General features: G+C 43.0%; 1 long non-coding RNA gene and 1 other non-coding gene across 2 annotated transcripts; both read right to left on the reverse strand.

Annotated features, from left to right (window-relative positions):
* Positions 1 to 22,004: 22,004 nt before the first annotated feature.
* Positions 22,005 to 48,287, reverse strand: LOC114807916. Its single transcript, XR_003755921.2, has 3 exons — positions 48,231 to 48,287; positions 45,694 to 45,780; positions 22,005 to 22,507 (listed from the first exon to the last, which is right to left on the reverse strand). It is a non-coding gene; the product is annotated as an uncharacterized LOC114807916 (long non-coding RNA).
* LOC114808590 lies at positions 41,012 to 41,149 on the reverse strand. Its single transcript, XR_003756436.1, has one exon. It is a non-coding gene; the product is annotated as a small nucleolar RNA SNORA7 (small nucleolar RNA).
* Positions 48,288 to 72,089: the final 23,802 nt, after the last annotated feature.

The following is a 72,089-nucleotide window of genomic DNA, read 5'->3' on the forward strand; positions in this document are numbered from 1 at the left end:
ATTGTGTCCAACACGATTTCCTTGTATCCACCTTGGTACTTAGAACAGTGCCTGGCACATAGTAAGTGCTTAACAGATACCGCAATTATCATTATTATTACAATATAAAAGATTCAAAGACATGTCCCTTGCCTAAAAGGAGCTTACAGTCTAGAGGGGGAGACAGACTCTGTGGGGAGGGAATGTGGCTATTAAACAGTATCGTATTGTACTCTCCCGAGCACTTAGTAGAGTGCTCTTCACACAGCAAGCACTCAATAAATGATCGACTGATTGACAGTAATAGAAATGAATAAATTATGGATCAGTCTCATGGCTTAATGGAAAGAGCCCAGGCTTGGGAGTCAGAGGTCGTGGGTTCTAATCCCAGCCCCATCACTTATCAGCTATGTAGACTTTGGGCAAATCACTTAACTTCTCTGGGCCTCAGTTACCTCATCTGTAAAATGGGGATTAAGACTGTGAGCCCCACATGGGACAACCTGATTACCAGGCATATACCCCAATGCTTAGAACAGTGCCTGGCACATAGTAAGCGCTTAACAAATACCATCATCATCACGATGGGCACAGTGTTATGCTCTCAAGCAGTGGGTTAGGCACCAAAGGCTGAATTTGCCCCGAGGAGATCTTAATCACAAGACCAATTACCCCTTTGAAAAATGATCTCAAAAAACACCACTCAATTGCAGACCTGGTCTCTGAGTTTCGTTCACTGGGTCACGACAGAAGACTATCCAGTGTTTAAAGTCCTCTAGTCGGGAAGCTCCTACTGGACAGGGAATGCTTCGACTGTGTTGGACTCTCCCAAGCACTCAGTACAGTGAGCTGCACAGCATAAGCACTCGATAAATCCCACTGATTTATTGATGGATTAAAACGGGAAGCTGAAGAGATCCCCTTTAATTGTGTCAGAAAGCTCCCCATCCCCTTCTGCTTTGCTTTGCTTTCAACAGAATGCGTGGCACTTGGTAGAGGGAAGAGGAACCATCCTTGTCCCAAGAGCTAGACACTACTATTGCATATCCCAGGCTGCTCTTAAAATCACTTCACAAATCGCTTAACCTGAATAAATGCAACTTCAAACCGTATGCCTCTTAGAAGGTGTAACTGATCCTTGGCATTCAACACTTAGGGCTGCAAATCAAGAATCTGCTCTTCTGAAGCCACTTTGGAATGGAATTTTGTGAGGCCCTTCCAGCTGCAAATCATTGCAGGAGCATACTTCTATCTCTTCCTTTATTTCCCAATATTATGCGTTGGAAGGGAAAAAAACATTACCGTTTCTGATTTCCTCAGTGACCTTCCACTCCTGCAGTCAGTCAATTTATTGAGACCCGCCGAAGGGTGAAGCACTGTGCTGGGTGTCTGGGAAAGAAACAAAATGCCTGTTCCCTGTAAGAAAGGAGCGTCGATCTAATAGAAAATAAAGTGTCCTTTTTTTCTTTTTTCTTTTTTTTTTTTTTTTTACAGATACTCTAACATCACAGGAAAGGAAATGTCTTTTGCTTTCCAAGAGTTCTCTGGATTTCTATTTAACTTACCTGGCAGGGCCATCGCCAGCCACTTAGAAAATAAATAAAGTGTTTCAAATTTTCAAATGACACCACCATAAGTGAAACTCTATCTGTATGGTGAATCAAAGTATATGATAGATACCACTCATTTTTGACAAATCAAATATTTTTATCAGGCACAGAGGACAAAAAATGGCAGTGAGTCAGGCCATGCAAGTAAATATCACTGCCCAAACTAAAGGGCCTAGGAAATAAAGAGGACAGAGAGAACGTGGCAATATAAAGAGGAGCTATCCATTCTCTGCGCTTAATAAGAATTGACAGGATGTATAAGACTTTGTTTGCTAAAAGGGAATCCTGCACTAATAAGAATAATAAAAAATCACTTTGCTCAAGTGAGGTGCCCTAGAAATGCTAAATAATAATGGACTGTCCTATGGAAAATGAATCAATCAAGAGGAAAGGAAATGAAAGGTCAGAGCCGAAAGATCAGGCCAAAATTGTTTTCAATCATGTAACTGTTGAGATGAGAAAACTGCTTCCCAGCTTGGTAATCACCTTCCCAAATGTAATGTGGATATTAACTAGAATATCCTACTACCTTGCAAAGCTCCATTTGATGACTCGGTTTATAGTGAGTAAACTTGCTTCATTTCTAAGAATCTTCAACAACCTAAGTCTAAAAAGACCTTGGAAATAACAAATAAATAAATATGGTATTGGTTAAGCATTTACTATATGCCAAGCACTCTTCTAAGTGCTGGGGTAGATACAAGGTAATCAGGTTGTCCCACGTGGGACTCACAGTCTTAACCCCCATTTTACAGATGAGGTAACTGAGGCACAGAGAAGCCAAGTGGCTTGGCCAAGGACACACAACAGACAAGTGGCAGAGGCGCGATTAGAACCCACGTCCTCTGCCTCCCAAGCCCAGGCTCCTGCCACTATATGCAGTTTCCCTTTTCACCTTCTGGACCACTGTAGAATTATTTCTTATATGGCAGTTTTGAGATCAGAACCCATCACAGATGACACCCACCCCCTCTAGAAGTTCCATCAACGATACCTATAAGTCATACTTAACCTACAGATAGTGAGATAAACTCCTAAACAGTGAGGCCCTAGAATGCAATCAATTAACCAGAACTGAAGCAGGGCTCATTGCAACCGAGAATTAGTGGACACTTTCCCTGCCCATAACGAGCTTACAGTTTACACAGGGAGACAGACATTAAATAAATACCTTGTAAGGCATCATTTAAAGATATATAAGTAAGTGTTGTGGGGGTGGGGCAAACATGAAATGTTCAAAGGTCACAGATCGAAGCACGTACAAGATGCAGGAGGGAGAGCAAGCCAGGGAAAAATGGGCTTAATCAGAGAAAGCCTCACGGAGGAAAGATGTGACCTTAATAATGCTTTGAAGTTGCAAAGTGATGGTCTGGCAGAGTTCCAGGCAAGGGGGAGGATGTGGGAAAGCAGTCAGCGGTGAGACGGAGGAGATCGGGGTACAATGTTGTAGTAGGAGATTAGTGAGGTGATGTAGGATGAAATGCTTAAAAGGGCTAAAATGTTATGCATGGGGAACTAATTTGGGGCAGAACTAAGGCTTCTGAACCAATATTATGCAGGGGAACAGGTGTTCTGCAATACCAAGGCTGAACAGAGAGAAGCAGCGTGGCTTAGTGGAAAGAGCACGGCCCTGGGCTCAGAGGATATGGGTTCTAATCCTGGCTCTACCGCTTGTTTGTTGTGTGATCTTGGGCAAGTCCCTTAACTTCGCTATGCCTCGTTATCTCATCTCTAGAATGGGAAGTAAGATTGTGAACCCTCGGTGGGACAGGGGTCCCTATGTGTCCAGCCTGATTTTCCTGTATCTACTGCAGTGCCTAGTACAGTGCCTGACACATAGTAAGCACTTAACAATTACCATTAAAAAAAATACAAGGCAGCTAATGCTGGGGAAAAACAAGTGTTGGATGGTTTTAAAGGGCAAAAAAAATGAAACGTGATTTCTCTGACTACAAAAAGATGTGTAGAGAAGCTGTGTTAAAAAGAAACTGGGATCAAGAAACCCACTATCAGCAAAGTTTTATTGTGTGTATTTTTAATAAAATTTCTAGGGTAAAAAGTCAAAAATATTTCACCATCCACTCATCACTAGCTTAAAAAAGCTCTACCTATTTGATAAAATTCACTCACTGCGACCCACTTCTCCAAAGAGACTCAAATATTCAATAAGGAAAAAACTCCACATTCATCTTGTAGATTTATTGATCAGTAGAGGACTTTAATGTCATACTTTAGAAGACGTTTCATCGGAAGGCTATTTATTTTTAATGGAAAGACATGATCCTCTACAATTCTCAAAATTTTTACAGCAAGCGACAGCCTCCCAAAATGTGAGACTAGGAAAGCGAATCCCAAATGAGGATTTATTCCACAGTTTGAAGTGATTTTAAAAGAGAAAAAAAGATGTTGCTTTATTTAATTGAGTTTATTTGCAAATTCAATAGGCGAGAAAAGAGACGGGCAACTTAATGTTATATGCCATGGGTATGGGGGCAAAAATGACACTCCTTTTAGCCTCTCCACAATCTAATGTAAAGGAAAGAATTGAGGTAAATCTGAAAGACAGGACTCGAGTTACTGGTACTTGGCTTTCACTGTACAGTATTCAAGCATGCATAGTCTATTCCAGGAAATACCTTCTAGCTTTGAGAATGTTGTAGTCTATTTTTGTAGAACCGGTTCCTAAAATCGCACACTGCCCTACCACCTGGCCCCCTGCCTTGTTTTCTGGCCACCTCCACCTTCCTTTCCCAAAATTCCCCCTCTCTTCCTGGCTATTATTCCTTTTGTAGGAGAGACATAAGTATGAGTAAGAAGGTAGGGAACCAGAGAGGCTAGATGAGCAGTCTAGACCCTGCTAAGGAAGTCCAGAACCAGTAGCTGATGTTCCAGAAACTAAACTACCAGTCTTGGCTAACCTGAAAGGCCTGGTTCTTATGGTTTGTCTCTCAGCAGTTTACATAGGCCACATCTTTGAATAGCCAATAACCCTTCCTGAAAAGCCAAGCCACTAACCTTGATATGGGTTTTGCATCCCTAACCAAAATATGTTAGAGGGGTGCTGTAAGAGTATATTCATGTAGTTCATGTACTTTACCTTTTATTTATTCATTCATCTTTCTGTAATCTGTCTACTAGCAGCTCTCTCTATTGCTGTTTATTATTATTGTTGTTAATAATAATAATGATGATGATGAAAATACTTGTGATATTTGTTAAGTCCTTACTTATGTGCCAAGCACTGCGCTAAGTGCTGGGGTAGTTCAGTTTTCAGAGATTTCCTAACTTTTTCCACAAGGTCCAAGCTGGTTCCCTGGACACTCCCTCCACACCACACACACACACTCACACACACACATACACACACTCCGAACGCCAACACACTTGCCAAACTAAGCCAGGCATTCACCCACCTGAGCACATGATTTCTGGCACCTATAAGAGTATATTGATTCCATGGTGGTGATATCTTTTGCTCTGAAATAAGCAGAGTTTTTCAATATCATGTTTCTTGTTTTCAGAAGGGGAAATGGAGGCACAGAGAGGTCAAGTGGTTTACCCAATCCCACAGTATAAATTATAGAATGGCAGGAATAGAATAGAAGAGACTAGAATTGGCTTTCAGACCATTTTCCATCCATTAGACCTTGCTATTTTTTTAGCATTTCTGCTAGTGATGCTTTATCCCGAGACAAACATCCTCCCCCTCAAACCTCCTACGCCCCGCAATGTACCATCATCTCATGCTGAGCACACACACATAATGATGGCCTATGCAACAATTTCACATTGCTGCTACCCCCGCCCCCTGCCAGCCATCCTTCAACCAAGCATCATGGGCAGTTTGGCTCCGTGATTCCAACTTACACCCCGCAGTGGATTACTTTTCTCCCACTATCATATCTGAAAAGGACAGTGGTGTGGCCATCTTTGAGAGAAGCCACGCAGCTGCCATCTTTAAACCAACTCATGTAGCCACCTCCCTCCTTCCTATCAGTGGCTTCCTGAGGTGACGGCCTACCTCGCTAACAGTCTGAAGCCAGATCTGAATCTGAACCAAAAAGACCACCTTTTTCTGAAAAACTTTAAAAACAGAAAGGCCTATCATCTCTCTGGGATATTGCATATTCTTGCCTGTAGGCTGGGGATTGGATTATATGATTATGAAGTGTTCATTCAATAGTATTTCTCATCAACTATGTGATTTTTATGAATGTACTGTGCAAAACAGTATCCCAAAGAGCTCATGCATGGAGAACCAAATAAAGCCTTTAAGCTTCTGGATGTTCCCATAATACAGACAGAATATATAGATTATTGTGGCAGTACTGGTACAAAAAATATCTTCAATCTTCATAAAATCTTTTTTTGAAAAATTTCAATTGTTTTAAACTAAGTCAAGATGGATAAATGAACTATGTGGTCTACTGTGTGTATGCAGTGAATACTTCTGAAAGTAAGGAGTGTACTGAGTTCTACTATTACCCTGTCTTTGCAAGATATTTGGAAAACACAATTCCTGCAAAGATAGAAGTATTTTTGCTGTGCCCTATCCCATCCTAATTACAGTTTCTGGGGAATCAAGAGAGAAGGAAGAAGTGCTTAAGTGATGGGCCTAAAGGAGACAGTATTGTCCACACTTGGAAAATTGGATCCATAAAGAATAAAAGTCCTATTTTATTGCAAACATCCTTAGTAATAAAGAATTTACAAGAGAGAAATGCAAAAAAACACCAACAGCATTCAAGCAGAACTGAGTCTCAAGAGAGTGTTTCTTTTCCTTAGTAGACAGGGACACTGAGAAAGAGAAAGTTGCATGTTTACATATAGGTGTATATTAGGTTCTAATACGAGCTCTGCCACACATCTGCTGTGTCTGCTGTGTGACCTTGGGCAAGTCATTTAACTTCTCTGTGACTCAGTTATCTCATCTGTAAAATGGGGATAAAGACTGTGAGCCCCATGTGGGACAGGGACTCTATCCAATCCGATTTGCTTATATCCATCCCAGCATTCAGAACAGTGCCCTGGCACACAGTAAGTGCTTAATAAATTCCACAATTATTATTATTATTACTATAGGCATATTTTAGGTGACATTTATAGAACGCTAGAGATATGACACAGTCATATGCCAATGACTGTCTAACCACTGATTATTTAACCAACTACTTTATTAGGAAAATAGAAACCAACAGGCATAAATTTCCCCAAATTCCTTTCTCACCCCTTCAGTGTTTTCCTCCTTCCCAACTGTCTGTCAAGAGATATCCCTCAACCTATGTCTAAAACTCCACCGTCTTCTCACTTCAAAAATATAATGGACTCCCCACATTCAAAGCCCAGAGACGCAGCTTGGCTTAGTGGGGAGAGCACGAGCCTGGGAGTCAGAAGGATCTGGGTTCCAATCCCGGCTCCCTCACTTGTCTGCTGTGTGACCTTGGACAAGTCACTTAACTTCTCTGGGCCTTAGTTCCCTCATCTGTAAAATGGAGATTAAGACTGTGAGCGTTATGTGGGGCAGGGAATGCATCCAACCTAATTAGCTTAGTAGCCTAAGTAGCCACCCCAGCTCTTCAAACAGTGCTTGACACATAGTAAGTGCTAAACAAATACCATCACTACTAAAATCCCACCTCCTCTAGCAAGGCTTTCACAATTTTATTGTCAACACTCCAGATTGCTTCAACTCAATAATGACTTCTAGCACTTATGTATTTATTTATAACAATCCTTTGTGCATATATATTCAAGTGAACATTCAATTATTCTGATTCCACTACGTAAATATTGTTATTTCTGTTTCCCCCATTAGGGTGTAAGCTTTTTGTGGACAGAGAACATGGTCTGTGCTTATGTAGTACTTTCCCAAGTGCTTGGTATAGTCCGCTGCATATAGTAGGTACTCAATAAATATTACTACTATTTCTACTAAAAAACACGTGCTTCCATCCTCCTCCACTCCCTTAAGGCCATCTTCAACCTCACACTCTTTGGCGGCTCCTGAAAAGACAGATTAGCCTGAGGCCATCAGACATTTGGCTGATTTTTAGTTGAATTAGTCTAAGGCAATATTTTCTGAAGGACCAACTGGACCAAGGGGTGGGGTCAGTGATCCAATATTAGGGAGAAGAAAAAGATGAGACAGGTTGACGAAGAATTAGACAGACAGGAGCTGCTAACAAGTACACCCGTCTGACACGTTACCCATCTGAGGTCATTCCCTCAGCATCGAGGTGCCCAGTCATCTGGTTTTAAACCAGCCAGTACAGTTTTCAGGTGGTCTGTGCCCTTTCCAGTGAGAATACGGCACCTGATGCTTTTATTCCAGTATTTTTGTTCGAAAAGCCGAGTCTCCCTCTACCGCGGCTCCTTCTACTCATTTCTCGGACAAGGATCAGGTGCTCAGGTTCAGAGAGACCTGGAAGGGGAATACAATGGGGATGGAGGGATCCACCCTCAGAGAGTGTGGTGTAGTGGAAAGAGCGCAGGCCTGGAAGTCAAAAGGCCTGGATTCTAATCCTGGCTCCTCCACTTGCCTATTTGTAAATATTGCTATTTCTGTTTTCCCCATTAGGGTGCGAGCTTCTTGTGGACAGAGAACACAGTTTGTGCTTATGTAGCACTTTCCCAAGTGCTTGGTATAGTGCACTGAACATAGTTGACATTCCCTTTATTCTTCAATTTAAGGACCACTACTAAAATGTGGGTGTCTGCTTCCCAAAATGGCTTCCTAAGGTGTAAATCACAGCTGCAGCTGATATGCACTGTTATGGCAGTGTTTAAAGTGAGACATAATCTCTACGGTAACAAGGGCCTAAACTATTTAAAGTTCACGGATTAAATTGAACAACTTGAATTGCACCTGGAGGTGAACATTCACCTCTTTATAAATTTTACACTCATTGCTCCTTAATACATTTAATTTATAGTCCTTTTATCAGCTGCATTTGTCTTACAATAATAAAATCTGTACACAACAGACAAACAGCTCCGAGGCAGTGATTTCAACAAAACAAGCTTCCATAAGAGCAAGACCAGGAGTAGATAAAGGCATTATAAGGAACTGATTGAGACTCGGGGCTTTGGGACCTGAGCACTCAATCACTTTTCCCCCTCCTACCTCACCTCGCTACTCTCCTACTACATCCCAGCCTGCACACTTCGCTCCTCTAATGCTGCCCTTCTCACTCTACCATGATTTCAACTATCTCACCACCAACCCCTCACCCATGTCCTGCCTCTGGTCTAGAATGCCTTCCTTCCTCATACCTGACAAATAATCTCCTCCTCTTCAAAGCCTTATTGAAGGCACATCTCTTCCTTGACTAAGCCCTCCTTTCCTCTTCTCCCACTCCCTTCTGTGTTACTCTGACTTGCTCCCTTTATTCATCCTCCTCCCAATCCCACAGTATTTATGTACATATCTGTAATTTTATTTATATTGTCTGTCTCCCCCCAGATTGTAAGCTCACTGTGGGCAGGAAACATGTCTGTGCATTGTTGCATTGCACTCTCCCAAGCACTTAGTGCAGTGCTCCACACACAGTAAGTGCTCAATTAATACAATTAATTGTGGATTTAAGTAATCATCTATCCCCATTTTCCCTCAGCCCACTGCCCTACCAGAACCTGCTTAGTCTGGCAAAAGGGTTATATCTAAGCAGCAAAATCAGGTAGCATAGATGCCAACTTTCATTTAGAGCATGGGTTTTTTTTGGGGGGGGGGGTCAACTTGGGGCATTGGATTGAGGGGGCATGGCTACCAAGGGTGAACACCCTGATCTCAGCCTCTCAACAAGAAGATTCAAAAAGCCCCTAGCGGCCCCACAGCCCAACAAAGTCAATGAAGCCCTTGACCGATCCAGAGCCAGTTAAGGGAGAGAAAACTTTCCAAATCCTGAACCAGACAGGGATGCAAAAAAGTCCCTACAGGACCCTGGAGCTCAGTGGGTTGCCAACATTAAAGAGGGGAGGAGAGGTTGAGTACAATACAATAGAGGTTTTTGGGTTTTGTTGCTTTTTTTAATGGTATTTGTTAAACATTTATTATGTGACAGGCTTTGTACTAAACTCTGGGGTAGATGCAAGCTAATCAGGTTGGACATATTCCCTGTCCCATATGGGGATCACTGTCTTAATCCCCATGCAGATGAAGGAATTGAGGTCCAGAGAAGTGTAGTGACTTACCCAAGATCACAAAGCAGATAAGTGGCAGAGCAGACAAGTGGCGGAGCCAGGATTGGAACCCAGATCTTTCTGACTCCTAGGCCCGTATTCTATCCACTAGGTCACGCTGCTTGATAGGTATAATCTCTGCCCACACAATGAGTTTACGGTATAGAGGAGGACACAGGCATCACAATAAATTACAGAGAGAGGAAACAGTGGAGTATGCTCCCACTGAGCGCTCAATAAATACAATCGATTGTAAGGTTATGTACATAAATTCTGTGGGGCTGAGGGGGGAGTGAATATCAAGTGCTCAAGGGATACGGATTTGACACAGAGGGAAGGGTGGGTAGGAGAAATGAGGGCTTAGTTAGGGAATGCCCCTTGGAAGAGATGTTAGTAAGATTTAAAGGTGGTCTGTCATATAGGAAGGGAGATGGAGTTTAAGGTCAGAGGGAGGATGAGCAAGGGGTCAGCGGCGAGACAGACGAGATCAAGGTACAGGGCAGTACTTGTTCAGGTTGATATTAGAGGAGCACAGTATGTGGGTCATCGTAGGCGATCAGGGAGGTAAGAGTGGAGAGCTGATTAAGCGCCTTAAAGCTGATGGTAAGGAGTTGCTGTTTGATGTGGAGGTGGTTAGGCAACAACTGGAGGTTCTTGAGGAGTGGGGATTTGTGGACTGAATTTATTTTAGAATTATAATCTGGGCAGCGGAGTGCCATATGGACTAGAGAAGGGAGAGACAGGAGGCAGGGAGGTTAAGGAGGAGGCTGTCGCAGGTTGGTTGGAGTTTGGAGGGAGAGGAAGGAGTGGATTCTAGAGATGTCGATTCCTATTGCTATTACTACTATTATTACTATAACCATCGACAGCATCCCAGAGTTTCCACTTCAGCCAATCCTAGGAAAAGACTGTCTACAAGTACTGTGTTCCTGGCAGTAGTGCTAGGAGCTGTGGACAGCCAATGGAGGCAGTGGATGTACTTAAACACTATCGTTCACTTGCTCCAACTCCTTTCCACTAGGTGAGGGTGTGTGTGTGTGTGTAGGATAATATATGTCTGTGTGTGTTCGCGGCTAGATTGAATTATGTGTGCATGCATCAGTATCCCTTGTCTGTGTCTCTCTCTGGCTACCTCTAACTCCTTTTCCTGTCTTTACTTTCCTGGTCCTGTAATATATGACTCTGCCAACATTCAGAGGAAGAAAAATACATGAAATAAAAAAGGGTGGAGCTGTGCCTAAGAGCTTGAAAATTATGCTCTGGAACCCACGAGGGGCATTGACCATTGATCAGAAGAGACACATTAAAAAGGAAACCTAGAAATCTATGAAAACAGTGACTCTAAGTAGCTTGTGTCAAATGTCAGGTACCTGGAATGATAGTGCTCTTCGGAAGATTTTTAAATAAGCTATACTTATCAGTAATAGCTTAAAATGCAGAGAGGGCGGGGGCAAAGGAAAAACAAAACAAAACTTCCTTAATTGTTCCTGGAGGTCATGGTTACACAGAAATTTAGAGAGCAAAGAAGCTACTGAATTTCCAGGAACATCTGGAAGAAAATTGCTTACTTATAAGAAAGAAATAAACACAGGCTACCTGTCATGCCGACACTCTCGAGCAGTAACACGCAGACGGGAGGATACCAAGTGCCCGTGCATTATTTGGAAAAGTAGTCGCTTAATAATTACTGTGGGGTGGTAATGATAATGATGGCCATGGACACTGAAAGATTAGAGATGAATGTGTGTTGGGGCACCTGAAATATCTTTGGGTAGGGAGTTGTTGGGGAGAGAAAAAGAAGAATTTGCATTGTTTCCAGGATGTTGGGACTCCTGAGAAGTGGTATTCAGTTCATCAATAAATTTGGTGGCGTACCCTGGAATCTCTGAGCTAAGGGAAGGTGGAGTTCGAATCAGGAGTTGAATAATTGCCTCTGGGAGTGAGTTCTATATCTCTCTAGAGACTAAATATGGTTGTAATTAAAGAGGTGCTAGGCTCTAATAATTCTAGAGGGTAATGAATTTCACACAAGTGATCCAGCTGGGACCAGTTGACAGGTCATCCAGTGGGTAAAGGTGAGATAATGAAGAACCAGATGTGTACAATCAGAGAAAGGCAACCAATACTCAAGCAGGGGGCTCTTGGGAAGATGGGAGCAAGGTTTTCCAAAAAGCCAAGGTCTGGAAATGGTTCTTCAATCCATTCCAGAGAGAAAAAAACAGCACTGGGGAAATGGTCACATAAATGGAGAAAGTGGAAGACAGGAATAGACCTGGCCCTGAGCTTGGAGGTAAGTTAGTCCTTATAAGGCAGCACTTGATACTTTGGCTGACAGTTGATCCAGGCAACGGAGCCCATGCGGCAAATAACTGGTTAAATGAAATGGTTGAAATGATTTACTAATTAAGCTTAGGCTGCTCTTCTCTGTCCCCACCTTCTGAACTTCCAGTCTGCTGCTGGAATTTTCTGAATAATAATATCAATCAACCCATGGTATTTATTGAATGCTTACTGTCTGCAGAGGACTGTACTAAGCACTTGAAAGAGTACAATACAACACAGTTGATAGACATTTTCCCTGTCGACCAGGAGCTTACAGTCTAGAGGGGGAAGAGACATTAAAATAAATTTCACATATGCACATAAGTGCTGTGGGGTTGAGGGTGGGGTGACAGCTGACAAGTGGCAGAGCCGGGATTAGAACCCATGACCTCTGACTCCCAAGCCTGGGCTCCTTCCACTGAGCCATGCTGCTTCTCTAATAATGTTGGCATTTAAGCGCTTACTATGTGCAGAGCACTGTTCTAAGTGCTGGGGTAGATACAGGGTAATCAGGTTGTCCCAAGTGAGGTTCACAGTTAATCCCCATTTTACAGATGAGGGAACTGAGGCACAGAGAAGTGAAGTGACTTGCCCAAAGTCACACAGCTGACAAGTGGCGGAGCTGAGATTAGAACCCATGACCTCTGACTCCCAAGCCCACGCTCTTTCCACTAAGCCATGCTGTTTCCATGTGCATATATATATATACACACACACGCAAATGTATATATAGATACATACACATATATATGCATATATATACATGCATATATATATATATGAAAAACACTGTTGCCCTTCTCTCATATCTTTGTAACAAAGTGACCCTTAAACATTTACACTAATATTTACACTAATTTGTCTAATCACAGCGGGCACCACTTTTGAAAAGTAGCCTGTCTCTTACACTTAATTCATAAATTAATCTCCAACAACATAATTCTCTTGGTGACAGTCATTATGTTTTTCAATGTGTTATCTTGACATATAGCCTTGCAAAAATCTTCCATATTGTAGCTGTCTTTGTAGCTTTTTTTAATACATCTACATGTATAATATCCACATCATAATTCAAGTTTGCAGGTTTCCTCATAGGCTTTTGATAGTGGATCTACTCTAATTAATGATCTACCTGGAGTACAAACGAACCTCAGAGCATACCAATCAATCATATTTGTTGAGCACTTACTATGTGCAAAACTCAGAGAGTACTAAGGACAATACATCAGAATTGGTAGACATGTTCCCTGCCCGCAATGGACTTACAGTCTAAAATGAGGTGGAAAGATAGTCTTTATAACCATGGAGGTGTATCACAGAAATTTGTCTCAAAACTTGTTACCAATCACTGCAAGGAATGGCCTTCCATTTTAAAAAATGATATTTTTTTACATTCAAAGATAATTTCTAAAGCCTTCCCTTTTGAACATAACGTCTCTCTGTCAGGATGACAGATCAAGTGGCATATGTGATCGGTCTCTATGCTGACCCATATTTCTGCATGAGTACTAAGGAAGCTCTTGTTTTGAAGCATAGTCTGAGAGTATGTTTTCTATTAGCATCAAAATATCATAGTGTTGGTGTTCTTTTAATCAGAAATTTCAACCTATCAAACTCTTTTTAATGCTATTTCTCAGAATCCCACAGCAATTTTTTTAAAGACCTTAAATGTTGTTTCTTTTTATAGATTTGGAATGTACTTTCCAAAAACGTTAAATATGACAAATGCATTCTGTATCCCTTCCTTGTCTGAGAGAACAGATGTTTGTAATCACCTATATTCTATTTTGATCTCTTTCTTGTCCACTTGCTGAATTTGTTTCCCTAAATATGAAATTTCCTTTGGGTATTTTAATCAATGGTTCATTTCCCATCACATTTCAATATTGATGCGCCCCATACATCCTACACCTACGGCTACACTACCAGAATGATTGCAGATGGAGGTGGGACGTTCCGGGCGAGATGCTTCCATGTCGTCGCTATAGGTCGGAGATGACTCGACCACATAAGACAAGACAAGTGCTTAAGTACTGCGGAATTGTTGAAGTGGCAGTAATGGGGAAAATAAGGTAGAGAGAAGAGATATGAATAAAGAAGGCTTCCTGGAGGAGATGTGAATTCTGAAGGAACTTGAAGATGGGGAGACTTGAAGTGGTCTGCTGGATGTGAAAGGGGAGGGAGTTCCAGTCAGAAGAGAAGATGTGAGTTAGAGGTAAGAATGAGACACTGATTCTCAGCCTTCTCCCCCGTTAGCTGACAAGCTTTCTGAGGGTGGGACTGTGTACTTCGCTTCTGTCATACTCTCCCAAGACCCCACACCCCTGATAATAATAATAATAACTAATAATTATGGTACTTATTAACCACTTACTATGTGCCAAGCACTGTTCTACGCACTGGGGTAGATAAAAGCTAAGCAGGCTGGACACAGCCCACGTCCTCCATGAGGCTCACAGTCTTAATCCCCATTTTACAGATGAGGTAACTGAGGCCCAGAGAAATTAAGTGACCTGCCCAAGGTCACACAGTAGACAGGTGGCAGAGCCAGGATTAGAACCCAGGTCCTTCTGCCTCCCAGGCCTGTGCTCTGTCCACTAGGCCATGCTGTTTCATCCCTGTAAGGAAGGGCTATTCCCCTCGGAATTTGGGATGAAGCTGAAATACGAAACTCAATGACAGAGGGCAAACATTCAGTCTCTGAGGGAGTCTGAAACTGAGTGTGCCTTTTGGAAGATCACAAGTGAGTCTGGGTTTGGGGAAATTGGGGTGGGGGCTGGCTGAAGAGTAACAATACATTCCACAACCTGCCCCCACCCCCCACCCCCATCCCCAACTCCTGTAAATAGGGGCTTTTACCCTTGGGGCTCAGACTAGAGTTAAAACCCAAACCTCAATCATGGAGGTTAAGCATTCTGTGCTCAATGTCCCACTGCTGCTCTTTACCATTTCCCTTTCCAATAAGTGAACCAGCCCTCCCTCCACCTTCCAGATCTGCCTGTGAATTCACAGACCTTCTACCCAGCCCCATGGCCACAGATATCAAGCAATTAGCTAACTGTAGATAACATTCAATCTAGAATAAATACCGATAGTTTGTATGGGGCACAAGAGCCCCATACCCAACAACTGCATGAAAAGAAGGCGAGGGCACAGGGAAACCACGATACTCTGTTCCAAAGCCACAGACGGAACCCCGACCCGGCTCAGCCACCTCACAATACCTGCTGCTGATCACGGGGGGACAGGAAGAGCGTGAAGGGTTCTAACCAAACCATCACCGCTCCTGCAAAAACAACTCAAACACATGCCTTACAAACCCTATCCCCCATCCCTAAACAAAAGTCCTAGACAAATAGGCAAGTCGGCATTTTTGTTCTTCTATCTCTGATGAGGCAGCAGTGGCACGGTGAGTCTCTCAGCAGCCCTATTTAGGGAAGCTCTGCTCACCCTGAATACGGGAGGTACTAGAGAAGGTGCCCCAAAAAGTGTCTTCCTCACCAAACTTAAACCTGGCTCCCCAGTCGACTGTACCTGGTGAATTTTGATCTTCCCACCTGAACAGCACCTAATCATCTTTAGCATCTCTTCAAAAACAAAAGGCAGCTCTATAAACTCTGCACACAATAAGCACAACTCAAACCACTGACATTCAGTCTTCTTTGAATTTTTCCCTTAAAGTCAATGGTACGCTCCTAGGAGCATGAATCACCAGCACGTAATCTTTCTTAAACTCAATTTTATAGCCGACATGTAACTTTATATGAACATCTGTTTCCCCTTCTAAGCTGTAAGCTCTTTGTGGGCAGGGACCGTGTCTACCGACTCTTGTATTGTACCCTCCCAAGTGCTTAGTACAGTGATCTGCACATAGTTAGTGCTACCATTGATTAATTTCTTGATTAATTCCCTGGATCTTCCAATTCCTCTTGGTATCAGTCATCAACATTTGTACTACTTTGATGTGACAAGGAATAAACTCTTAACTCAAGTGCTAAAGATGTTTTTAATCTCAGAATTGCTATATGTCCCTTATCAATAATCTCCCTACCTTTAAATTACACTGGCATATTACACAATACCAGAGTTGGAATATTATTTTCAATATTTGATTAGATTGATATCTCTGAACACTTACATAATTCTTTTTGGGTTTTTCACCTGATCTAAATTGTTTGTGATATAGTATTTACATATAGTATAGTATTTATGGAAAGTCATATCTACTTCAACCCTTCCATCAATTCAATCCATCAGTGGTATTTATTGAGCACTTGTGTGTAGCCCACTGTACTAAGGACTTAGTCCACTAGACTGTGAGCTCACTGTGGGCAGGGAAATTGTCTATTATTAGATTGTACTCACTGAAGCGCTTAGTACCGTGCTCTGCACACAGTAAGCGCTCAATAAATACAATTGAATGAATGAATAAATGAATGAAAAGTACTATACAAGAGTTGGTCAACACAATCCCTGTCTGTGAGGGATTTCGGTCTAGAGAAACAGGCAGACATTAAAATAAATTACAAATAAGGAAAATGGCAGAGTTTAGTATTTGGTTTGTACTCCAAACAATCGTTTCCATCTGTTTTCATATTCATTATAATCACATCTGTCTTTATAAATTAACAATTGTCTTTTTTGTCCACTGTAAATTGTTCGTGTGTTGCTGTCATTTTTAAGCAACTATACACGTGACTACATTTTTTTATGGTATTTGTAAAGCGCTTACTATGTGCCAGGCACTGTATTAAGTGCTGCTTCCTGTATTCCTTTTACTATAACTCGCTAATGCAAAATTATTATATTTATAGCAGCAATAACATCCATGAGCCCCATGTGGGACACCAACTGTGTCCAACCTGATTAGCTCGTACCTACCCCATGTCACAAGCCCCCAACTCATACCAACCGGGACCTTCCTAGACCGGGGGAACCTCAGTGACATGTAGTAGAGTCAAACACCACCACAGACCACCACAGTTACTGTGGAAAGTTTTTTACTTAGTTTTACCAACGTGCAAGGGAGTGACACATACACACTCTCAATCACTCACTCCACTCCACCAAGGGTCCAATACCAGTCTGCTGGTCAAGGGAGACCATTCTGTCGATCCCATGGCATAAGGTTGGGAGAAGCTCCTGGCGACACTGGCCGCTGACTCTGCAAGCCTCCTTCGCTCGCCAATTCCCCCATATGTTGCTTTCTCTCTGCTTCTTTATGCTGCTGTCTTCTACTGCTTCTCCTTCTTTGCTTCTGCTTCAATGCTGCTCTCCTCCTTACTTCTCTCCACATGCCTCTGCTTTCTGCTTCTCCTCTGCATGCTTCCTTGCCGTTCAAAGTGACCGCCTTTTATCTGCCTTAGGCATTGCAGCTGTGGCTCTATGTGACAGTCTACCGGGTAGAGCAGGGAACATTGGCCATGCCTCCCTCCATGCTCCCTCCCACCCCTACAGGCAAGCAACCACCTGTCCTCAAGTAGAGCTCATCAGTGCCTTCACTTAGTTCAGTGGCTAGCACACAGTTAGTGCTTAACAAATACCATAAAAAAACAGATTTTTCTAAATGCTGGACATCGGGGTGGCTGATGATTTCTACCCCCAGTTTTGCTATTTAATTTTGATTTGAATTCTATATCTATTAAATTGGAAATGCTTAATCTTGTGTCTAATATCGACCATAAAACCCTACTGTCTCTGCTGTCTCATTATCGTTTGGTAAACAGTACTCCTGAAACCACAGGATTACCAGTATACAATTACTCTTTTCAGGCTCTGATAGATTAAAGCTATTTCACAATGAGACAGCTTCTTCTGCTGCTAGAGCAGACCGAGATCCAGTCAGGAAGAGAGACAGCCAGAAGGAAAGCGATGAGTACTATGTTTTGCTCCTGACTTGGCTCAGGAAGGGGGTGCTTTGGGGAATGTGTGACGCTTCTGGGTCTCCTCTCTCCAACTTAAAGGAATGGCCAGTGAGGAATTTTGATCATGTGGAGAGCGGGAATTTGGAACACTCACTGCCACGTGTAGAGAACACTTTTCTTTCGGTATCTTTTTTTTTCTTTTTCACCCCATCTTCCCACTCTTACACTACCCTGCAACTTTCTTTCCTTGGTTGCCCATCTACCAATTTCCAGTGACTGGGTTTTTAGCCCAAATTCCAAAGATTTTGTCCATCTGAAGTAATTCATGCTACATCTGTATATAAACTGGCTGAGAACACAGCAGTGCTGGCTACTGAGAGTGCATTGAGAGTTCCATGGCCACTGAATGCACTCTAGACCCACCCAACCATCTTGGGTTATGTGCTGCTGGTTACAGGGGGCACCAGATGAGAGAGGGTGATGGCACTCTAACCTTATCATTATTATTATTATTACTATCATCATCATCATCATTACATTTGTTAAGCACTTACTTTGTGTCAAGCCCTATTCTAAGCGCTGGGGTAGATACAGGTTAATCAGGTTGGTGACAGTCTCTGTCCCACTTTGGGCTCAATTCTTAGGAGGAGGGAGAACAGGTATTTAACCCCCATTTTACAGTTGAGGAAACTGAGGCGCAGAGAAGTTAAGTGATTTGCTCAAGGTCATGCAGCAAGGAATTGGCAGAGTCAGAAATTAAACTTTATCAGACACAAAAGCAAAAGACACAACCCCTGCCTTCAAGGATCTTACAAATCTGAAATGCTTTCTTTTACCAAGGAAAGTGTTCCCGCACACTACCAACAAAACGAGGAGGAATCAATACTGTTTGAATTATCAGAAGAGGAATTCCTTGAGAAGAGAACATTTATTTTAATGTCTTGTCTCCCCCTCTAGAATGTAAGCGCACTTTGGGCAGGGAACCTGTCTACCAACTCATTGGTATTATACTCTGCCAACTGCTTTGTACAGTGCTCTGCACACAGTAGGCACTCAATAAATACCACTGATGAGGACGCTGATGATGACGAAGAGGTTCCCGCTTGTTCCTGTAAATAATCATCAAAAGAAAAGAGGAACTGGCTCATTGGGCAGGACTCTCCGATGGATGGGGAACTAACGGGAAAAGTCTGGAAAGCATTTGGGAGTCTGGATTTTGATTTTAGCTATAAAAGGCACAAGCCTTTGCTGCAAAGGTGTGCATCTACCATACTCTGCTAGGATGATGTACCCTGGCATATGGGGCCACAAAGGTGCTTTACAAAAGAGGATCTGTCGTAACCCATGATCCTGGTGTATGACCCCTTTGGTAATGGTCACCCGATGGAACAGTCCTCTTTTCTGAGTGGGTCTGAGGTAACAATTTACAAACAACGAGAGGGGGAAAAGCAAAGGTACATCTGGAAAAAGTATGGAAATATGAATTGATGAGTAAATGGGAAGAGTAAGAGGGCAAAACAATCTGTTCCATCCAGAGCAAAACTGCTGCTGTTCAATTTTCTCAATTAAATTCCACTTGGGCAGGTATAGCATGCAGTGCTTTCAGAGCAACCCACAAACAACTGTAATACCACCTCTATTTAACCGTATTAAATTGATTACTCCCTTTAGTAGCCTAATACCCAGAATTCAAGTAAAAGTCATTAAAACACAGTATAAGATGACAGAATGTTCATTTGTCTGTTACAAGTTTTCTGTTTTTCCTAAAGTCCTTGCAGTTAACAACTTCTTTTTGCCTTCCATGACTCTCTGGGTACCTAACCTTTAGCTCTTCCTAACTAAGGGAAGTTTAATTATCAGCTATGATAAATGATTAATGACACATGAAGTGGGCAGGCAGAAACATGAATTTACATAGGACAAAGGGTAATTTTTGTCCTGTTCATGGCCACCGGGGCATTGCACACTACTGGGGCATCTCGATGGATGCTGGGGTGCAGAGCTGCGCTGACTTGATGAGTCTACCACCCTGCTTACTTGCCCCAAGGGAAATTCATTCAGTCCCAGTGCATACACGGACTACAGCACAGTATGCCTTTGTCGTTAGATAGCATTTGCATAATTATATGCCATGTTATGGTTAAGTTATCATGTCTTTTTAGATCTGCATTTTTGCACTCTGAGCCACATGTGATCGCTTAGCAGGAAGGTGAGAGAAAGAGAGAGAAAAATACCAAAAAGTGTATTGGCAACTTCACTCACTCTAACTTTGACTAAATCATCCCTCTAAATAAAGTGTTTTTAAAACACTGGAGAAGTCCTTAGGGTTTCTCAGAGATAGGCAATCAAGAGCTACAACTAAGAGAAACCCTCTTTCTCTCCAGGGATGAGAAAGACAGAGTACTTTTCTGATTTCTCTTCCCTGCTCTTGACCTTCCTGTTTTCTGGCCCCTGATGTAGAGGGTTCTCTCCTCTATTTTGTATCTCTTGCTTTTGTGCTTCTTGGGTAGGATTTAATTCATTTTCACGGTTTGTCATTCAATGTTGGTTTGGGTGAGGGGGAAAAAAGGGAAACATTTTCAATTTGCCCACCAGGCTTAACGTGTTCATACTTTTCACTGCCATTCATTCCCATGGCTTCAATTACCACCTCTGCGTGGAAGAATCCCAAATCTACATCTCCAGCCCTGATGGCTCTCCTTCTCTGCAGTTTCTCATTTCCTCCAACCTTCAAGACAACGCTACTTGGATGTCCCGCCGACACCTTCCCACCCAAACGCCATCCCGCACCTGACTGTCCTATCAAGGTAGACAGCATCACCATCCTCCATGTCTCACAAGTCCGTAACCTTGGCGTTGCCCTCGACTCACACTCTCATTCAAACCACATATTCAATCGGTCACCAAATCTTGTCAGTTCTATCTTCACAACATTGCTAAAATCTACTTTTCCTCTTCATCCAAACTGCTACCACACTGATCCTAGCACTTTTCCTATCCTGCCTTGACTACTTAAAACTTACTTTAAACTTACTTTAAAACTTACTTTAAACCCTACTTAAAACTCACCTCCTCCAAGAGCCCTTCCCAGACTGAGCTCCTCTTTTCCCTCTACTCCCTCTACCACCCTCCCCTTCACCTCTCCGCAGCTTAACCCTCTTTTCCCCCCATTTCCCTCTGCTCCTCCCCCTCTCCCTTCCCGTCCCCTCAGCACTGTACTCGTCCGCTCAACTGTATATATTTTCATTACCCTATTTATTTTGTTAATGAAATGTACATCGCCTCGATTCTATTTAGTTGCCATTGTTTTTACGAGATGTTCTTCCCCTTGACTCTATTTATCGCCATTGTTCTTGTCTGTCCGTCTCCCCCGATTAGACTGTAAGCCCGTCAAACGGCAGGGACTGTCTCTATCTGTTGCCGACTTGTTCATTACAAGCGCTTAGTACAGTGCTCTGCACATAGTAAGCGCTCAATAAATACTATTGAATGAATGAATGAATGAATGAATGAATGAATGAATGAATACTGCATCGGCTCCCTCACTGACCTTCCTGCCTCCTGTCTCTCCCCACTCCAGTCCATAGTTCACTCTGCTGCCCAGATCATTTTTCTACCAAACCATTCAGTCCGTGTTTCTCCACTACTCAAGAACCTCCAGGGGTTGCCCATCTACCTCCGCATCAAAACAGAAACTCCTTGTACTCTCCCAGGCTCCCAGGACAGTGTTCTGCACATAGTAAGCCCTCAATAAACAAGACTGATTGATTGATTGAAGCCGCCGGTAGAAGCCCAAGGGAGGCAAGCTAACCATGGACCCATCTGGGCTCCAACTGCAATAAGCATTCACACAGCTGGCAATCCAGCAGTTGCCATTAGGTCACAAAGGTACTCTTGATGTGCTTTTTATTTGTCGACCATGTTGGCACTCGTGCAATACGATACAGGTACGGATTCAGCAATCAGGCAGCCCAAATCAAACACTGCCTATAATATTGTATAAATAATATATTTATGTGTATATATATTATATACATATGTTATGTGTACACAGACAAATATAGAAAAAAGATTATTATATTTCTCTCCAAATTAATCTTAGTTTATTAAATTATAGCTATAGAGGTATTAGTTTAGTATATCATAATTATTTATGGTTGAGATAGAGAAGTTCTAGTATCCAGAAATGCCTCTCCTTGACTTGATGCCAGCATATAATGAATCCTCAGTTCTTTAAGATGTTTAGCGTATGAGGAGCCACCCAAGTTGCCAAGATGGAAATTGGCTTTACTTTGATGTACCTCAATCTCCACATTTGTTTCAGCTCTTTTACCAGATTCCCATATTTATTTATCTTCCCTGCATATGTTCTGAGAATATCTCTAGTTAGCGGAACAGCAACATGAATCAGCTCCACTGTTTGAACAAGTTTATCAAACAGAAGAATATCTGGCCTGTTGGCCAGAATTTGTTGATCCTTTATCACTGTTTTGTTCCAACAGCTATCTCGTAGCAGTTATTTTCCAATGATGCACTGAATCTTCTCGACGTGCCCTAGGAGAGAGGAAAAGGGAAAAGGAGAAGGGAACGGGCTCAGGTAAATATGTTCAGGGATCTCCAGCACAGATTTACCCAGGCAGGGGGAATGTCTCTCCCGACCACGTAAGCTCTGAAATTCTGCATGTGACTGTAGCTGCTCTGTGCACCTTCAGTCAAGTGGCAATAAAAGAATGTGTGGGTCTGGGGCAAGAGTGGAGTAGAGTGAAGTTTGCAAGGCTGTTTCTTTTTCAGTTCTCCCAGATTCACACCCTGGTTCTACTGACTCTTGTGAGGGCCTTTAGACCCTCATATTCCAAATGTATGAGGTTGGGTGCTTCTCCTAGTCAGACACCCGAGATGGTCAAGGCACTCTCTGGTTCATCAAGGAACGTGCCCGTCCAGCCCAGAGAGAACAGAAGGGTAAGTCTGTACCCGTCCACTTTTTAATACTGAACAAAAAGATTAGAAGTGAAACCACGAACTTCTTAAATCTTTTTGCCTCGATAGAGATAAGATTTTAATTTTTTTTCCTCACATGAGCCAAATAGTTAATCCCTCTCAACTGGCGGTAGTTCAGATATTCGCAGTCTTTCCCTTGCACAAACTCTTTTTAACTTGTTTGTGATTTTTGTCGCATTAATCTGGTCTTTACATTATAACTTCCACAGCATTAGCCAACTACATTAGAATCATCTATCGTTGAGAAACAAAACTCTCCTGGTTACATGGCAGATTCCAGAAGTATCCGCTTCTGAAATGATTTTCATGTATGATGAATCCCCACTTGCTTAAGAAGAGTAACTAGTCAATGTGAATTAACCCCAGTTGTCAAGAAAATAATTAGCTTTCCTTAATGTATTTTAGTCTCCATATTTGTTTTACTCCTCTTACAGAATCATGGCTTTATTTATCATCCCTGAAAATGTTTTTGAAATATTTCTGTTTTGAGGAAGAGCAATATCAGTAAACTCCACTGTTTTATTAAGATTATAAACCAGCAGACTATCTGATCTTTTATCCAGAATTTGTTCATCTGTCATCACGACTGTTATCCAGAATTCATGGTCCGTTGGTCTGTTATGTCATGGTGAAACCCTGATATAATGAAAGTCTATAAAATTTCCAAACTGCTTGAAATATTAAACACTCATTATATTCTAAGAAAATTGCATGGCCATAGATTACAATGATGTCCTTACTTCCTCTTGCTATAATGAGACCTCTCCATAATCCATATATGTTATAATCAGATTTCACCTTTACGTATGATAAGACTTGTTTTCTAACACTGGATTCATATTTATAACACCTTAATCCGCTCATTAACAGACATCTGAGGAACAGTTGTTGATGACCCAGCCTTAACACTGCTCAATTTCATGACTCTTGTATCCTACATTACAGTAGGCAAAGCCAGCAATACACTTTCTACAAAGGTTTCAGTCCATTTTGTGGTTAAACATTGCTACATACATAGAGAAATAGGAGATAACTTTATTTTTCAGCTCCTGAAGTGTCAATAATCTAGCTGTGTGTGATTTAGAGTTGACTTTATTAGAGTTACTGCTACAAGTTCAATGAATGCTTGATTGCTCCATTAAGGTCAATTTTATGTTTAATATTTTCTCCAGGTGGTAATCAGATTTTTTTAAACTTTGCTTTAACTGAGATGTGGTTAATTCTCCTGCTGCAAGAAGACCAGATATGGATATATTTTCCCACTAGACTGTAAACTCGTTATAGGCAGGGAATATGTCCGCTAATTCTGTTGAATTGTACTGTCCCAAGCGAATCAGGTTGGACACAGTTCCTGCCCATTTTACAGATGAGGTAACTGAGGCACAGAGAAGAGAAGTGAAGTGACTTGCTCAAGGCCACACAGAAGACAAGGGGCATAGTCAGAATTAGAACCCATGACCTCCTGACTCCCAGGTCTGTGCTCTATCCACAATGCCCAGCTGCTTCTTGTGGGTGTTCCTCAAGGTTCGGTTCTGGGTCCCCTTCAATTCTCCATCTACACCCACTTCCTTGGAGAACTCATTCACTCACATAGCTTCAACTACCACCTCTACGGGGATGACTCCCAAATCTATATTTCAAGCCCTGATCTTTCTCCCTCTCTGCAGTCCCTATTCCCTCCTGCCTTCAAGACATCTCTACTTGGATGTCTTCCCATCACCTCAAACATGTCTAAAACACAACTCCTTACCTTCCCACCCAAATCTTGTCCTTCCTCTGACTTTCCCATCTCTGAAGACAGCACCACCATCCTTCCTGTCTCACAAGCCCATAACCCTGGTGTTATCCTAGATTCCTCACTCTCATTCAACCTACATATTCAATCTATCACTAAATCCTGTCAGTTCAACCTTCACGACATTGCTAAACTTCCCTTCCCTCTCTATTCAAATGGCTACCACATTAATACAAGCACTTTATCTTATCCTGCCTCGATTACTCTATCAGCCTCCATGCTGATCTCCTTTCCTCTTGTCTCTCCCCACTCCAATCCATACTTTATTCGTTTGACTGGGTCATCTTTTGTGTGACTGTGGGCAAGTCACTTAACTTCTCTGTGCCTCAGTTCCCTCATCTGTAAAATGGGGATTAAGACTGTGAGCCCCACGTGGGACAACCTGATTCCCCTGTGTTTACCCCAGCGCTTAGAACAGTGCTCTGCACATAGTAAGCGCTTAACAAATACCAACATTATTATTATTATTATCTTTCTACAAAAATGTTCAGGCCATGTTTCCCCACTCCTCAAGCACCTCCAGTGGTTGCCTATCCACCTCCACAAACAGAAACTCCTTACCGTCAGCTTTAAAGCACATAGTCACTTTGTCCCCTCCAACCTCACCTCGCTACTCTCCTACTATAATCCAATCCATATACTCCGGTCCTCTAATGCCAACCTTTTCCCGTACCTCAATCTCATCTATCTAGACGCCAACCTCTTGCCTACGTCTGGCCTCTGGCCTGAAATGCCCTCCTTCTTCATATTCATTCATTCAATCATATTTATTGAGCGCTTACTGTGTGCAGAGCACTGTACAAAGCGCTTGGAAAGTACAATTTGGCAACAGATAGAGACAATCCCTACCCAACAACGGGCTTTCAATCTAGAAGACAATTATTCTCTCCACCTTCAAAACCTTATGGAAGGCACATCTCCTCCAAAAGACCTTCCCTGACTAAGCCCTCCTTTCATCTTCTCCCACTCTCTTCTGTGTCACCCTGACTTGCTCTTTTCATTCATTTCCCCCCCCCCACCAGCCCCACAGCACTTGATATTATTATTATTATTATGGCATTTGTTAAGTGCTTACGTACATATCTGTAATTTTATTTATTTGCATTAATGTCTGTCTCCCCTCTAGACTGGAAGCTCACCGTGGACAGGGAATGTGTCTGTTATATTGTACTCTTCCACGCGCTTAGTACAGTGCTCTGCACACAGTAAGCGCTCAATAAATACAATTGACTGACATAGCTTCAACTAACACCTCTATGGGAATGATACCCAAATCTACATTTCCAGTCCTGATGTGACTGAGCTGATTGCATTCCAGGACCACATTGGTGGTTGTCTTGTCCTGCCATTTTGTGTTAGGATTCATAGATGACCAAACTGCTCAAGAAGCTCTTTTCTGTAGTCTAACTCAACAGAACCATATAGAATGCTGACCACCACTGAGGCTTTATAGTCCTCAACTTGGTTTGGAATTTGATCCCCCATTGTCCTCAAGCTCTGTCCACAGATTTTGAGGAAATAATTTCCATAGTTGAAGCCGTGAAAAAAGTTTAAGCGCCTAGAACTGATGGCATTCCTACATAAATCTCCAAGCAAGGATTGGACCTAATCCTCAAATATATGCATGGATTCTTCCTCAACATATGAAACACTGAAGAAATGCCAGTAGACATCAAAGGTGTCACTATAATTACCATTTTCAAGAAGAAAAAGGAAGAGAGCAGACAGTCAAAGCTATAGGGGCATCTCACTGCTTTCCACTGCCAGCATATCAGCCAGAATCCCTCTGAGAAGGCTGCTAAGAACACACTCAACTGGGAGCTACCAAAATCCCAAATGTAACTTCAGACCAAATGTCATCAGAGTAAATATGATCTTTGGCACATGGCAGATACAGAAAAAGCTCAGAAAGCATGCGCAAGGACAGTGCTCCCTACCCCAACAGCGTCAATAAATACTGACGATCATGATGTCGATGATGAAGAGCTGCACTCTGTTTTCAAAGACCTTATAGAAACGTTTGGCACCATCCAGTAATGAGGGGCTCTGGTATTTGCTCAATAAATTAGGTTGTCCTGAGAAATTCACCAGATCTTGAAGCTCCTCCACAATGGTAGGGTTGGTCTAGACGGAGTTGAGGGTGTCCAGGAGGCCCTTTTCCTTATTACTGTCTGAATAAATCAGGGCTGCACGGGAAGTGCCATTCAGTCAATTAATCAATTAATAGCATTTATCGCATGCCTACTGTGGGCACTTGGGAGAGGATGATAAAGTTAGTAGTCATAGTTCCTGATCTCAAGGATCTTACAATCTAGCCGGGGGGACAGACGCTGAAATAATAAGTAGATAGGAGGAAGAAGGAAAAGAGGACAGTACTTCACTTAATGCTTAAATAAGAGGGTATGTAAAATGCCCACATAAGTGCAAGGTTGTGAATTCATACGTTCTTAAGTGGCACAGAAGTGCTGGAGTGGCAGTTGGGGGAATATAACCTGGATAGAATTGAGATTAATCATGGAAAGCCTCCTGGAGAAGATATGCTATCAGAAGGGCTTTGAAGGTGGTGTGGAGCAATGATCAGGCAGATATGAAATGGGAGCTCCAGAGAGGAGGAACTCTCTGGAAGGGTGTGGGCGATAGGAGAGATAATAATAATAATAATAATAATGTTGGTATTTGTTAAGCGCTTACTATGTGCCGAGCACTGTTCTAAGCGCTGGGGTAGACACAGGGGAATCAGGTTGTCCCACGTGGGGCTCACAGTCTTAATCCCCATTTTACAGATGAGGGAACTGAGGCCCAGAGAAGTGAAGTGACTTGCCCACAGTCACACAGCCGACAAGTGGCAGAGCTGGGATTTGAACTCATGAGCCCTGACTCCAAAGCCCGTGCTCTTTCCACTGAGCCACGCTGCTTCTCATGAGACCAGGATTCCATCCCGTTGAAACTACTTTATTCTGCCACACTTGAGGACGCAGCGAGAATTGTGAAGTCAGAATATGTTTCCAATCCACTGGGAGGCTTTTGCAACTCAGCAGGCTACAAGCATCATCAAAAGATTTTGAGACAATCATCTATAAGCTACTGTATGCTGAAGACTGCTCTTAAGAAATACATGCACACAAGAAGACATGCAAATGATTTCAAATCATTTCACTGAGTCGGTACTATTGCCCAGAAATATGCCTGAACAAAATCAAAGTTAGGGATCAGCGCTACCTGGGGAACCCTACCAACACACAACAAAAGATTCCCACTGACAACACAGAACCAAAGGCTGTAACGAAATTCTTCTCCCAAGCGCTTAATACAGTGCTTCGCACACAGTCACCATCATCATCATCATCAAACGCCTTCAAGTCATTTCTGATCCACAGCGACTCTATGGACATATCCTCTCCAGAACATCCTATCTTTGGCAGGGCTCCAGCTGAGGGCTCAGGGGGGTCAGGGGTCAGGGGCTGGTGGCCAGGAGTCAGCGGCTGGGTCGGGAGGGACCCCTCACCCCCTCCCTCCCTCCCATGGCCCTCTCACGTCTCTCACGTTGGGGAAGCAGGGTGGCCTAGTGGCAAGACCTCGGGCCTGGGAGTCAGAGGTCATGAGTTCTAATCCCACCTCCACCACTTGTCTGCTTCATGACCTTGAGCAAGCCACTCCACTTCTCTGTGCCTCAGTTACCTCATCTGTAAAATGGGGATTAAGACTGTGAGCCCCTCGTGGGACAACCTTATTAGCTTGTATCCACCCCAGTGCTCAGAACAGTGTTTGGCACATAGTAAGTGCTTAATGAATATCATCATCCCGGTATGTCTACCCATAGAGTTTTCTTGGTAAAAAATATGAAAGTGGTTTGTCATGGCCTTTTTCCACACAGTAAAAACTTAAGTCTTTGTTGTTGTCTTTGATCAACATTTTGATCACTTGATCATCTGCCTTTGACTCCTCCCCATGCCACTGCTGCCCAGCGCAGGTGAATCAACTTTGTCTGATGCTTCGGCTTAGATCTTGCCATTATGGGTAACCCTGAAGAGAGACTAGCTCTCAATGTCCTAGGTCTAAGCTTCACTGGCACACGCAAACTCTTCTGCCACAAAAAGGCACTGATTCATAGGAAAGTTGCACACAGTAAGCGCTCAATAAATACGATTGAATGAATGAATGAATGCTCCCTGGGTAGTGCATTATCTAACCATGCATGGATTCTAACCATGCATGGATTGTAAAAGCACAGAAAGCAGAATCAAAAAGGTCAAAGGGGCTTTTCGGAGAAATCTCACGTAGCTCATCTTCAGAAGGCAGATTCATTCATTCAATAGTATTTATTGAGCGCTTACTATGTGCAGAGCACTGTACTAAGCGCTTGGAATGAACAAATCGGCAACAGATAGAGACAGTCCCTGCCGTTTGACGGGCTTACAGTCTAATCGATATTCACCTAAATCAAATGATCAATCAATGGTATTTACTGAGTGCTTACTATGTGCAGAGCACTATACCAAGCACTTGGGAGAGTATAACACAACAGAGTTAGCAATCACAATCCCTACCCCCAATGAACTTACAATCGAATGCAGCACGTGGTCATTTTTTTGATATTTAAGTGCTTACTATGTGTCAGGCACTGTACTAAGCACTGGTGCATATACAAGTTAATCAGGTTGGACACAGTCCCTGTCCCACATGGGGCTCGTAATCTTAAACCCCATTTGACAGATGAGGTAACCTGAGGCACAGAGAAATTAAGTGGCTTGCCTAAGGTCACACAGGAGACAAGTGGCAGAGGCGGGGTTAGTCATTTCCTGGAAAGGTGGTGGGTAACACTGTCAAGATGCAGTTTACCAACAGAGCCCAAGACCTACCAGTATTAGGCAGGAGAAGACTGCTTTTAATCCAGCTCCCATCTGAAATCAGGGTGGTGTTTTCACATCAGTTCTCTGGAGCCCAACGAGGGGGATGATATAGGGCCCAGGAGAAAGATATATTCCACAGCTTCATCACACACTACAAAATACCTAATCAGTGAAAGATCAATTTTATAAACCTTTAAAATCTCTAGCATATGCAAATGTTAAGCCTGCTTCTCTTGTAATACGTAGAGGGGTAACAGGCTATTTTTAAATCCACACAGTTAGCTCTCGATTTCAAATTAGTGACAGATTAACCCCATGTAAGCCTGAACTAAAGGATGTGATGGGAAACAGCTGTCATAAATTGTATTGGGGAAGAGTTTTGTGTTCATCGAAGAGCAGGATGTCTGGCTTGTTAAATTAATAAAACAGTGGAGTTTACTGATACTGCTTTTCTCTCAAACAGAAATAATCCAAGAATATATGCTGAAAAGATAAATATGTACATGAACCAGACAGAGAAGCAGCATGGCATAGTGGATGGAGTGTGGGCCTGGGAGTCAGAAGGTCATGGGTTCTAATCCTGGCTCCACCACTTGTCTGCTATGGGGCCTTGGGCAAATCACTTCTCTGGGCCTCAGTTATCTCATCTGTAAAATGGAGATTGAGATTTGGAGCCTTATGTAGGACAGGGACTGCGTCCAACCTGATCTGTAAGTGCTTAACAAATACCAAAGTTATTATTACTATTATTATTAGAGGAGCTGAAACAAATTTGGAGATTGACAAACAGCAAAGTAAAGCCAATTATCAACTCAGTGACTGGGGTGGTTCTGAATACGCAACACATTTAAAGGAGTAGACCATTCATTCTGCACTGGCCTCAAATTAGAAGGCAGTAATTCTAATACTGTCCTACAGCCAGGAGATTTTCTTTTCAGGCATAGGTGATTATAATGTTCTAATTCATGTCTGGTCTGTTCTTGTAGGGATCAATTTAATCCTCCCACCTCTTGAAAAAAACAGATGCATAATAATATTGAAAAAGCTAGTTCTTCCCCTCCCCCACCACTACCACAGAGTAGCCACCAGGCTATGAGAAAGCTGTGACCAGAGCTCCCTTGTCAACCATATGCATGTTGTCACTGGCTTCACTCCCTACCCCACCCCTGTTAGCTAGGGCCAGGGTTTCATGTACTAGCACACTAGTGAACCCTCATGTTAAAGTGGAAGACATTCCCAACATCTTCACCCCTACTTCTTCCCCCACATCCCTTTCTCTCATGCCCCTGTCTGCACAAAAGAGAAGCAGCATTGCCTAGTGGAAAGAGCACGGGCCTGGGAGACAGAGGAGATGGGTTTTAACCCCAGCTCTACCATGTATCTTATGTACCTATCTGTAATTTATTTCTATTCATGTCTGTCTCCCCCTCTAGACTGTAAGCTCGCTGTGGGCAGGGAATGTGTCTGTTATAGTGTACTCTTCCAAAAGCTAAGAACAGTGCTTTGCACACAGTAAGCAGTCAATAAATATGATTGATTAAATGAATGAATGACCTTGGGCAAGTCTCTTAACTTCTCTGTGTCTCTGTTTCCTCAACTGTAAAATGGGGATTGAATATCTGTCCTCCCTCTTACTTAGACTGTGAGCCCCACACAGGACAGGGTCTGTGACGAACCCAATTAACATGTACTCAAGTCAATATTTAGAACAGTGCTTGATACAATAAGCACATAAATACCCTAAAAAAAACCTCTCGAAGGGCTCCCTCTACAAAGATGAATAGAGAAATGAAAGCAATGAGTCCCTCCATTTGAGCCAGCCAATGTATGAGGGAATTGGGATCAGCTGATGCAAAGCTGATGAGGTGAAAAGGGATTTAATCCATTTGATCTGATGCTGACAGATGAGTCCAACACTACTTGCTCAGCATTAAAAAACAGCGAGTCAAATGTGGCCCATTTTTAACTTTGTCCAAATGTTTTCAGTGACCTCCCTGCCATCCCAACTTGACTCAGCATTTAGTGAAAACAATTGTGCCTGGTGACCTCAGGGATCAGGACCTTCACCCTGGATGACACTCGTGATAACTACAGCTCCATAACCAAAACCGAGGGCACAATTTGTGAGGCTTTTTTTGTTTGATTTGGTTTTTGAAATAAATGCAGAGGCAGAGTGGGGGAAAGCAGTGGGAAGGACACCCAAATGACCTGGATGAACTGAAAATGACCATTCAGGTGGCTGTTTTCCGACGCTGAGCGAGTCGCGTTTGACCTTTTCGTCATCGCTGACTCTCGACGCTTCTGTTCATTGCTTCTCTTCGGCAGTTCAGTTCTTCCTGTGAATCAGTTTCCTCCTGTGACTGATGCCACAGCCCCTCATCTGGGCCACAACCGTCCCTCTGTGGCTGGGCAATAATCTTGCCTTCCCCGAGGGTGCCCAGAGCTGGAGTCAGAATTTCTTGAGCACCCTTCTTATAATTCGGGGTACACAGCCCTCATGAGTAGTCCAGATCCAATTTCATTTCCAGTGACTAATTGTACCCTAGATGTAAAATGTGCATAGATTATTTTGAAAAGACACCTGGAGAGAGTAGATTTCGGCTTTATAAAAAGTGTCCTGATTATACTGCTGCCTAGCTAGAGATTATTCTGGAACCTCACCTATGATAGGAAGATGAAACCAAACTCAGTGGCTTAAAACTACATTTATAGTTTGGTGCTCTGCCTTAATTCCCATTTCTAATCCCTTAACTCCCTTAAATCCAAGGCAATTAAAATTATAAATATCTTTTGGAGGGTTATATATTTTAATTATGATTATGCAAGGAACACTTTCTATAACTGGTCTATGAGTAGAAATTGAAATTAAATGTCTGAGAAACATTTAATAATAATTTTTGCTGTAATCTATATTATAAAACATGAAGGCATTAAAAACTAAGTACTAGCAGTAACCAGGGAAGAAACACAAGGCGTTCAAACATGGCATTTTTTTCAGCTGAATTGAACTGTTGAAGCTGTGGATCATGAAAATTGAGAGGAAAGTTGGAAAAACAACAACAGAGTTTATTTAAAAAGTAAGTTCATATGCCAAACAAGTTAGCATGAGGAATTTCTTGAGAAATCCTATTAAAACTCTCCTGCAAGACCTAGGGACAGTATAATGTGTTAATGTAAAATGTGCTAATGCTGCTCAGGATGGCAGGGTCCTGGGAAGAGTGCTTCATTATATTTATGTGCTGAATTCATCCCTTATAATTCCAGGGACAGAATCAACCCTCCTTGTGGAAGTGTAATGGCGTGAAGCCCTCCCCCAACCCTTCCGTTACTCTCTACTTCCACTGGACTGGTTTATGCTTGGCCATTCAATCAATGATATTTATTGAAAACTTACTGTGTGCAGAGCACTTTACTAAGCACTTGGGAGAGTACAGTACAGCAGTACTGGTAGACAAGTTCCCTGTTCACAGGAGCTTACAGTCTAGAGGGGGAGATGAACATTAAAATAAACTACAGATATGTACAAAAGTGCTGTGGGGCTGAGGGTGGGGTGAATAATAATAATAATAATTTTGCTATCTGTTAAGTGCTTACTATGTGCCAAGCACTGTTCTAAGCACTGGGTAATTAGTTTGTCCCATATGGGGCTCACAGTCTTAATCCCCATTTTAACAGATGAGGTAACTGAGGCACAGAGAAGTTAAGTGGCTTGCCCAAAGTCACACAGCTAAGTGGCAGAGCCAGGATTAGAATCCATGACCTCTGACTTCCAAGCCCATGCTCTTTCCACTGAGCCACACTGCTTCTCAAGCTTCTCATGCTGAATATCAAGTGCTTTATGGGTACAGATCCAAGTGACACAGAAGGGAGGGAGAGTACGGGAAATGAAAGCGTAGTCAAGGGAGGCTTCATGGAGGAGATATGATTTTAGTAGGGCTTTGCAGTGGGGGAGAGTGGTGGTCTGTCATATGAAGGGGGAGGGAGTTCCAGGACAGAGGCAGGATGTGGGCAAGGGGTTGGAGGTGAGATAAACAAGACCGAGGTACAGTGACTAGGTTGGTGTTAGAAGAGTGAAGTGTGTGGGTTGGGTTGTAGTAGGAAATCAGCAAGGTAAGGTGGGAGGGGGCGAGCTGATTGAGTGCTTTAAAGCCAGTGGTAACAAGTTTCTGCTTGATGCGGAGGTGGATGGTTTTTGAAGAGTGGGGAGGTGTGGACTTGAATGTTTTTTTTTAGAAAAATTATCCAGGCAGCGGAGTGAAGTATGGACTGGAGAGAAGAAAGACAGGAGGCTGGGAGGTCAGCAAGAAGACTGATGCAGTGTCAAAGTGGGATACAGGTACTTGGATCACTCTAGTAGCAGTCTGGATGGAGAGGAAAAGACAGAATTTAGTGGTGTTGTGAAGGTAGAACTGACAGGATTTGGTGGCAGATTGAACCAATCTGTCATACGGTTCTCTTACACACAAAAAGGGAGGCCAGGGTCAGCAAATATCTTGGAATGTGATTTCTACCCAACTCCTGGCTTGCCTCAGACACGCCCTCTGTGGCATCGGGGGGAGGTATTCTCCCTCTTCATAAACCTCTAGAGGCCTTAAAAAACATTCAGGATGGCAGAATTGATAAAGGGGCCACACTACATCTTAATTAAGTTCAAGATTATTCCAGAATGCCTATGGTGTATTCAATTTACTCCAAATCATTTTCCTTACTTAATCTGGAGAATCAGCATGGCCTAGTGGAAAGAGCACAGACCTGAGGATCGGGGGATCTACATTCTAATCCCAGCTCTGCCACTTGCCTATTTCCTGACCTAGGGCAAATCACTTCACTTCTCTAGGTCTCAGTTTCCTCATCTATAAAATTCCTATTCTCCCTCCCACTTACACCGTGAACCCAGTGTGGGACTGAGTTCAACTTGATTATCTTGAATCTACCCCAACTCTTGATGCATAACAAGCCCTTAACAAATATTACAATTATTAACACGACCCAGAAACACTCTAAATATGCAACAGGCATACAACATGTTAGTTCATAGATCATCTCCTCACTCAAGCAGTGTGGCCTAGTGGAAAAATCACAGAACTGAGAATCAGGGGCCCTGTGTTCAAATACCAGCTGTGCCCACTTGCCTTCTGTATGACTTTGGACAAGTCACTTCACTTATCTGTGCCTCAGTCTCCTCATCTGTAAAATGGGGGCTCAATACCTGTTCTGCTTTCCCCTTACACTGTGAGCCCCGTGTGGGACAGGAACAGTGTCTGGCCTTTTTACCTTATAACCACCCCAGAGCTTAGTACAGTGCCTAGGAAATAGTGAGTGCTTAATAAATACAATTATCATTATTATTATATTATTACGCTCAATCCTCTGCTTCATAAACTGGAGCCCTAAAATATACGTGGTTGGCACTGTCTGAAACTGCCTCTTTGAATAGCAAATCTATAAGACACGAACTATCATTCCACCAGAAACTGAAGGACACTAGAATGGGCTCAATCAGGCAGTATAAGCAGCTAATGGGAGCAGCACAGTGAAAAGGGAGCCACGACAATAGACTTGACTCTTGTATCAGCCTCTGATGATTGTATCAACCTCTTTGTCGGTCTCCCTGCCCCCAACTTCTCCTTTCCAGAGTGCAAATGTGTGGATTAATTTTTCTAAAATGTCTTTCTGCACACATCTCTCCCCTCCTCAAAAACCTTCAATGCTTATTTATGCCTCTCCCCATCAAGTAAAAACTCCTGACCAATGACTTTAAGGCACTCCATTAGCTCTCTCTCCCTCCTATTTATCCACTACCTTCTCCCAGTAATAATAATACAATTTGCTGTATCCACCTCAGTGCTTAATACAGTGTCTGGCACATAGTAAGCATTTAACAAATACAATAATTATTTTTATTATTCATTTTTTTTATTGCCTACACTTAGCACACTATGTACTTGAATCCATACCCCCTAAGTGCTTAGATACTCGCCCCACCGCACCCAACCTTCCCCTTATAAGTGTAAAAGGCGGTTGAAAGTTGATACCAATCATCGTATTATTAGTCATGGAAGGCTTCCTAGAGGAGGTGAGATTTTAGGGAGGGCGTTTAAGATGAGGATTAAAATTTACGGGGTGGGTGGAAGAGTTCCAAGCCCTGGGGAAAATGTAACCATGAGATTGGCAATGGGTAAGAAGAGAGTGGTTACAGACAGGAGGTGGACTTGGAAAGAGCCAAGAGTGAGAGTGGAGGAACAGGGGATGAAGAAAGTCACTAAGCAAGGTAGAGCAAAGTAGTGGAGGGCTTTAAACCCCCATGATTCATGTGTTTCTGTCACAGACCAGTCTAGGGAAGGAGATGCTGCAACATTTCGGTCAGCCTGTGCTAGTCACCTTAACAGTGTCCAGGGCCTTTAAAAGGAACAAAGAAATGAGGTAAAGACCGGGAGGCCCACTTACAGCGGTTCACCAAGTCTACCTAGGATACTCAGTACCACTGTTCTGAAATAAAAATGACTCTGGATTTAAAATAACCAGTTAAAATTGGGAATTTTCCAATCAGAAAAAGAATCAATTCCTCCATTCCCCTTTCCCCACACTTCTGTGTGTCTACCACTTGTCTCCAACTTTCTAAATTTAATAGCAATAATAATGATAAGATGGCATTTATTAAACACTGTGTGCCACGCGCTGCACTAACACTGGAGTAAAGGTAAAATAATCTGCTCGGACACAGTTCCAGTCTGGTACAGAGCTTGCGGTATAAGAGGGAAGGTAAATAGGCATTTTATCTCCATTTTGTAGATGAGAAAACTAAGGCACAGACAAATCTATGGGGTTCTGGGTTCTTATTGAGTGCAGAGCACTGACTGAGCACTTACAGGAGTATGATACAAAAGAAATGGTATAGATAATCCCTGCCCACAAGGATTTTACAGACTAGTGAGAAAGACAGACATTAAAATAAATTACAGATGGGTATATATGTACGGACTGTAGGGCTGGTGGTGAGGTGAACATCAAAGTGACTAAGTGACTTGTCCCAGGTCACACGGCTGGCAAATGGTGGAGCCTGGATTAGAATCCAGGTTGCCTGACTCTTAGGCCATGCTGCCTCCCTGTGCTAATTCCCCGGCTTCCCTTTTCCTCTTTTTTCTTTCCTTCGATCGATACCCTATATTCCTTTTAAAAAATGTGTGTGGAACAATTAGGACAGGAGGCCAAGGGAAGCAGAAATGCATCCACGAACAGAGGGAGAGAGAAAGAGACAGAGAGATGAAGATAAAGAGACTGAAAGAAGAGAGACCTGGACAAAGAAAGGCAGAGACTGGTAGACAGGAAATAGAACAACAGAGTGGGAAACAGGCACGTGGGGAATGATAAAAAGATAAAAAGCCGACACAGACCTTTTCTGCACCAAAGATCTTCCAACTTTGGGCTCCTCCTAGCACTGCTTGTGAGAGTAGGGAAAGGAAATGGTCCCTGAACCATTTGATCCCCATGCTGAGCTCTGCCTGCTTTTTCTGGCCTGGAGCCAGAAGAGAAAGTAAACGGGGAGAAAGGGAAATGCCTCAGCTCCAGGCACCCAGCTTCAGGAGAGTAGCTTACAGACAATTGCTTGTATTCATTCATTCATTCAATAGTATTTATTGAGCACTTACTATGTACAGAGCACTGTACTAAGCACTTGGAATGTACAAATCAGTAACAGATAGAGACAGTCCCTGCCCTTTGACAGGCTTACAGTCTAATCGGGGGTATCATTCTCAACACGTGAGACTTTGTTTTCTGGAACTACAAATAACCCCCAAACCTTGCTCTTGGTTTTAGAGTAAGTTGGGGTCTTCCACTCTCCCCTTCAATGCAGCAGAGAAAAGATTCTGTGCCCATGGGGCCTAAGTGTATGTTCAGGAGGATTTGACTGAAGCAAGTCAAAATGCTCCCATCCTCAAGGGGCACCGGTAGGTCTATGGATGGGAAAGGTAAAGGAGGGCTCCGTGTGTTATTGGTCTCTGATTTTTGTCTGCCCCAGATTCTGTTGCCTCACAGGCACGCTGGATGGGACACTGTTGGATTTCTCTGAAGTTCCTTTAGCCCTCTGAGGAAAGAAATTCTATCAATACAAGATGAATCATTTTAGTAGCAGTAATAAGTACTTATTAAGCACTGTGGGCAGAGTACTGTACTAAGCACTGGGAGAGAATGCACAGGTGGGAATTCAACATGGTTTCTGTCCCTTGAGGGGCTCATTTTCCAAGATTATCGATTGACTGTATATTATTTACTGTCACAAATGTTTTATTATTGTTCCGGTTGACACACCCCTCAGGGTGGGAATAGCCCAAGTATTCATTCATTCGTTCAATTGTATTTATTGAGTGCTTACCGTGTGAGGAACACTGTACTAAGTGCTTGAGAGAGTACTATGTAACAATAAACCAATTTTCCTGCCCACAACGAGCTCAGAGTCAAGTGGACTAAGTCATTCAATAGTATTTATTGAGCACTTACTATGTGCAGAGCACTGTACTAAGCGCTTGGGATGAACAAGTCGGCAACAGATAGAGACAGTCCCTGCCGTTTGACGGGCTTACAGTCTAATCGGGGGAGACGGACAGACAAGAACAATGGCACTAAACAGCGTCAAGGGGAAGAACATCTCGTAAAAACCGATGGCAACTAAATAGAATCAAGGCGATGTACAATTCATTAACAAAATAAATAGGGTAACGAAAATATATACAGTTGAGCGGACGGGTACAGTGCTGTGGGGATGGGAAGGGAGAGGTGGAGGAGCAGAGGGAAAAGGGGAAAATGAGGCTTTAGCTGCGGAGAGGTAAAGGGGGGATGGCAGAGGGAGTAGAGGGGGAAGAGGAGCTCAGTCTGGGAACGCCTCTTGGAGGAGGTGATTTTTAAGTAAGGTTTTGAAGAGGGAAAGAGAATCAGTTTGGCGGAGGTGAGGAGGGAGGGCGTTCCAGGACCGCGGGAGGACGTGACCCAGGGGTCGACGGCGGGATAGGCGAGACCGAGGGATGGCGAGGAGGTGGGCGGCAGAGGAGCGGAGCGTGCGGGGTGGGCGGTAGAAAGAGAGAAGGGAGGAGAGGTAGGAAGGGGCAAGGTGATGGAGAGCCTTGAAGCCCTTAGTACAGAGAACTACAGTGGTGTGTGGCCTTGGGCAAGTCACTTAACTCCTCTGAACCTCAGTTTCCTCAACTGTAAAATGGGGATTTAATACCTATTCTCCCTTCTAAACTATGAGCCCCATGTGAGACAGGGACCCTGTCCAACCTGATTGATTTCTATCTACCCAGGACTTAGCACAGTGCTTGACACAAAGTAAGCACTCAATAAATACCACTATTATTATTGTTATTGTGCTCTGCACACAGTAAGCACTCAATAAACACCATCAATTGGTGTGTTCCTTGTTCTCTTCTCAAGGTGAAAGGAAAACTGAGGGGACTGTAACTTGCTTGCCTCCTCATGGAAACAGAGCCAAGCCAACATTCTGCTTTTGGCCTCTCCACCCAGACCTTGAGAGAGACAAACCAATGTTGTCCATATTCAGTAGTCAATTACCCAACTGTTGTTAAAATAAAGCCGTAAATATACAAACTGCCACTTAGGAGACACAAATAACAGTTTGGTGCATCTGGAGATTGAGAAATAAAAGCAACCACAGTTGTAAGTTTTCCAAATGGTTGACACATAAGTTTCATAAAAGATATTTTCATATCCCTGGCAACTGATGTTCACTCCTTCCTTACATGAGTCTGCAGGAATTCTCACAAGTTATTAGTGCCATAGTTAAAAGTTAGATGTCACCAAAGCTCAAAAGGGATCAAACAAATGAGTCCAAAAGCCAAACTCTCCACAGCCATTTTCTATATGTATGGAGCTCTGAGAATAATAAAAATGAACACATGGGGAAGCAGCGTGGCTCAGTGGAAAGAGCCTGAGCTTCGGAGTCAGAGGTCACGGGTTCGACTTCCGGCTCTGCCACTTGTCAGCTGTGTGACTGTGGGCAAGTCACTTAACTTCTCTGTGCCTCAGTTACCTCATCTGTAAAATGGGGATTAACTGTGAGCCTCACGTGGGACAACCTGATTACCCTGTATCTACCCCAGCACTTAGAACAGTGCTCTGCACATAGTAAGCACTTAACAAATACCAACATTATTATTATTATGCCATAAATGGACAACTGTGCCTTTTCCAACCATGCATCGGTTGTCCCTTTGCCTGGAAACTGGCACATGGTTAAAAAACTGAGGTTTACGTTCCTTAATAATGTTAACGGGGAGCAAAAAAAACTAGCTGTAAGGACCTAAAATGAGGACTGACTTACTAGACACAAGTAAAAATGAAAGAAAAGATCCCAGGATGCCCACTGTGTGGCCTTGGGCAAGTCACTTAACTTCTCTGGGTCTGTTTCCTCATCTGTGAAATGGGGAGCTGATATCTGTTCTCCTTCCTAGTTAGAGTATGAGCCTCATGTGGGACAGGAACAGCCCTATGAGAACACGGCTTGGTGTGTGTGTGTTGGGGGGGTGGGAGGTGGGGAGAAACATAGAGTGGGGAGGGCGCTGACTTGATTTTATCTTGTATCTATGCCAGTGCTTGGCCTGTAGTAAGCACCTAACAAATACCCCTATCATTATTATTATTATTACCCAGATTCTAGGGGGTATGCTCCTGCCCCTTTCCTCCATGAATTGGTTACTCCTTACACAAATGTGTTCACATACATGACCCAATTCCCGGCCACCACGCAAGAAGGAGTAGAAAAGGCTCTGACTTCTCAGCTGAGCAATATCTTCCCCCAGGGCTAAGAGTAATAATGAGCTGAATAGCTTTGGGGGCTACAAAGAGATGGGAACTTCAAGAACTTCCTCATTTGGATGAACACAGTCACCTAAAAGCAAAGATGTCTTCTTCCCTTTTCACCTTTTCCTTCGGAGCTGTGTTACCTGATGCTTTTTGTGAGCAGGTTCCAGCAGTTGCTGACCTCTGTGGGATTTCCCTACAGGGGTCTGCCACTATGATTCCCGTGAAGCCACAAATCAAGATCTCATCTACCAATTCTATCAGATGGCACTCTCCCAAGCGCTCAGTACAGTGCTCTGCGCACAGTAAGCATTCAATAAATACCACTGATTGATTGAAAAATCAAGGGCATTGACTGCTCCTTTGGCAGCCTTGTCTCGTTTTACGCCGTCGAGTCATCTCCGACCCATAGCGTCCCCCAGGATACATCTCTCCCAGAATACCCCACCTCCATCTGCAATCGTTCTGGTAGTGGATCCATAGCGTTTTCTTGGTAAAAATATGGAAGTGGTTTACCACTGCCTCCTTCCGCGCAGTAAACTTGAGTCTCCACCCTCGACTCTCTCCCTTGCCGCTGCTGCCCAGCACAGGTGAGTTTTGACTTGTAGCAGATTGCCTTCCACTCGTTAGCCACTGCCCAAGCTAGGAATGGAATGGATATGCCTCTGCTTGACTCTCCCTCACGAAGTCGAGACTGGTAGATGACTGGAAACTCTCCAGGTGCGACCCTGAGATGGCCTGAGGCAGCACTGGGGCAAAATTCCAAAAGCAGCAGAAACCCCTAAATTGAAATGATATCACTTGTTTCTGTTGGGAGGCCAGGGGAGGGAAAGGAGAATGGAGGGGTGGGGTTGGGAGGGGGGGCAGGGATAGAGAGAAGTAACTTCAAATTGGGGTGAGGAGAGGAGGAAAGGTAATGCTATACCTGGGTTTAGAGCTCTTGTGAAAATAGAGTGTAAAGTAAAAGAGCACCAAACAAAATAAAGTTGCCCAGAAGAAATAATGCAAAGCATATTTATCCCCAAGATGCAAAACAGAATGCATCTATTAAAATAAAATGTTTAAAAACCACACTAAGAGTTACATGATCAAATAAGGAAAGATTTTGAATTAGATGGGAGGGGGGTGATTACATGTGTAAATTCCCTACTTTTCAAAATGTTCTCTTTCACATCCAATTCAGGAAAAAGGCACTTTATTTTAACAAAAAGGAGATCTGTCATTATCTATGTTCAAAAGATGTTATTTAATGCAAAATTGAAATGACCTTTAATCACTATTCATTTTAGTCAAAATGCTTCAAAGGTAGGGGAGGATTTAGGCCCAAGTTAACTTTTCAGCTAGTGGTTAAAAGCAAAGGTCTGGGAGTCAGGAGATCCAGGTTCTTCTACTGGCTCTGCCTCTTCCCTGCTATGTGACGTTGGCCAAGTCACAATGTCTCTGTGCCTTTTTCCTCCTGTGTAAAATGGAGATAAGGTACCCATTCTCCCTTCCTCTTAGACTGAGCTCCATGTGGGGAAGGGACTGCATCCAATCTGATGATCATCTACTCCAGCGTTTAGTACAATGCTCGGCACATAGTAGACATTTAATAAGTAAAACTATCATTATCCCAGAGTGAGAGAATCGCTATACGAAATGTTGGCATTGAAATTCAATGGTATTATTGGGGCACAGCACTAGGAGAAGAGCTTTAAAATGAGATAATTTGGGAAATTCTACTTCAGGTGGATTTTTTTAGCGTACACTGCCAGTTCAGAGCCTGGCAGAGACAGTGGAAGTGTGGAGTAAGGGGGAATAAGGAGTGTTTAATGATGGCAGGGCAGATTCCTCATTTCCCAGAAAACAAAGGATGTGTTGGAGGATGATGGGGTGGGGAAGGATGGGGAAGCATTCTTTCTCATACCTCCAGAACTGGGTTTATTCACCCCGTGTGTATTTTTTTCCCTGACAAATCAAAAGCGTTTTCTTCAACCCTTACAATGTGTGAAGCACTGCATCAAACACTGGAAAGAACACATTGGTATGGATTCAGATGTGGAGCGGCCTCATTGCACACTGACTGCCACACAGGGAAAAGTCAACAGTTAACATGAAGGAGAACAATGAAAGAATGACTAATATTCAACAACTTAAGGGCTACAACAGCAAAAATAATACTCATTATAGTAATAGTTCATAATATTCCTTTGGCATTTGCTTTTCAGGAACTGCTGGTGTTATTTAAAATAGAAGAGCAGTTTGTTAGTGTCCACACCTGTTTATACAACCTCAATCCAATGTTTTTCAACTCTTATGTCAATGGGCAACAAATTTACTAGCCGAAAACCTCCCTTTCGAATTTACGCTTCAGTGCTTTTTCCACACTTGGCCCAAGTGTACTGTTATTATTGTTGTTTCCCTGTTATTAAAACGTAGAAGAGAGGTTGAAAAAAAGAGCCGAGAAAGGGAAAGCAAAAATTGGTAGGAGGGAACTATTAAGAAAGGGAAGACTGATTTGGGCATCTGAACACCCACTGGAGTCGACTCTTCTATCAAGTTATTATTGCCTTTCTCTGTATCAAGTGATATAAACTAGATGCCCAGGAGATTTGAACATGAAAGCCCACCGAATTTCACTTTTCTAAGGGTCAGCACAGCCACAAAACTAACTACTTTTTGAAGTATCATTTAAGTTTTTTCAGTCAATGGTATTTATGGAGCTCTTACTGTGTGCAGAGGACTATACTGAGTGCTTGGGAGAGTATAATACAAAATAGTTGGTAGACACATTCCCCGCCCATAAGGAGCTTACAGTCTAGAGGGGGAAACAGACATTAAAATATATTATGGATATGTATAGCAGTCAGGGGGGAGTGGGGGGAAAGGGAGAGACGGATATCAAGTACTTGAAAGGGACAGATACAAATATATAGGTGATGAAGAAGGGAGAGGGAGTAGGGGAGATGAGGGCTTAGTTGGGAAAGGCATCTTGAAGGAAATATGATTTTAATAAACTTTGAAGGTGTGGAGAGTGGTGGTCTGTCATATAAAATAAATGAAGGTATTTGTTAAGCACTTACTTTGTGCCAAGCACTGTTCTAAGCACTGGTATAGAGACAGTGTAATCAGGTTGTCCCAGGTTGGGCTTACAGTCTTAATCCTCATTTTACAGATGAGGCACAGAGAAGTTAAGCAACTTGCACAAAGTCACACAGCAGAGAAGTGGCAGAGCTGGGATTAGAACCCGCGACCGCTGACTCCCAACCCGTGCTCTTTCCACTAAGCCACGCTGCTTGTCTTATGTGAAGGGGGAGAGAGTTCCATCTTTTGTTAAGAAAGATTAATACACTATTATTGCCTTAAAACTCTTCTCAGTTGGTCACAGATGTAAAGGTAATTTTTTAACCTTTTTAAATTCAAAGCACTTGACAAACTGTAAGAGTCAATTTCAGTAGTTGGTAACTGCTTCTTGCTTCCATGGAAACAGATGTCAGATGGGCAAAAAATGAGATATGGGTTTTAAAATCAATTAATTCATTAATTTAGAAAAACTCACTCATCCATAAGGTGGAAATAGGCTTGGGAAGGCATTAGAGAGTGAGTAGAAATAGATTCTTTTAAAACTTTTGGATTCAAGAGGCAAATCATCACTTCTTCAGGATTTCACTGCACTTAGGAGTACATCCAAAATTAGACCACAGGAAATGATCTCCTTAAAGAATGAATATAGAGTCCAGTGTTCCCTCCTCTTTCTTCCTTGTGGAAAGGGTACAGCTGGCTGCTAAAAATAATAATGATAGCATTTGTTAAGCGCTTCCTATGGGCCAGGCACCATACTAAGCGCTGGGGTGGATACAAGCAAATCAGGTAGGACCCAATCGCTGTCCCACCTGGGGCTCCCAGTCTCAATCCCCATCGTATGGATGATGTAACTGAGGCACAGAGAAGTGAAGTGATTTGCCCAAGGTCACAGAGCAGACAAGTGGCACAGCCGGGATTAGAACCCATGACCCTCTGACTCCCAGACCCGTGCTCTATCCCTTACACTATGCTAGAGAGGGATGCCCACGGCCAGCAACACAGTGAATTAGCAAATAATAATTGTGGTATTTGCTAAACTCTTACTGTGTGCCGAGCACTGCACTAAGCACTGGGGTGGATAGAAGCAAATTGGGTTGGATACAGTCCCTGTCCCATGTGGGGCTCCCAGCCCCAATCCCCATTTTACAGATGAGGCAACTGAGGCACAGAGAAGTGAAGTGGTTTGCCCAAGGTCACACAGCATAAAAGTGCCACTGATAGACTGACTGGTTGTATCATGAGTGGCTATGTCATGGATTACATTCTCCTATAGAAGTATGTTATGAATTCAAATTATGAAAAGATAATTAAAATAATTTTGAAAATCATTAAAAACTTGATAAAATAATATGAAATTCCTTCACCTATATTGTTATGGTAATCCTCACTAAACTACTGCTTTAATCTTTATTAAAGTAAATCAGGGCATAACATCACAACATTAAAAGAGCTGCAATATAATTATGAGTCTTTCCAGGAGGCTGCATTTTTGCTGATTGTGATAGTGATTTCTCAACTTTAGGGAAGAATTTGACCTATTTAGGATAAACAACAGCTTTCTCTTTTCTTCATAAAGTACTAACTCCATCTGAACTCCTTTGCACACTTCTGAACTCCTCTATCGGGTCCTCAATCATTCTTATAAATTCGTCCACTTTCTTAAAAATTGATGCAAGATATCTCAATCTGCAAATCTTAGCCAGTAGTGAAAAAAACAAAAGTTCTACACCTGGCTCAGCATTTTATACTGAATCATTGGCTTATCAAAATTGGATGAGGACCTTATTAGATAATGAATCCTCTGAATGAGATGCAATTACTTCATAGCAATCTGCAACATCCACTTCTAAATTGCCTCCCCAGTTATTCATTTTATCATATTTATTGAGCACTTACTGTGTGCAGAGCACTGTATTAAGCGCTTGAGAGAGTACAATACAACAATAAACAAACATGTTCCTTGCCAACAAAAATCTTACAGTTACCTGTTCAGGGGTCTCTTCAAGACTTTGGAAACCTGACCCAAACTATGGGCAGAGTGTCCTGCAAGAGCCATTCACTGTTCATTCACTCAATCGTATTTATTGAGTGCTTACTGTGTGCAGAGCACTGTACTAAACGCTTGGGAGAGTACAATACAACAATAAGCAGAAACATTCCCTGCCCACATCCAGCTCGCTTAATCTCAGTCGGGAGACGGTGGCGGAGGATTTTCTTACCTGTTAACACTCAGCTGGAGAGTCAGAAGAGTCCGTTTTTTGTGGGGAGCAAGGCATCAAATGTTAGAGGTTGTACACTTCGAGAGCCTGCAACCCGGGGGTAAAGATATTGAACAATATCAACTATAACCCCAGGGTGTATGTTTCAGGGTGTGGCTGCAATTTGGGGTGGGCAAGTGGCAAGGCAGAAGGGGAATTTGGGAGCCTGCAATTAGAGTAACTGACAAGGTCCCTGCTTTTGTGGAGCTCACAGTCTAATAGGGGAGACAAGTCGCTACAGAGTTAAGAGCAGAGACACATGGGAGGGTTTGGGAGGAGGCCAGAAAGAAAAACAAAGCAAGACAAAGAGAGACAGAGTCAGAGAGATGTACATAATAGAGAAGGAGATGACAGACAGAGATTAAAACAATCAGTCCAAACCACTGACTCTTTCTAATAATAATAATTGTGGCATTAGTTAAGCGCTTACTTAAGCCAGGCACTGTACTAAACACTAGGGTGGGTACAAGCAAATTGGGCTGGACACAGTCTCTGTCCCTCTTGGGTCTCACAGTCTCAATCTCCATTTTCAGATCAGGTAACTGTGGCAGAGAGAAGTGAAATGACTTGCCTAAGGTCACACAGCAGACAAGTGGCAGAGTCGGGATTAGAACCTACGACCTTCTGACTCCCAAGCCCGTGCTCTATACACTAAGCCATGCCGCTTCTCCAGAAACTCCCCCAAAGAGGACGTGAGTTCCTGAGAGTTCATCTTGCCCAGAGGCTTGATTCTTTGAAGGGAACAGGAATAGTATGGAAGTGAGCTAACTCATTGTTCCCGCATTCCACATCAGACCTTGCATCACTCCCCCTTCAAGTGGGTGGGCAAATGGCAAGGAAGAAGGGGAAGCAGACACCGGAGCATCATTGCACCTCAGCCCTACCACTGACAGTTTTCCTGCCAAAACCGAAGAAATGCTGCTGTGGAGTCTAAAGCAGCAGTGGAGAGGTGATAATCAATCGATCCATCCATCAAAAGTATTTATTGAGTGCTTACTGTGTGCAGAGCACTGAACTAAGCATTTGGGAGAGGACAGTACAATAGTGCTGGTAGACATGATCCCTGCCTTCCAAAAACTTACAGTCTAGAGGGGGATTCAGACTTCCAAATGAATTATGGATAAGGGAAATGGCAGAGTATAAAGATATGCACATAACTGTTATGGAGCTGGGGTTGGGGGATGAGTATCAAAGTGGTTTACGGGGAACAGACCCAAGGACAGAAAGGAGGCAGAAGGGAGGGCGAATGGGTAGGGAAATGAGGGGTTAGTCAGGGATGGCCTCTTGGAGAGAGATGATTTCAGTGGGGCTTTGATGATGGGAAGAGTAATGGTTTGTCAGTTAGGATATTCTCCCCGCCAGCCCCCGATTACTGCATCACCTCTGAATTTAGTCCTAACCCCTAAGCAGCATAGCCTAGTGGCAAGAGCACGGGCTAGGGAGTCAGAGGTCGTGGGTTCTAATCCCGGCTCCGCCACTTGTCTGCAATGTGACCTTGGGCAAGCCACTTAACTTCTCTGTGCCTCAGTTACCTCATCTGGGGATTAACACTGTGAGCCCCTCGTGAGACAGCTGGATTACCTTGTATCTACCCCAGTGCTTAGCACAGTGCTTGGCACATAGTAAGCACTTAACAAATACCATAATTATTACTATTATTTTTAATAAGCACTAAGGCACTCACCCTCCCCCACGCACAGAATTTAGGCGTACATCTTTATATTCGGTTTCTTCCTTTTTCTGTAATTTATTTTAATCTCATTCTCCCCCATTAGACTGTAAAGTCCTTGAGAGCAGGGACCTTGTCTACTTTATTGTAGTCTCAAGTGCTTAGTACAGTGCTCTGCACAGAGTAGTAGATGCTCAATACCACTGATTGATTGAATGATCCACCTCCTAAACACTCGTACCCTATCATGATGAGATAAGGTATTCTACAAAGAATAGTTTACCATTATGTTCAGACATGGCTCTTGCTCCAACAGCCATAAAGAATGGTTAAGTTCCTGGATTTTATAGTTTAACAGCTGAGAATCATATACTGTTCAGGCTGTTCCTCAACGTCAGAAACACTGAGGAAATGTAACAGGAACTCAAGTATGACACCGATATCAACATTTTCATGAAGAAAGGACCAAGAGCTGACTATGGAAACTATCGTGGAAACTCACGGCTCTCCACCGTGGGCAAGATTCCAACCAGAGGCCTCTTGGACAGACTTCTTAAGAACATCCTTAATCACACTCCCCCAGAATCACAATAAATCTACAGACCACAGTGGGACATAACACAAATGATCTTTGCTGTACATCAGATACAAGAAAAATGCAGAAAATAACATCAAAACCCCCACGTGGCGTTTGTAGACCTCACCAAAACATTTAACACAACAGTGGTCAGGGCTGGATTAATGCACGGCTAACCTGGTCCTCAACCCAGGTCCTCGGGTTTAGAGGGACATCAGCTCAACCCCCATATCTCATCCCTCTCGACCTTACCAGCATAGACGCTGCTTGGAGCACGTTGAAGATAATGATGTTTTTTCCAAAATGGCCACCGAAAGCCCCCTGCCTTTGTGTCTGACTCTTAAAGAGCACACTCCCCTTTAAATTGACAGGGAATGGGGCAACAGGAGTAAGGAGCCTCCTCCAGGCTCCTCAGGAGTTCACTCTAGGAGAGCCTGGGATTTTTCCCCTTTAAAATCCCCTTCACCTCAAACTCCTCCTTCTTTTTCTCAGTTAGCCTGAGAAGAAGCAGGTGTTAATCACCGTCCCACCCTCTAGAACTTCATCTCCAGGCCTCCAGACTGAAAAACAGGTGAGAAGACAAAATGTCTCTTCTAAATGTGTTGCTGTTCTATTTTTCAGAGATGATAAAATTGTTGAGGGTTTTTACCATTTGTATTAATACCCTATTTCTTTAAAACATGATTATGCATTTTCAAAGAGATTGTAAGATCCTTGTGTACAGGTAACGTCTTCCAACTGTGTTGTGCTGTATGCTCCCAAACATTTATTGCAGGGCTCTACCCACAGTAAACTCTCAATAAATACATTTGACTGAATGATGAGATTCCCCAAACAGAACAGAGTTTTCTGCACTGCTCTGCCTGTTAATGGCTTTTTTCAGGGATTTTAAGATAAAGTTGCGTGGGTCTAAGGTTGTGTTACAATAGCAGTTCCTGCCCTGTGAGAAGCAGTACATTGCAACATGTTGTGTTTCTGTTTGTTGATCATTTTTTCCTCCAAATGTTTTCTGCTCAATTTCTCCTTGTTTCCAGTGAAGAAAAATAACCCAGAAGAGGCAGAAGCTGGCACGGGTTGTGCCTTGTTTCTCTGTATTGAATTTCTAATTTTTCACACAAACCCATTGTACTGTAGATCTAGACTAGTAAATTCCTGGTTTTCATTTCCAGTCTTTTTCTTTCCAGTTGTAATCATGTATTATGACGCAGGAGTGTCTGGCTATATGGCTAAGCAAAGGGGCAGTGGAGGTTTGAAGATGCACTTGATTAAGCGGTGGTTGGATGCAATAAATAGTTATGAAAATAGCCTAAAATACATTCTGGGATAGGCAGTGTCAAGAGGTTATTACCATAATATGAGTTTTGTGGGGCTGTTGCAGAAGATGAATTAAGTTTAGGCTGACCCCATTATTTTGGTTGAAAACCAGGCAGAGGGACATCATCCCAAACTTGTGTTCCTTCTTTTGGCAATCTTGACAGCTGGGAAGGGGGAAAAGTGTGGGTTAAAGTCCCAACTGTCCTAAACTGAGCTTGTACTGAGCATGCTCCAGTCCAGAAATGTAAATCCAAACATTTACAGGCTTGGTCCAAGGAAGACAGATCAGTTAACTGAGACAATCCCAATTCCAAGACATTTGTTCATTATTTTTAAATTGCTTGGTACAACATACAAAAACCCGAGACTGGTTAAACCAGGACATGGGATCAGGAGTTCCAGCTTCAAAAGGAACAAGGGGAATCATTGTCTCATGGGATTAGCACTATGGGAGAGAATCAATCATTGTATTTATTTAGCACTCACTGTGTGCAGAGCACTGTACTAAGCACTTGGGAAACTACACTAGAATTAATGGACGTGATTCCTGCCTACAAGGAGCTTACAGTCTAGCAGGGGGAAGACAGACATGTAAATAAATGACAAATAGGAGGAAGCAATAGAGTATATACAGCTATGGACATAAGTACTATGGGGTGTGGTGAGGAAGTGAGTGTGCAGGTGACATGGAAGTAGGGAGATGTGTGGATACTTAATAATTAGTAATAATTATGGTATTTGTTAAGTGCTTACTATGTGCCAGCCACTATACTCAGTGCTGGGGTAGATACAAGGTAATCGGATTGGATGCAGTCCTTGTCCCACATAAGGCTCCCAGTCTTCATCCCCATTTTAGAGATGAGGCAACTGAGGCATAGCAAAGTGAAGTAACTTGCCCAAGGTCACCCAGCAGACAAGTGGCAGGGTGGGGATTAGAACCCAGATCCTTCTGACTCCCAGGCCCGTGCTCTATCCACTAGGCCACCCCCCGTTTTCTACTCCTCTCTCCCTGTTTCCGTCTTCCCTCTCCCTATTTCTTTCTTTCCTCCCTCTCTTCTCCTCCTCTTCCCTTTTTCTTCTCTCTTTTTGTTCCTTTCTACTTCTGTTCCTTATTCCCACCTCTCCTTCTACTACATTTCCTACAGGCTTTGGCACTGTCCAGGGTCTTTATGGATCCATACTGGGCTCTGAGGGCCAGTAAGAGCCTTTTTTTCCTACCCCACCAGCCCCTGGGAATATCCAGGGGCATTTTGACCCTTCATTAAAGTCCCAGGGTTAGTGAGCATGGGTTTCTGTCTCTGGATGCCATATCTCCCCACCCTATTCTCTCGATGCCCTGGTCCTTCAGAGCTCGGTCCCAAATGAATTCCCTCCCTTGAAAAGTTTGCATCCCTGTATGTCAGCCTAATTAAATAGGTCAGCAGTGTGAGGCAGTACAGGGAAGGTACAAAGTTTAGAAAGAGAAGAGAGGTGATTGCACACAAAGGAAATTGAAACCGACTATATGGCCTTAGCATATGAGGCAGAAAATAAGACCAAGAGAAAAACAGAAAGCGCAAAGTGGCAATATGGAAAGTAGTTGCAAGGCAGCATAGAAATATTACGGTAACCTATAGGCCCATTAGAAGGGCTACTTCCTTTTGAAATTTGAAAACTTAAATTGGCAAAACTCTGTGTCATAGAGCACATATTCCTCTATAACTACTCCACCCTCAAACAGAAAAGTCAGGGGAAGGGGGAAAGATCCCTTTGCTTTGCTCTCTGGCACCCTCCCGGGCAAGAGGAGAGAATTGAAAGGATTATGGGATTTAAGTCACACAAAGTTGGGTGGGCAAAGAGTTGGTTAGAGGATCACTCTCTATCCTAAATGATCCATGGTTAATTGTCAGCCAGGTGAATTGCACCGGGCCCAAGACTATTGAATGTTGAAGCTGATACAAGAGGGGGTATTAGTTCCTTCCCAGTATCACATTTCCCAACAGGCCCTATAATCACTGTTTTAGAGTGAGGGGAAGATACCAGTTTTTCCAGGAAAAAAAAAATCAAAAACTGAAAAATGTATATTAGTGTACGAGGAGCCTGTACTTTTTTTTTCCATTGCAATTTGCACTGTACAAACTCTACCACCACTTTGAAACCCAGAAATCAGTGCAAGAGAACTCCTTGTATGAAACCATGGAGATCCAGAAACACAATCACCCCAGGAGCGACAAAATCACGTACATGAGAGAAATTTTTTTAAATCTTCTTTAAATAATGAGTGGCAGAAGAAAAAAGTTGAGTGACAGTGTAAAAAATGAGCTAAAGTAAAATGCAGTAGCGAAAGATGTGTTGTCAGGGAATTATTGTCATTGATCTCTTACAATCTCATCAATTCCTTTACTGGAAGAAAGGCCAGGCTTTGGGCTCTGCACATTTCAAGGTAAGTTCAAAATAGAATAAATGCTTTTTTATAATAAATAGCAATTTCCTAATTAAAAACAGAACAAGCAGCAATAGCAACTTTGTGCCTATGGCCAGCGAAATGACAAATCAGCCCCAACCCTTCCCCCTTCCTCCACCACCACAAATACACACACACATACGCACAATCTTGTAAAGGGGACACAACCAGAACCTGCTGAGAGCAGCATCAAGGATGAAAATGGGAACAATTCTTCCCCTCGCATAATGGCTGCTATTCCATGTCCTGAAAGAAAGGGTGGAAAGGAGGAAAGGAGAATAAGAGAGGAAGGAAAGAAAGATCCTGCTCATCAGTCCCAGAAGCAAACAGCAGGTGTAACAGTGGCTGTTCTGTTTACTAAAACCATTGAAATGAGGCTTATATAACTAAAACTCTAAGATCGAGGCTAGTCTCTGATCTAGCATCCCACAAATTACGTGCTCATCACTGAGCAAATGCTTCCTTAAAATTTAGGCCATCAATTGTCGCACTGTTTGTAATAGGAAAGGACAAGCTGAAATAAAGTGGGATGTCTATCATAAATACTGATTCATTTTTAATTGGCAATAATCGCCGTGACATTGCAAAGTTAAATTTGACCCCCATTGCAAGCTTGTTCGAAGATGACCTGGACATTCCCCTCCTGTGTGTGCTTATGAAAAGCCTGGGGCTGATAGAAGAGGAGTCATAAAGACAGAGATATACCCGCAGTCAGGGAATGACTGTATCTGTGTATTCCTTGGACTTGCAACACTTCATTTCTTCTTAATGAGGAGGGAAATTTTAATTTGGGTTCTCTCATGTGCAATTATAAGTAGAGTCAATAAATAGGGCACCCCATCTGCAAAGGCCCTACAGTAACACAGCCCCCAAACAGCAAAATAATGTCAAATAACCACAGCAGAAAGTCTGTAATTCAATACAGCTAGTGGAACCAGGACATACAGAAATCTGGTCTCACAAGACATTCATTTGATCACAAAGTGAGATTATTTAGCCTGGAGAAGAGAAGGCAAGAGAGACTGTTAATAACAGCTTTCAAATATTCGAAGCGTTATGGGAGCTCTGCAAGGAGCTAGGAAAATTCTAGCAATCCATTAGAAATTTTGACCAGCCCCAAACCCTGGGAAATTATTTTGCACTCAGAGAGCATGACACTTGATAAGCTCAATTCTCTCCTCCCCCTTCCTGCTCACGTCCTCATCATCATCAGTATTTATTCTGTGCCTACTGCATGCCAAGTTCTGTATTTGACACTTGGGAGTATACACTAGAAGCCAGAAAGGTGGTCCCTGCCACCTAGATGTTTAGAATCTAATGGGGGAGAAAGCGGACAAAAGCTGCAAACACATATTAGGTACAAAAATAATCATCGATTCAGCAGGATAAAAAGCAAATGTAAAAATAATTATTATTATGATATTTTAAGTGCTTACTATGTGCCAGGAATTGTTTTAAGTGCTGGGAGGGGAGAAAAACAAATTAATCAGGTTAGGCACAATCCCTGTCCCACATGGAGCTCACAGTCTAAGTAGGGGGGAATAGGATTTATTCCCCATTTTACAGATGAGGTAACAGGCACAGGGAAGTTAAGTGACTCACTCGAGGTTACGCAATGGGCTGATGGCAGAGGCAGGATTAGAACCTAGGTCTTCTGAGTCCCAGGCCCGACTTATTTCCACTAAACCATGCTGCTTCGCTGGGCAATAAATACATGAATTAAGTAAATAGACAGATGAACATATGAGTACTAAGGGTAGTTGATGGGATGATATGACCAGTAAATCAAGCAATGGTAATTATTGAGCACTTACTGTATGAAGAGCACTGTAATAAGCACATGGGAGAACATGGTTCACCAGAGTTAGTAGACACGTCCTCTGCGCATGAGGAGATTACATTCCAGAGGGATTATTTGGGGTGTGGAGAAAGGCAGAGGCCCGGGACTCCCAGAAACAGAGATGCCTTCCCCCGGATTCTCCCCCTCTTTCATCCCAGTACCCTCAGGGGCAGAGAATTTAGGGTGTTGGGTCATGGGGCCATCATAGTGGTGGAAGCACTGTGATTGAGGAGGAACTGATGGACACAAGGTAAAGGAGAGAGAAGCCAGAGGAGAAATTGTTGAGGGCAGGATGATAAAGAGGAAGACATGTTTTTAAATGGTTTACCTGAGTGACAGCTGGCAGCATGGGGGTTATTTCTTTTGGAGAAAAAAATTGTGGGGGGTTTGCAAGGTCTGCATGGTGGGAGACAGAGGCCAGGCAGCTTCAGGTTTTGGGCAAAGAGCCAGCATGGCAAAGGGGGAGAAGGAAAGGACAGCCATGGGGATGGGGACAGAAGTTTAAAGGAGGGTGAGGCAAGAAGGGGAGGGAAGTTGGAGGTGTTGTGGAGGGTTTAGAGGGAGGGTAGGATGAGTAAAGAAAAACTTATTTTAATGCCTTACCTATGCAACAGCTGGCCAGCACCAGGAAGTTTTCCAGGATTCTGGACAGTGACAGCAGTGACGCTGCTTCGAACTGTGAGCTCGTTGTGAGCAGGGAATGTCACTGTTTATTGTATTGTAGTTTCCCAAGTGCTTAGTACAGTGTTCTGCACACAGTAAGCACTTAATATATACGATTGAATGAATGAATGAAGTGGACATCAGGTGGAGTCGGGGAGAGAGTGATTCAATATCACAGGCACTTCAAAGCATTGGTCAGCATATCCTCTTATCCTGTCAGATGGATGGTTACCTGAACTCAGGAATGCAGGAAAGAAATAGAGGGAGGTTCTCCACCCTTCAAACCCTCCTTGGCTCAAAAGTGTGAATCAAATTCCCCCTATCTTCCCTAACCCTGACACCTATCTAACTCCATGAATTCATACAATTCTATAAGAGCTTTGTCTTTTATGCAAAGAGATTTTTGGCATATGTAAAGTTAGGAGTGTCTTCCTTTCTTTATTGCAGATGCGAAGGGTCAAATTGGCATCAAATTCAAGAATGTTGATGCCCAATTTTGAGATTTTAAAGCTGAAAACTTGGTAGTATCGGTGCAACGTAAAAGCAGCATGACCTAGTGGAAAGAGAATGGGTCTGGGAGTCAGAGGACCTGGGTTATAATTCAGGTGCCACCACTTGTCTGCTGTGTGACCTTGGGAAAGTCACTTAACTTCTATGTGCTCAGTTACCTCATCTGTAAAATGGAGATTAAGACTGAGCCTCATGTGGGACATGGACTATGTCCAGTCTGATTAGCTTGAATGAGCAAACCTTAGTGGATGAAGCACGGACCTGGGAGTCAGAAGGACCTGGGTTCTACTTCCAGCTCTGCCACATGTCTGCTGTGTGACTTTGGGCAAGTCACTTCACTTCTCTGGGTCTCAGGTACCTCATCTGTAAAATGGGGATTAAGAGTGTGAGTCTCATATAGGACTGGGGCTGTGTCCAACTCAATTAACTTGTATCTACTCTAGCACTTAGAACGGTGCTTGGCACATAATGTTGGTATTTTGTTAAGCGCTTACTATGTGCAGAGCACTGTTCTAAACGCTGGGGTAGGCACAGGGGAATCAGGTCATCCCACGTGGGGCTCACAGTCTTAATCCCCATTTTACAGATGAGGGAACTGAGGTACAGAGAAGTTAAGTGACTTGCCCACAGTCACACAGCTGACAAGTGGCAGAGCTGGGATTCGAACTTATGAGCCCTGACTCCAAAGCCCGTGCTCTTTCCACTGAGCCAAGTAAGTGCTTAACGACTACCCTAATTATTATTATTATTACCCCAATGCTTGTACAGTGCCTGGCACATCCTAAGTGCTTAACAATTACCATTTTATAAAAAGAGGGGGTTTACTGGGAGTAGTGAAGAATTGGAAATCTAGGAGGATTATCTCGTATGGTACAGAATTTCTCACCATAAATTATTTTATTTCCTGCACTAAAGTTTACCTTTAAATGAATTTGATTAATGCAAAAGTACTGGTAGACTGGACTGCCGCTTTCACTCTACCTAGAGAAATCATCTCAGGAGTAAAAAACAACAAAAAACTTACATTACATAATTAAGTGCAAAAAAATGTGTGCCAATACAATGGGGTGAAGAAATTTTAAATAAAGGGAAGTGAGGTAGTTCAAAGCTATGGTTCTCAAAGACTCCCATTCCTGGTGCTTAGAGGACCAGCTGAGAGAAAATGAAAATTCTGAATAGTTGAGACCCTGCACCTCACATCTCTGTCCCTCAAATATTGGGGCCATGTGCACATGCACACCAGAGGTCAGATTTCTGATCATAAATGATCCTGCCTCACTGAAGCGCAGCCCCCAGATGCAGGCAGAAGACAAGACCCACCTGAGTCCTCCAATTGGATGGAGACCCTTCTCCCTAAAGAGATGAGGGTGTAACATCTCTGAATAAGTGGAGATCTTCTCCCAGGGAGGTGAAATGACCTCCCTATCAGATCTATCTGGCCAGAATATCTGCTCCCACAGGCATTCCCTCCCCCAATCAGAGACAGTCTCTTAAAGGAATCTGGATTAGGATAGAGCCCAGATCAGAGGCAGATGATCCTGGCTGGTCAGGTGAGCTGTTGACAATTGAGTTTACTGACCTCTTGACTGATAGTTTTATTTTTACATTGTCAACAATGAGATTTTATTGACCACTCTTTTTTTTAATGGACTATTTTCATATTCTTTGGGATCAGTTGTTGCGCCACACTTAGCTCTCAATATTTCAATTCACTCTGAGCAACTGTTGCCAGACCCTCTAGCTCTTTCCTTCCAGCCAAGCTGCCAATTCCAAACCTCCTAACAATAAAAGCTTCTCCCAGCTGTCAAGCCCTCAGGCTCCCTCACCACTGGCCCCATTCCCCTCTCTTCCTTCCAATCACTACTACAATAAAGCTTACTTATATGGTGTCAATACTAAACTGGGAGGGAAAGAAGTTTCTGGAACCATACAAAATAAATGGGAAAGTATTCAAAATTGAGAGATCTTCTGAACTACAAATTCAAATGGCTAGAAGCAATACAGTTTCTGAAACCATGTGTGAAAGGTCATGAGGGGCGGGCAGTACATGTAATATAGCTTTGAACATTTTTTTTTCACTTTTGCTAGATTACAACAGAATTTCTCATGGAAATCAGGAACCCTGGCCTCAGAGTATAGGTTTTAGTATGATGAAGAGCACTGATTAGAGCCATAGAGCCAAATTAGCCTTAGTGCTGCATGCTAAATTTTAAAGTGTTAAATATTAGCATTCAAAATGACTGCAAAATGGGGGCTCAATACCTGTTCTCCCTCATACTTGACCGTGAGCCCCATGTGAGACAGGGTCTGTATCTGGTCTGAATAATTTACTTCTACCTCCAGTGCTTGACAGTGCTTGACACAGTGCTTGACACAGAAGGCGCTTAGTGAATACCATTTTTTTAAAGCATTAGCTGGGCAAGAAATGTGGAAAGGAAATGAGAGGCAGATACACAAGTGGATAGAGCACGGGCCTAGGAGTCATAAGGTTTTGGGCTCTAATCCCAGCTCAGCCACTTGTCTGCTCTGTGATCTTGGGCAAGTCACTTCACTTCTCTGTGCCTAGTTACCTCATCTGTAAAATGGGGATTGAGATTGGGAGCCCCATGTGGGACAGGGACCATGTCCAACCCGATTTGCTTGTATCCACCCCAGCACTTAGTACAGTGCCTGACACATAGTAAGCACTTAATAAATACCATCATTATTATTGTTGTTATTATTATTATTATTAAGTAACTGCCATGCCTTGAGCTGGGGCGAACACAAGCAAGTTGGACAGAAGAAATGCAATAAGGACGTGGTAGAGCCCAACGAGGGTAGCTGCTGATGCTGAGAAATAACATAATGGTCCTGTTACCAAGTCCACAAGATTCTTTCCCTGAAAACTGACATGAAACAATGAACAAGAAATGGGGAAGGCAGGCTATTCTGACTGCTGCCTGAACACATACCATTGATGAGGTAGACATTTACCCTGCAAAGAGAGCTCTGCATGTGTAGAGAAGGAAAGAAGGGAGCAGGGAATGAAAAAAACCAGCTTATTAAGGTCACGGTTGCTCACACTGTTATTTATTTCAAATGCTGATCTCTTAAAGAACAGCATCATGATTTGCTTCAGCAAATCTGGAATCTCCTTTTCTGTCTGTAAATGTACAGTTATGAATAAAGGGATTATGAATTATGGATGAATTATTTGTAATCTATTAACCTTTCCATTTCTTTCTCTCGACCCCCATTCACCTTCTCAACTCAATACATCTTTCTTTTTCCTTCTAACCATCTATAGTCTACAAGATACTCAATTTTATGTTTTGCGCCACATTTTTATTTCATCTTTTTCTGTTGCTGCACTTTCAGACCTCATTTTTAGTTTTCTGGCTGCATGAGTCACTGTGCTCAACTCTGTTAAATGCTCTTTCTTTCGGCACTCACACTTGAAATTGTTTCATGAGATTTTGTAAAAAGACCACGTGTAAAAATAAACTGCTTTGTGTTTCAGTTGGCACACTGAATATAATACCTGAGCATTAATTTCCAGGCATTTGTTTAAATACTGAAGGCCTATACATAGGTCTGAGGTGTTGTTTATTAAAAACCAGACAAAACCTGTACACTGTGCAAAGGAATACTTCCTCCATCTTTGCACTTTCATAGGAAGGCAGTATTCAAAGTTCACCTTGACAGATAGGAAGAAATAAAATGTCCATATTGGTGTGGAATTCTAACTAGCAGAATTTCATTCTCCAAAGCAATCGTGTTTCCTGTTCAAGAGTCTCTTAAGCAGCAACCTCTCACAGTCTATGCGGCAGAGTTCCCACAGATCAAAACTAGGAATAGTTATAGATCCCACGGTCCAGACTAGGAAGAGCAGAGCAAGTAGAACTTTTGCCCAGACTTCATACCTCATACCAGTGGCTTGAGCATTGGCCTGATATTTTTTCATCTCCAAATGTGAGGCTGTTGGGAGTTCGAATTCTGCTCTTGCTTGTCCAAGTCTTCGGCCGTTGAACTCCCCATCAGTGCTTCGTAGGAAACTTGTTCCAACCTCAGTGGCAGGACCAGACGTGGGTTAGAGTAGCTTGGTGGCCATCTTTGTGGGGCAGTCAGCTAGTGTGTTTGACTGTAAACCAACAGGCAAGTGGTTTGGAACCACCAGCGGCCACTGATAGCACGATGGAATACCAGACAGTCCTCTGCCTACCCAAAAGCAACAGGTGTATATTACTTCACATAAATTCACGAGAAGCAGTGTGGCTTAGCGGATAGAGCACGGGCCCAGGAGTCAGAAGGACCTGGGTTCTAATTCCAGCTCCACCACATGTCTGCTGTGTGACCTTGAGCAAGTCGCTTAACTTCTCTGGGCCTCAGTTACCTCATCTGTAAAATGGGAATTAAGAATGTGAGCCCCATGTGGGACAGGGAATGTGTCCGACCTGATTAACTTGTATCTACCCCAGCACTTAGAACAGTGTTTGGCACATAGTAGTGCTTAACAAGTACCATAATTATCATTATTATAAGTTATGTGGGTTATAAAACTGCATTCCCTCATTTAGACAAAGGTATTTCTGTTTCTCAACATGGCCTAGTGGAAAGAGCTGAGACCTGGGAATCAGTGGACCTGGGTTCTAATCCCAGCTCTGACCACTTGCCAGCTCTGTGAACTTGGGCAACTCACTTACCGTCTCTGTGCCTCGGTTTCCTCATCTGTAAAATGGGGATTCAATACCTGTTCTCCCTCCTAATTAAACTGTGAGCCTCACGTGGGACAGGGACTGAGTTTAAACTGATTATCTTGTATCTACTCCCGTGCTTAGAACAGTGCTTGATACATAGTAAACATTTACCAAATTCAACTGTTATTATTATAGCAACCAAAGACAAATCCATCTGGCATGCAACAATCAGAAAGGAGGTGACTGTCTAAGCAGTTTGGGAAGTTCATGACACCAAGAGAAGAAACAAAAGAATTCCAGACACGGTAGGAAAAAAATGAAATGGTACAGCAAGAGACCAATTTTACACCCACACAATATGAAAGGCTTGTTAAGCACTTAGTACAGTGCTTTGTATACAGAAAGTGCTCAATAAATACGATCCAATGAGTGAATGTTAATGCATTAGGCTTTGCAGGCTCGCGTGCACCCACTGGTATAAATCTTGCTGTCAGTCACACCAACTTCCAACCCAAAGGATGGCTATATAGGTATATATTACAGATACATAACACGTGTATGCATGAATATACACAGGTTTAAGGAACTACTCTATAGTGCTTGAGTTTTCACATAACTAATAGAAACTGTGAACTTCCATGAGCAAAACAGTCATTCTTTTCTGTCACCTAAAACATTTTTTCTGAGTTATTTGGTTCTTTGAGTTGCACTAAAAGGAAATGGCATCATTGAAAATTTTATATCATGATTGCATTATATGAATAAATATGATCTTTCCAAAGTGTATACTTAAAATCCATTTACAATCTAAATGTCGTGGGTCAAATGTTCCAGAGGAAATTCATGAAGCACCAAATCATGCCTGTCTGCTCATGGATCTGCCATCATTTGGCATTATATGAAGGAAACATTTAAGGAGGATGGGAATCATGTTGTCAAGTCACTTCCTATTAAACCCTATTCAAGCCTGCAGGTCCATGTGATGGTCTATCCAAAGCCCAGCACCATTAGTATATGTAAGATAGATGAGACTGTGAGCCCTTTGTGGGCAGGGATTGTCTCTGCTTGTTGCTGAATTGTACTTTCCAAGTGCTTAGTACAGTGCTCTGCACACAGTAAGCACTCGATAAATATGATTGAATGAATAGCAGGAAGCCTCACTGACCCATCACTGTGTTTTCCACATCTATAACCAGAGTTGTTGTTTTCCCCCCCAGAGAACTGTGCAGAAATGGTGTTTTGAAACTTCCGTTAATAGCAGAAGTGAAAAGCCCAAAACGGTGCTCAGTGAACAGCCAGAAAACATCAAAGGGCAGGGGAGCCAGGAGAATCGACCCCTAGGTTAAAAAAATGTAAAAGGATGTAGGACCGAGACTGTGTCTGACCTGAGGTCCCATATCTACCCCAGCACTTAGTATAGCGCTTGTGCTTAACCAGTACCACAATTATTAATATCATTATTATTACATCCAAACTCTAACATTGCTAGAGATTCTTGGGCTCACCTCACAGCCTTAGTCACTGTAGACTGTGAACTCGTGGTGGGCAGGGAACATGTTATATTGCACTCTCCCAAGTGCTCTGCACACGGTAAGTGCTCAATAAATACGATTGATTGATTGAACCTTCCCTACCTGACAACTTCCACCCCAGGTTCACAGCTGGATCCAGAACCAAAAGTCAACAATCAGAGAAATTTTTTATGTAGAAAAAAACACTTTTTTCTCTTTCCCAAACTGCCAGGAGAAAGTCTTTGTGCTCCCAACATTCCCATAATCATCATCATCAGGATTTACTGAGCACCTACTGTGTGCAGGGCCCTGTGCTAAGCCCTGGGGAAAAAGTACTGTAATAAAAGTAAAATATCTTGCTAATAAAACGCCCTGTATTTGTACAACACTTTTTGTTTTAAAGTATCTCATTGTATCCTCACAACATCTCTGTGCGTTAGGGATCTCTGTGCAAGTGTTATGTCCATCTTACAAATGAAGACACTGAGGCACAGAGATGTTAAATGCTCATTGTGGACAGGGAATGGGTCTGTTTATTGTTGTATTGTACTCTCCCAAGTGCTTAGTACAGTGCTCTGCACACAGTAAGTGCTCAAATACAAATGAATGAATGAATGAACTGATTTCCTTGAGGTCACACAGGAGGGCAGTGGCAGTTAGGAACTAGAACGCAGGTTTCTGACTCATAGACCCATGTTGTTTCCTCCACTAGACCAGGCTGCCTCCCCCATTAAAAGAAACAGTCTCTGCCCTCTACAAACATACATTCTAAGGGAAATTAGCAAATAGTAACTTCAAACCTACAATAGGGACCAAAGAAAGCAGAGATAAAATTGACTAAAAAAGGGAGACAGATTTAAAAAAATTAATTCTATGGGTGGCTGATGACATAACATGCCCTGGGGTGTTAGGATTAACCAGGGATGGCTTTCTAGGCAGTGCTTTGAAGGAGGGGAGGGATGAAGCATGGAGAATTTTATTGAGGCAGAAGGTCCATGCAGAGGAAAGGCATGAGCAGTGGTTCAGACAGGAGGATCAAGAGCAAGGTAAAGTTAGAAGTTTTGCAGAGTGTTAATTGCAGTGAAGCAGAGAGAGCTGAAAGGTAAAGGAGAAAGCATGAAGAGAACCTTGAATCCAATAGTAAAGACCTTGTGGTTGATTGGGTTTTTTTGTTGTTTGTTTTAATGTTGAGAGAAATAGGTATCCATTGGAGGTTTTGAGGAGGAAAGTCATGCATCCTGAAGAGCATTTTAGGAAGATGATCTGAGCAGCTGAATGCAGGAAGGAAAAAGAGGAACAGCTGGAGGCCAGTAAGGAAGCTGATGCAATAATCCATCCAAGAGGTGATGAAGGCTGGTATCAAGAGGGTAATACCATCTGGGGAGCTATTATTTGGGCTTTGGTCTTATAACAGGAATAGAATCTTCTTACAGAGCTACAACTATAACAAGATCACTCTCTGAGGTTTGTATTTTTTTATTATTAATAATAATAATTGTGGTATTTGTTAAGCACTTACTATGTACCAGGCACTATACTAAGCACTGGGGTGCATAAAAGCAAATCAGGCTGAACACAGTCCCTGCTCCATATGGGGTTCACAGTCTTAATCCCCATTTTGCAGATGAGGTAACTGAGGCACAGAGAAGTTAAGTGACTTGTCCAAAGTCACACAGGAGACAAGGGACAGAGCCAGGATTAGAACGCAAGTCTTTCTGACTACCAAGCCCGTGCTCTATTCACTAGGCTACTCTCTCTCTGGTTTGGTTTTAATGGCATTTCTTAAGCACCTACTACATGGCAGGCACTGTAGTAAGTGCTACAGCAGATACAAGATAGGTTGGACATGGTCCCTATCCCACAACTGCGCAGGCTGAAGTCAACAGAGTCGCAGAAGCCAACCAATTACTTCTGGCACCAAGGACTTAGAAGATAAATGGAGAGGAGAAGAATCAGGCTTCTCTGGATGTCCTCTTCCAGGACTCGACTGTTGTGGGAGGCAGTCACTAGAGGCAAAGTAGGGTTTTAGCTTTAATCAATCACCAACTCCACTAGGCCTATAGGTGTCAAAAAGAATAAGGAGAGCCTCTTTTCTTCAGCTGTCAGGCTTTCTAATTTGTATGATTAAATAGTAAAAAGCCTGAAGACCCTCTCTATCTGGTTCAAATTAAATTGAAATAATGATCTAGCATACAAAAGATAGTCCAAACAGTTACCTTATATAGCAATTTCTATCATAATCCAAGTATGGCACTATACAAATCCGCTTAAGCACCCAATCCTTGCCCTCTAGGAACTTACAGTTAATGACAGCTGCACATAGAGAAACACAAATAAAACCCTAGAACACCTGGGAAACTACAATGCACTGAAGACATAAAAAGTTGGGATTGAGCCCAAGATATAAACATAAATGCATTCTATTCTACAGTCAACTCTTCACAGTTTTTGTACTTGATGAAAGAAAGAGGGAAAGAGAAGGAAGATAATTCTATTCAGTCAGAAGAGACGTGATTGAGGTGGGATTTTAAAGGGTCCCTAAAGGAGGTAGGGGAGAGGGTTTGGTGGAATTCAAGGGGATGCGTAGTGGCACGCTTGTGGTGCAGCTTGTGAGGGAGTGCAGAGATTTGAATGGAAAACCAGATGAAAGGAACTAAAAGAAAAGAGAGCACGAGTGATCAGGAAAGCTAGGCAGAGGACTAGAGGGAGATAAGTGATGCTAGAACAATGCAGGGGAGCAAAGCTAATGAGAGGGATGCCAGCATAGAGAATACAAGACTTCCAGAATCATAAAAAATTAAGCAAATGCTATTACTAGGTTAGACCAATAGTCCATCCAGGTCAGTATTCCTGAAGGAACTGTGTGATGGTTATTCTCTTTGATATTAAATCATAATATTTAGGGATGGTCCATATAACCCTCCCAATTTTTCCTTCTGATAATGATAATAATGATGGTGCTTGTTAAGCATTTACTATGTGCCAAGCACTGTTCTAAGCACTGGGGTAGATACAAGTTAATCAGGTTGGACACAGTCCCTGTCCCAGTTGGGGCTCACACTTTTATTTCCCATTTTACAGATGAGGGAACTGAGGCCGAGAGAAGTTAAGTGACTTTTCCAAGGTCACACAGCAGACACGTGGCGGAGAGGGGACTAGAACCCCTGACCTTCTGACTCCCAGGCCTGTGCTCTATCCACTAAGCCACGCCTTCTACACCCACTCAATCAGTAGTATTGATCGAGAGCTTACTATGGGCAGAGTATTCTTTGGCAATTTTGCTAATACTAAGAATAGTTATTACTATTATTACTATCATTATTATTGTGGCATTTATTAAGCACTTACTATGTGTCAAGCACTGTTCTAAATGCTGGGGTAGATACAGGTAAATCAAGTCGGACACAACCCCTGTCCCACGTGAGGCTCTTAGTCTATGTAAGAAGGAGAACAGGTATTGAATGCCCATTTTACAGTCGAGGAAACTGAGGCACAGAGATGTTAAGTGACTTTTCCAAGGTCACAGAGCAGGTAAGTGGCAAAGGCTGGGATTAGTCCTCTGAATTCCCAGGCCCATGATTTTTCCAATAGGCCACCCTGCTTCCCATCTATAAAGGCAATCTACCTTTTTTTTTAATAAGCACCATGTTACCCTGTGGATATTCAAAAACAATCCTTGGCTCTACAGCTAAAACAAAGCAGAGGGTAGATCAATCAGTGGCATATATTGAGCGCACATTATATGCATAGCTCCGTACTAAGTTCTGGGGAAAATACAATAAGCCAGAGTTAGAAATGCAATCCTTTCCCAAAAGGAGATTTCAGTCTGCAGGGGGAAACACACATTAAAGTAGGTTAGGGATAGAGAAGATGGTAGAATATAAAACTATTTACATACAAGGAGTGTTTAAGGGGTACAGAGCCAAGTTCATAGCACAGAGGGGAGGGTGGATAAAGAAAATAAAAAGTTTAGTCTGGGAAGGCCTGTTGGAGGAGATGTAATTTTAGGAGGGTTTTGGAGGTGTGGAAAGTGGGGGACTGTCAGATTTGAAGGGGGGGCTAGTTCCTGGACCGAGGGGGAAGATGGGCAAGGGGTCAGTGGTGAGATAGATACAATCGAGGTACAGAGCTTAAGTTGGTGCTAGAGCAGCGGAGTGTGCAAGCTGGGTTGTAGTAGGATACCGGCAATGCTAGGTAGTGGGGAGATAGCTGATTAAGTGCCTTAAAGCTGATGATAGAGTTTCTCTTCGATGCAGTGAAGAATGGACAACCATTAGAGGTTTTTGAGGAGTTGGGAAATATGGACTCAACAGTTTTTCAGAAAAAAGATCCGGGCAGCAGAGTGAAGTATGGACTGGAGAGGGATAGACAGAATGCCGGGAGATCAGCAAAAAGACTGATGCAATAATCAAGGTGGGAAATGATAAATGCTTTGATCAGCATGGTAGCAGTTTGGATGGTCTAAAGGAAAAGGCAGATTCTAGAGATGTTGTGAAGCTAAAAACAACAGGATTTGGTGGCAGGTTGAATATGTGGGTTGTATGAAAGAGATGAGTCAAGAATAATGCCAAAGTTATGGGCTTGTGAGACAGGGAGGATCAGTCATATTTATTGAGTGCTTACTGTGTGCAGAGCACTGTATTAAGTGCTTGGGAGAGTACAATATAACAGAGTTGATGAACACGTTCCCTGCTCACAATGAGCTTGGTGGTGGCTGCATACAGTCATGGAAAAGTCACAAGGAAAATAGGGTTTGCGTGGAAAGATAAGTTCTGTTTTGGACAGATGTAGCTTTAGGTGTCAGTGGGTCATCCAAGTAGACATGTCCGGAAGGCGGGAGGAAATATGAGACTGAAGAGAAGGAGGGAGGTCAGAGCTGGAGAGGTAGATTTGGGGAAACATCTGCATAGAGGTGGTAGTTGTAGTGGAGGAGCAAATGAGTTTTCCAAGAAAGTCAGTTTAATTGGAGGCTAGAAGGGACGTAGAACTGAGCAGTGAGAGTCTCCCACAGTTAGGGGGTGGGAAGCAGAGGAGGAGCCTGCAAGGAGACTTCAAAGGAGAGATCAGAGAAATAGGAAGATAATTAGAAGAGGACAGTGTCAATGAAGCCAAGATTAGATAGCAATTCCAGAAGGGGTTGGTCCACGATGTCAAAGGCAGCAGAAAGGATTAGGATAGTGCAGTGGCCATTGAATTTGGCAAGATCATGATCATCGATGGCCTTAAAGAAGGCTGTTTCCATGTAACGGAGAGGGTGGAAGCCAGATTGCAGTGGCTCAAAGAGAGAATTGGAGGAGGGGAAGTAGAGGCAGTTGAGCGTCAACTCTCTCAAGGAGTTTGGAGAGGAATGATAGGAGAGAGATGGGATGATAACTGGAGGGAGCTGTGGGGTAGGGGGAGCAGTGGTTTAGAATAGGGGATACGGGGGCATGCTTGAAAGCAGTGGGAAAGGAGCCACTGGAGAGTGAGCAGTTAATAATGGTGGTCAGGGAGAGGGCAACTGCTTTGATAAGGTGAGAAGGGATGGGGTCAGAAGCACAGGTGGAGGGAGTAGAATTTGAGAGAATGATTCAGGCAAAAAAAGCCTGATAATTTCCTCAATTTTATTTCACTTCTCTAGTGCCACCCTGGCCTGGGAGTGCCCATCTAGGATCAGTTGCGCACTAGCTGAGGGTTATTGGGCAATCTTTCCGAGACTCAGTTTCCTCATCCTGGGAAGGGAAATGATGAAAAAACATGTCGATCTTATAGAACGATTTGGGAAAATGAATTTGTATTTTCAGAAGTCTAAGTGATTCAGGGATGAGAAATGCTTTTAATTCTTTATAAAGATCCATATACGTAGATGTAAATCTGCTAAAGAAAAGTTCACAAACCAAACAGCAGCAGGACAGAACATCAGTTCCCTGGAGAAGCTTCACCCATGTAATAAAGATGTCAGTTTGGTACAGGTGCAATCTGGCTCCCATATGTTCCATTCAAATCCAGAGAAAGATGAACCTCACATCTGTTTCCTGAAATGTCAAAAGATTCACTCTCAGCAGGAAGACACTCAGGCAGGGAAGAAGGGTATTTAGCATTATCTCTAGGGTTCCTGGGTCCTAGCATTATCTGTTCCTTCTTGGTTCTGGTGCATAATTCTGTGGTTAGGGATATGATAGCTGCAGGAATTGTAAATGCTTTTGAAGGCAACTGTGGCTGGCTGGTGCTGGGTTTAATAGCGGTCCAACCATTATCATCATTGTCAGATGTTGATTGCTAGGCACCCGACTGCACATGGCACTGTGTTAAGACCATAGAGTCTGCCAATCCGCTTTTCCTCACCAGAAGTGGAGTGGCTGTGAAATTGCATAGCCCATTTGAGAGCCAGAAATAGCTGATTGAACATTCCTCATTCATTATTTTCATCCAGTAGAAGCCTGGTTCTTCCTCAAAGTATTGGGCTCAAGTTGGAACTGGTCCATGCTGGGACTCCCTGGGGCAGGATGGGGGTGGGGAAGCAGGGGAAGAGATCTGGACCCCCCGCCCCCGCCATATTCAGTGGACCCAGGGATCAAAATCAGCTTGAGTAGCCTAGACTTTAGTACACTAGGAAAGAGCAAACCCAGTCCCAAGGCTTTGGGGAATCCAAGCAGTCCCTAACCAAACCAGACTCACAAGTTTGCAGAACTTTGATCAGGACTCCTGAGGAGAACTCAGTAGTGCCAGCTTTACATTTCAAGCCCAGGGGCAAACTCTGAGTAAGGTTTCCAGGGTGGTGTTTTCAGGGAGAGGGCTAGGGGAAAAAATGAGAGCCTGTCACACCCAGGTCCAGAGAGGTGGACATGGAGGGACACACACACACACACACACACACACACAGAGTCAAGGAAGTGGACATTTAGATTCAGAGCAGGCTCAGCAAAGGGAGAAATGCAGATCCACCCAGGGTGAAACATATAGAAAGCAATTGGAGCTTGGCCAGGAACCTCCTTCCTGCTGAGGCTGGGCGAGGGCTGGGAAGGGTACAGAGTGCTGGGGAGAAGCTACGCACGGCCAGGAGTCTTGTCAGAACTCCTGCTTCCTCCAGGCCCACTTTTTGCAAGGCAGGGTGAGAAATAGCATGGCCTAGCGATTACAGCGCGGGCCTGGGAGTCAGATGGTCATGGGTTCCAATCCCAGCTCCACCACTTGTCTGCTGTGTGACTTTGAGCAAGTCACTTAATTTCTCTGTGCAGAATGGCCTAGTGGCATGAGCACGGGCTTGGGAGTCAGAGGTCATGGGTTCTAATTTAGGCTCTGCCACATGTCTGCTGAGAGACCTTGGGCAGGTCACTTAACTTCTCTGGGCCTCAGTTACCTCATCTGTAAAATGGGGATTAAGACTGTGAGCCCCATGCGGAACAGGGATTGGGTCCAACCTAATTAGCTTGTATCTCCCCCAGTGCTTATAACAGTAAGCTATTGACAAATAGTAAGCACTCAACAAATACCATTATTATTATTATTATTTTACAATGGACTTCCAGAGTTGACAAGTTCTAATATAAAGCAAGGTGGATCTTCAGTTCCTTGCTCATGGCTTTTGTAAACATAGGCACAACCGCATCCCAGAAGTGACATTTTATTATTTCATCTCTGTTGTGGGCAGGGAAGGTGTCTCTTATATTGTACTCTCCCAGGTGCTCAGTACAGTGCTCTGCACACAGTAAATGCTCAGTAAATATGATTGATTGATCTCCCTCCAGTCCAAAGAATACATTGAATGTACTAGATTGAATAATTAACACTAGTGATTCCATGATGATTAAAAGAAGTCATTTTTTGAACCAACGAAGAGTTTTCATCACCCCCTCCACCAGTGTTTAGTACAGTGCTTGGCACATAGTAAGTGCTTAATACCATTATTGTCATTAATATCAATCCCACTCCATTGCTCTTTTTCCCTCACTCCCCATTGTGGGAGATATCCCTAAAATGTCCCAAGGCCCGAAGGCCAACAGCAAGCAAGATTTCAATTACCAATACTCCTCTGTGTCTTAGTAAAAAAACAAGCAAACAAAAACTAACATTTCTTATTTAATACTAACTCTAATTCATAGAGACTCAGCAGGTTACACCTGCTCTCATTCTTTAATATGGGGATGTCTGCAGAATAACCTCTTAAGCCCCAAACACTGCCTCTCCTCATACTACCCAGAGCCCCAAGCAGCTATCATCAAAGTTATGATTCATTTTTGTGACTACCTGTACAGAGGTTTTTGCCTGCAATCTGACATTTTGCAGCCCTCACTCTCCACTGTGAGGAATTTCCTCAGAATAACCCACTGACCTCTCCCCTCAACCTTGCCAATTTCTACTGCACTCCAAAACAGATCTAAGATTCATTACAAGAGGTTTTGGGGTGGGGTTTTTTGTTTGTTTTTTTACCAGGGATCCAGATTCAACCAACAGACAGAAAATTGAACTCAGATAGCTTCCAAAAGGCATCCTGACTGGCATCAACTCCTGACTACCTACCAATAGACACGGCCTCCCAGACTTGCAGCCTCGCTGTGAGACCCCTATCCCACCACTGCCCCCCCTCCCACTCCCACCCCCAAAGTGTATCTCACGACCTTATCAGGTTTGAAAATGATGGGAAGCTGAGCTCCCTCAGGACCAGAGACTGGAAGCTGTGGTCACTCAGGACTGGGAACTAGAAGTTGCAGTCCTTGAGGTCCCAGGTCTTCACCATGACATCTCTCATGCCACCTTCAGTTCACCACATCTCTATTCTCTTGTCACCACCCTCCATTACCTTACTCCCTTCCAACTCATCCCCACCCTACCATGTCATACCTTGCCCAATCCCCTGCTCTACAACCTTATCTAAATGAGGATTTAGTACAGTGCTCTACACACAGTAAGCACTCAGTAAATACCACTGATTGATTGATTGACTCTGGAATCCCTTTGTTATCATAGGCAAATTTCCTTTTGCCTTGGAGCAGTTCCTGACCCATTCACTCCTCCTTACTGTCACCAAGATCTGGCTAACTCCAGATGCCACTGTCTCCCCTGCTGCTCTCTCCTGACTTCTCCTACTTTCCCTAACTCACCAGAAAAGGGGGATGTCTGCCTGCTCCTTGCTCCCCAAAGCAACTTGATCTCACCCCCATCCCCCATCCCTCACCTTCTCTTCCTTTTGAAGCAAACTGTCATCTGCCTCTGTGGCCCATTGTAATTATTAGCGGCCATCACTAATAATGGCCCCACTTACAATTTTCTGAGATATTTAATACCTTTCTTCCCTCCTTTTACTGTCCTATACAGCTACTCCTATGACTAAATGCCCTGGGACCAAGACTTTCTCCCTACCACTCCCATCACCCCCAGCACTTATACACAGGTATTTATATTATATTATTTCTTCCTACCTGTAATTTGAGTGTCTGTCTTCCCTCTCCCTCTCCAGATTATAATTCCTTAAAAGCATAGATCATGTCTTCTAATTCTATTGTACTCTCCCAAAGACAGTGCAGTGTTCAGCCCACAGTAGGTGCTCAATAAATACTACTGATTGATTGATAATCTGCTGCCTAAAATGGAGTGGGAGCCTGAGTTAATTATTACTATTAAAGAATTGTGTAAAATAACCTTATTTTTGGTAAGGGGTGGTGTTAGAAGATTAGATAATTGGCATTTCATTAGCTTTTCAGGCTGGCAAGGCAGGACAGTGAGGAAGGATGGGTAAACCTAGAATTTCAGAACACTATTCCAGGAGTAGAAAGAAGGGGATCCAGGGAATTGATAAAATCTTCCTTAGAGCCACAAAGATGCTCTTAACTGCCCTGATTTAGGGCCATATGGAGTGTGTTGGGGTATGTTGAGAAACAGCATGGCCTAGTGGAAAGAGCACAGGCCTGGGAGTCAGAGGACCTGGGTCCTAATCCCAGCTCTGCCAATTGCTTGCTGTGTGACTTTGGGGAATTCACTTAACTTCTCTGTACCTCAGTTTCCTCAACTGTATAATGGAAGTTCAATCCCTGTTCTCCCTCCCATTTATACTACGAGCCCCAGCTGGGACAGCGATTGTGTCCAACCTGATTAACTTTTATCTACCCCAGTGCTTAGGACACTGCTTGACACACAGTAAGTGCTTGAATACCATTTTTTAAAAAGGGGCAAAGTCTTGGGGATGGAGGAAAGGAGGACAGTTAGAATGTCTAGGGAGGCTATGTGGGATAAGAAGACCATGTGAACATTTGATAGTTAAATTCAAAACATTAAACAAAGTTAAGGAGAGCAAATGGACAATGAAACTGAGTAATGAGCACAGAGATTCACCTGCATATCCTTGCAAAGAGTATTATCATCTTCAGTAGATGGTATTTAATGAGTGATTACTGCATGCACAGCACTGTACTAAATGCTTGGGAGAGAATAATACAACAGACAGGATTCCCACCCTCAAGGAGCAAATCCAGTTGCCCATTCTTATAAAAGAGACATCTCCTCACCTGTTTGAATTTCACACACTGGCCTCCTCTCCTTTAGCACCCTGGATGCTATCACCGTCCTGACGGGAAACAGCCCAGTCCGGGCTTCCACTGGCACACGTGCTAGGAGAGCAGCAAATCAGACTGGTACTGACCCAGTATTAAAAGATTTGGCCAGATCTGGACCGATGCCAGAATCGTGGGACAGGAACTTAGCTAATGGTCAGCTTGTCAGGTGTCTCCCGATGATGCAACCATACAGCTGTGGGTACAATATAATAGGAAGGGCCTGGCAGCCCTGGCGTGCAAACACTTCCCTATTTCCATGACCAAATTACACAGTGCCTCAGGATGAACTGGTCCTTAACTTGAGAGGGCAATCATGAGGAGAAATTCCACTGTTATTGGAGCATTATATTTGAGATGCAGGACAGAAGGGAAAACTAGAAGAATCTCTGCTGGTTCTCCTTTTCAATTTAAGACATTCAGTTATATTAAGCTTCAGTGGAACTTTTGTTTTCCCCAGTCATGACAAATTCTTAATTGTAATCATTCTAAACACATGCCCAAGAGCATTCATTATCATTCATTAACGATGTCATTAACATTTTCACCCTCCATCCTGGACACTGACTCCGGGCAAATGGAACCTAAAATAGAGATACCTTCCTGTCCTATCTCCTTGAAGCCA

Source organism: Ornithorhynchus anatinus, chromosome X5 (assembly GCF_004115215.2).
Source record: "Ornithorhynchus anatinus isolate Pmale09 chromosome X5, mOrnAna1.pri.v4, whole genome shotgun sequence".
NCBI lineage: Eukaryota > Metazoa > Chordata > Mammalia > Monotremata > Ornithorhynchidae > Ornithorhynchus > Ornithorhynchus anatinus.